The following is a 71488-nucleotide window of genomic DNA, read 5'->3' on the forward strand; positions in this document are numbered from 1 at the left end:
CAGATGTATTTAAAATAAAAATAGCACCTATGCAAGTGCTGCTTATAACGACATTTTGATTTGGTTGCCTGAATAGAGAATAGATAAAGAGGAATTGTTTTACGGACCGTTTAGCAATCGCGAAAACAAAGTTTCTTATTATTTATTGCCACTGAATTTAACTAAGGGCATTGTCTACAGCAACCATCCATTGCTAGCGTTTTCAGCGTTGTAATGTTATCAAGAAGGACACCTACCAGTTATATCCGATGCTTCTCAATAGCAGTCCGTGTCATCGCTTTCTAAGGTCAGGCTGGAACAGTGTAGTCATCTTCAGTCATGCCACGGTATAGCTTCGAGTAGAATAAAAAATATACAACCTTATATTGAAATAAAGGGGCTATTATTCACCCTTCACTTGTAATTTACGTTGCTTCCGATATGTTATTCGGTAGGGAGTCTATTCTAATGGTAGCGAGTCTATTCTAATTGTACTCTTCAAGGGAAATGCACTTGCTTTTCCTGATGCTTCGAACACGAACAGTATCAATGTGGCTGAGTGCTGCTTGCAAACGATCACTGTCATGTGTAAGCAGCAACATAGTGCCGTCTTAGGCAAGTATTTCCGATTGCTTTGGTGAGCATCTGTGGCCGCAGCACCGTGTACGTAGCCTCATTCTGTTATTTAACTTCATCAACTAGCAGAAGAGCACACGGCACAAGTGTCATACAACATAGAAATGAAGCGAAGATTTATTTAGAACAGAAGTGTTGTAATGCTTCATCTCGTGAAAATATATTGTTTTGTTGGTGCTATCTTCCTAGTCCGAAAGCCGTGCTATTTTAGAGCTGCGGTCGTGGCTGCCATCAAATTCTGGGGTTCTATTTTCTGCACATACTCAGCTATTCTGGACCGAAGGATTTCTGAGCTGGAAACCGTTTATGAACGCAATTTTTAACGCGTTTTTTTCTATTCGAATTTTTCTATAGTATTTTATGGCAGCCTTAACCATTTGATGCTATCGCTGGAGACACTTTAAAAGAAAGATTTTGCTACATATTTGTATAATGGACCATTACCTTAAAAGTTTCCGCGGCTGTCTAACAATTTTCAAATTTTCTAAATATTTGCCTAAGAAATTTGGACTTTGTGTGGTCATTCTTTCCATCATCAATACATTTGACAATGGCCAAAGTACTCGACTCGTTAGTGCACTAATCGCCACAAAAATGTAGTCATTTCCATATTGCCTATCTAGGTCATTGAAAGACTAAGGCATGCAGGCTACATCATGAATTAGGGTTGAACAATCTCCAGAACCGAAGACTTTTATTCATGAACGCATATCTAAAAGCGCATATTTATTTCCAGGCTCTAAATGCGCGACTATCATGCAATGACTAAATTTAAAGAGTACAGAGACCTATATAATTTTAGCCGCATGTTTCCTTTTCTTTAATTATGCTAAAATCATTAGAATACATTGTTCACCACGGTGGTTTTTTTTTTGCCTACAGCCACTAAATAATTAGTAACTAAATTTCTTCTCTCATACTGTTTTGTTTTATCAACCGAACGATGGCTTTGAGAGAAAAGGATATTTTAGTTTATGTGAGGCATGAAAAAAGTTTAATATTGAATATAATCGCTGGTTAGTTTGTTCTCATTTCGGCTCTTGACGCTGGCTTTTCAAAGAATTTTAGTTAATGAAAACTACCAGACTCTTGAGCAATCCTTAATAAATAGACCCCAGTAGCACAAGGTGGCGGGCCCATGCGGGCCCGACATGGGCAATGAGGGCTGGTGGCTGCCCGCAATAAACCTACATGGGTCCCTCGTAGGCTCAATGCTGGCAAAAAAGTTTTGGGTTGCCCATTTTATGCCTGAGTGGGCCCCTCGTCAGCTACGCGCATGGGCTTAAAAAGAGCGGCCAGCCCACCTGGGTCCTACCACAGAAACATGCGGGCAACAGTGCGGGCTCTATCATGGCGAAGTGTGGGCAGCTCCTCTTGGGGCTGCCCCTGCAGCGCCTTGGGGGAACCACGGTGGTTTTGTGTGGGCAGAGAGATAGTATTCCCGCCTTCGCCCTACATGGGTCCTGTGTGGAAAATACAGGGGCAAAACTTTGGGCTGCACAGCGGCGAAGCGTTGTAGGCATGCACTTTGGGCTGTCTGAGCAACGCCTACATTGGTCCCGCATGGGCTAGGCGTGGGCACATTTGTCATTTCCGCATATTCCCCGCGCCTCTATCCTAAACAGGGTATGAAAGGGCTAAGTATGGGCTGTATGCATGCCACCACAGATACATGCGGGCAACAGTGCGGGCTCTATCATGGTTCAGTGTGGGCAGCCCCTCTTGGGGCTGCCCGTGCAGCGCCTTGAGGGAGCCACGGTGGTTTTGTGTGGGCAGAGAGATAGTATTCCCGCCTTCGGCCTACATGGGTCCTGTGTGGAAAATACAGGGGCTAAACTTTGGGCTGCACAGCGGCGAAGCGTTGTAGGCATGCAGTTTGGGCTGTCTGAGCAACGCCTACGTTGGTCCCGCATGGGCTAGGCGTGGGCACGTTTGTCATTTCCGCATCTTCCCCGCCTTTATCCTAACCAGGGTATGGAAGGGCTAAGCATGGGCTGCATGCAGTTCGTGTGCATAAAATATGGGGTTACATAATGGTGAAGTGCGGGCAAACCCAATAGAGGCGGCCCCTGCAGCACCCTCAAGGATCCAAGGAGGCTAGCTGCGTGTGGGCAAACATACAATATTCCCGCCTACAGCCTACAAAGGCACTGCGTAGAAAATACGTGGACGGCGCATGGGCCTATATCAGCCATTCCCACACATTCCCTACATATCTGGTAGAAAAGCGCTATGTGTGGACTAGGCAGTGGCAAAATGTGTGTGCGTGAACCTGGGCTATACGACGGTGAATTGCGGGCAACCGCGACGGGGGCTTGCCGTGCATCACTCTGACGACACTGTGTGTGGAAGCAGGAGTATATTTCAGCCTGTAGCCTTCGTAAGTCCTGCGTCGATTATTCTGGTGTTTGCGGTGCAGAAACATCACGCGTAATGTTACCGATCGTTGCCCGGCGACACCTATGGACATGTAGTTCCACTTACATTAGCCTGGCTGCATATCCTACATTACATGTAAAAGGGCTGCATGGGTACCACAGCGATGGAACATGGGCGCATGGGTGAAGTGCAGGCATATATAATATATATATATATATATATATATATATATATATATATATATATATATATATATATATATATATATGCTCAGTATATGGGCTGCCACTCAGCACGTTGAGGAAGCCACACGAATGTGGGCAAATAGCTTGCATTCCCGCCTTCAAGCTAAATATATTCTGCATAGAATATGCAATTAAGTATGTAATTTAAGTTATATGCGCTTCAAAATGGCAAAGCATATAGGTAGACGAATTCCGGCTGCCAGCAATAACTGAGGCGGTGCCCTCTTCCGACCTATACCCTGGTACAAATGGTTCTTGTCAGTTTTGTTGGAGGTCATTTGATAATTTGAACTTTTTATGGTTCCTTGGTGTTCGATTTAATGAGATTTTGCGGTAAAACACATTTTGTTGAAATCTACAATAGCACCTTTGAGATTAACCTTTTTTTTTTGAAGTTGAGTAAAGCAGACTTGTTCTGCAGATCATATCTTTGTAGCATAAGGCGAAATGTGGTTTACGAGAAACTTAGTGCTGTGCTAAAAAATATGCAGTGAAAGCTCTTTAATCCGGTCGGCAAAAGACCAGAAAGAAAAGAGAAAAGCTAAGAAAACAATTTGTAAAGTTGTTCTGCAAGAAGCTGAAACATTGTCGCTTGCTTTTGACATGAAAACTGCACGGCAATGATGCACGGAGGCGCGGAGCGCCTTAGTCTAGCTGCAATTTTGTAACAGTTTGCAGTATATATTTACCATGACGCCACGCTAATAGCCACGCGCCAGCGCCTAGCGTGCTTCCCAACGCCGTTCAAATCCAGCGCGCTGCTGCCAGGTCACGTGGCAGGACGCAGCACACCCTCTTCCCCTCCTCTCCCTCGGTGCATTTCCAGAGTGATATCCGGCTAGGCCTTACGCCGCGCCGTGCCGTGCTCCGTGCTGCTGCTGTTCGTGTGCTGTTTGTGTCTGATTTCAAAATCGTTCCTTCCAACTTCCGTTTGGATTTTTTGCTTATAGTAGCTTGCGCCGCGTGTCAGCAATGCAGCCGTTCGCGTACTTTGTGAAAAGTGACCACGCCGAGAAGCATGGAGCCGTTTCATACAACACGTTCGGCTTCAACCGTAGCAGCCGCAAAGCAAGAGAAGAAAGCGGTTACTGGAATTCGTAGAGTCTTCGTTTCCAGGTGAGACCCATATTGTAGCGCAAGAGTGCGTGCAATTTGTGACCGCGAAAATAAACGAGCGAGCGCAAAGGCGAGAAGGAGCGGAAGGGACGAGGCTCGTCAGCTCTGTCCTGTTCGTTTCCCTTCGGCATTGCGCGTGAGTCACTGGTTGTTTCCGCGGCAGCAAAGTGCATTCCACATCGAATCATCAATATTATTATTATTTATTGGTTTTGGGGGAAAGGAAATGGCGCAGTATCTGTCTCATATATCGTTGGACACCTGAACCGCGCCGTAAGGGAAGGGATAAAGGAGGGAGTGAAAGAAGAAAGGAAGAAGAGGTGCCGTAGTGGAGGGCTCCGGAATAATTTCGACCACCTGGGGATCTTTAACGTGCACTGACATCGCACAGCACACAGGCGCCTTAGTGTTTTTCCTCCATAAAAACGCAGCCGCCGCGGTCGGGTTCGAACCCGGGAACTCCGGATCAGTAGTCGAGCGCCCTAACCACTGAGCCACCGCGGCGGGGCAAACTGCTGGTCCGTCAGTGTTCAGTGTATGCGTTGCGACGCGAGCGCCGAGGTGTATGCATAGATGCGTTTGCTGAATGGCAGGCGCGCGTAGGAGTCCTAAATGTAAATGTGGCAATTGTATACCGCCCAGCAAGGCGCGTGACTATGTTTTGGGCTTTCGTTAAGGTGGTTGCCCGACTTCCTGTTCATTATTCGACGTGGGGCGTGATCGTGCACTGCCTGCACGCGTGTTTTTGACGCCAGTATCGGCCCGTTGCGAACTGCCGATAGCGTGCGCCGCTCGGTCTGTTTAGCGTTCTGTTATTCGCTACGCGTATGTGCGTCTTTATAGTAATCTGATGTGGCGTCTTAAGGTTATAACACACCTCTACGAGCCGATTACACCAGCTGTCAAGCTCAGAGTGGGAGGGGTGTGACGCGTCAAGCCATGCAAGCGACTGAGTGAATTGAAGCGACGTGTCACTGCGATACCACAACAGGTAGCTGCCTGCTCGATCACTTTTGTAACATTGGTACCGTTGCCTGCAGCTGTAAAGTTCTTTTAGTTGCTGGCGGCCGTGAATAAAAGTCATTGCTAAATGATGACGAAGAAGTAGCCATAGAAAAAGAGCGCTTTGTAACCCTTTCAAATTAAGTTGTTTTGAATAACCTAAGTAGTACAGAGCTGATCATAAAAACTAGTGTGGGCAAGTGGCGTTATGTATTTGAAGTTTGGCTGTTTAAACATTTTCTTGTGGTTGTGTGAAATGCCAGCAATACAAATAATTATCAGGAAGTGCCAGGCATTGTGGGTGCAAAATACACAGCTGGAAATTATGTTATGCAGGTGAAGTGCCTTCTCTTCAGTAATGAAGAGGTCTGAAAAGAGCTTCATCGGAGAAGATGTCTCCACTGTCGAGATTTGCAGCTGTTCTTGTCTGTGCCTGTTCAGCATACATTGCAGAGCACAAGTATGTGTCGAGTTTTCTCAGATCTGTTTTTTTTCACCTCTGCATTGAGATCAGTGTGTTGCAATGTCTGCTTTGGACCAGAACGTTGATGGCATGTATTGGCATTCCCCTATTCAAAATAACGTGTGTGTCTCTTCTCAATAGGTCATCATCAGATAGTGCCAGTTTCATGCTCAGAAAGAAGCAGTGCTTATATACAGGGGTGTCTCGGCTGGCCTCGGAACCCTTACGGAACTAACGAGGAATCTGAGACTTCCTGTACTAGAATGCTTATAAGGAGCGTATGAATCCGAAGCAATCAACCAATTTTCTTTTTCTTGTTAGTGGTGGTTGGAACATTTCTCCTGTCATTTCTAAAATTTCGTGGTGATTTTTAGCAAGAATCATTAACACGTTTTCTTATAGCCAAAACGCAAAAAATGCAACGTTGACAGCACAACACACAGGGTGGAAGAAAAAGGGTAACCCGCACCCTCATACCACGATTGAGTCCAGAGCTGGCTGCTCAACTCCAAGGCTACAAAGCAACAGCGAGCACAATGGCATAGCCTCAGCTCAGCCGCTTTCTCTCTCTCCCTCTAGTTCCCTCCCCACCCGTTCTCGAGTCACTAGAGACCCCCTTCAATGCAGCCAGGCTTTAAGAAATGCCAATATGAAGTAATGGGCTACAGGGCAGCATTCTAAGGTGATATTACAGCATGAGAACAATGCTTTTATTCTTTTTTCCTCTAGTATCCATCTCCCATGGCACTCCTCATAGACACTCATAGTAGAAGGATAACCATGTCAAGCTTCTGCAGTAATGCCGGTGTCGCATGGCACTCCTCAGAGACTGGTCCAGCAAATACGTTTTATTTCACTTGATGAAAAGAATATGAATGGTGTTATATAGTGCAGCTATGAATGCACCTCAAAGATGAGAAACATTAATTGGACTTGAAGCTTGGCAGCTTCTCTTCTGTGGCCGCTCACTGTATAACGAAAGTAAAAACAGCGCTAATTTTTACACAAACCACACAGAAAGAACAGACAGGACAGCGCCCGTCCTGTCTGTTCTTTCTGTGTTGTTTATGTAAACATTAGCGCTGTTTTTACTTTTGTTACACAATGTTACACCAACTAGTCCAGCAAGAGGTACTGTTAAATGAACTTTTCACTGTAGTTGCAATATTTTTACTGCCTCTAGATCTGACTGGAAAATAAGCACCGTCTACTGCAAACTACTTCAAGGTCTGTTGAATTATAGCCTGTGCACAAAAAAGCTAAAAGTGCTAAATGAAAAAAGGTGAATGTTCACCATAAATTGTTACCTCTGTGATTATCTTGGTCAGTTCTGATTTTTTTTTGCCATTTCACTTCCTTGGTGATGACACTGTGCAAGTTCAGTGAATATACTTGCTCTGTTACACTTACAGGAAATTAGGAGCTTGTAGTGACCTGTTTGACTCAGCCTTTCGGCATGCTACCTGATATCATAGTTCAACAAAGCTTGAAAGAAACTGCATATACTATGGACACCAGATGTTTGCTTGCGTCTTTTTCAAGTGCCTTAGACATTAATGTGCAGGCGCGGACAGAAGTAAACGAAGCGCGCCGCACAAGAAAGAACTGCTTTTCAGCGCCGCCTAGCAAAACCACACGTAAGCTCAAAATCGCGACACGCATATGCAGGCCCCCTACCAGCGCAACTCTCATTGCTCCGCTCGCCTCTCATTCGGCCATAGTCAGGGTCACGCTGATGATGGTTATGATCAGATGGTTGCGCCCTTAGTAGCGAGCGGGCATTTCGGAGCGCACAGACCGCTGCCTTGAAGCCAAAAATCCCGCGGGGGCGACGCTATCATTATGTCGTTTCATCTGTGACAGCTGTGGCGCGTTTCCATTGCAAATAGCGCGCGTCCTTCGAACTTTAGTTGCTTCTGGGATTCATTTCCATCTCGCTATAGACCAAATAAACTCAAAAGCTTTCGATCCACCACCGCAGTTTCGGGATCTTTTATACAGTTACCGTTCATTTTCGGCTTGCTCCTACGAGGAACCGACGGAGCGGCAAAGCATGCGCCCTGTGTGTCTGTACTGCACCACAGTGCTCCTGCATTGGAACCTCGCCTAGGAGGTCAGCTTAAAAGGAGATGAAACAGCCGCTCTTGGCGCTTTTTGCAGCGCGATCCAGCGTCTCAAGGATAGTGACTGCTTCCAAATGTGCTGGATGCAGCTGTTGGGTTTTCACACCTATATTCTCAAACAGACCAATGTCTATATGTAACCGGTAGCTGTGAAGTAATACAGCTCGTACAGAAGAGTTTGGATCACTTGCTGGGTTCTGTCGTGGCTCATACTCTGATTAGTGGGCGATCACGGATACTTACATACCGAATTTCGCACGCGGGGCACGCAACAGTGACGCACTGCTACCGCGGCATTCATGTGGGTGAGACAGCGGGTGCTTGTAGTCATCCTAAGATCCAAAGGTGCATGCAAAGTGATTACCATGAGGTCTGCTTCGCACATGACAGCGCGATACGCAGCGCACTGTCTCATTGGTGATAAGAGCAGGAACCATTATAGGGGCAGTTTGTTTCGGGGGAGACAGGCAGGGTGCATACACTAGCGCTGCGTCAGCGCCTGGTAGGAACAAGGCGAATCATCAGTGATAACTGTAGAAAATTAACACAAAACGGCGGCAGTATGCCGAGTGTTTCGAGCGCGTTTGCTTGCGAGTGAGACGCAGCAGAGTCCCAGCGGCAGCAAAAGTTCGAAACATGCGGGTTGTTTGCGGCGCAAACATGCCTCCAGCTGTCTCAAACGAAGCGGCTTAATGGTAGAGCTGTCCCCGCGCAATTTGCCTTATCAAGACAGCGGTCTTTGTTTTCCGAAATGTTCGCTAGCTACACAGAGCACGACCATCCAATCATGATCATCATCAGCATGACACAGACGCCGGACGAATGCGAGGCAAGCGGAGCATTGAGAGGGTCGCGCCGGAAGCGGGCCTGCACATGCGCGTGGCGATTTCCAGCTCTCGCCTGGTTTGGCTAGGCGGCGCTGACTCGCAGTTCTTGTGTGGCACGCTCTGTTTACTTCTGTCCGCACCTGTACATGGACCACCCCGTGATATTTGCTCTATGACTGGTAAATAATTTATAATTGTCTTTCTCTTTGTTGTTTCAGTATTATCAACCGAACGATGGCTGCGACGTGTAGTTGGTTTTCAGGTCAAGGCAAAAGCAAGAAAACTGGTAATATAACTGCTGCTATGGCATTTGTTGTCATTACAGCTTTTGAAACAGGCTGTTTTAGGTGTTGTAGTGAATTAAAATTGCATATCAACATTTATATTGTAGCCTTTTCCATGCCTCAGCAGACCTAAAGGCCAACTAGGCATCACAGCCATCAATTGGCTGATCAAGCCTAAACAACATCAGAGAAGGAAATGGAATTATAAATTATTTAATGATAGGCAAATACCATTTGGGGATTCGTGTATTCTAATGTCTAATGCAGCGTTTAAAAAAATATGTGACCAAAGTTGCATTTTTATAGTCCTTGAAACTTATTTTTTAGGTGTTTTCTATTTCACTGCTCTCAATTTGCAGAGGCAGCAGTGTTCAGTACTGCTTACCTTCTTTTTGTTGTTCTCTTTTCATTCATTGGTTGGGCCCTGTTTTCCTGTGTTATTTTGTGTTCTGTAATCGCATAGTGCATTCCTTCTTTTTTGTTTGTGCACCGCTTCAGTTCAGTGTTTTTTTGTGGCAGGCCTCATGACAGCTGGCCGCTTTCCTTTCATTTTTGCCTTCTCCTCTGACGGTGCTCATTGTACTAGACAAAATATAGTTTACTGAAAGGCTGAATTCTAAATTGTACAACATCATTAAGGTGCCCTCTTCCTTTTTAGCACATGCCATTAATGGTGATGCCTACTGTTGCCAAGAATCTTACATTGACAAAAATTTGTTTCACAAGTGCAGGGCATGCTTTGCTCTCATGTAGAGTTTGTGCATTTACAGTGTATAGCTTGTACATTGTCTCTTAGTTGGTGACTGACAGAGTGGCCTCATTGGTTGGCTTTTATATTATTATGAAGGTTAGAATTTGTTTTTCTCACTTCTGATGAGCTTTACAGGAGCTTATGATGCCTTCAACAGTCATGTCTTTTTTATTGCTTTAGTTAGGATACTGAGGCTCAAATGAGCGAGCATCTGAGACCAAAATACCAGTATAACTTCGTGCCGTTTGTCAGCTTTCTTTATGATGTGCATAACTGTTCAAGTAGGAAATAATTTCAGGTCTTAGTGGTCCTTCATTTTCTTTTGCTTTTCAGCCTTTATGGCAGATGTCAGATTTTGGAGGATAGTTTGTCACATCCTTCATCATTGAAGTAGGTAGCACAATGTACCAGCCGTGACAATTGGTCATTATAACTAAGCACCCCACCTTCCCTTTATGAGCACACCAAAGCTGAGATCTGATGGCAACTTTGATGAGTATTTACACCTGAAGTTGTCTTGTTACAAGCATAATGTTACGGACCACTTTAAAATTTCCTTAAGCTATTAGGTTCAAATCATGTTTTTGCTTGCTGTCAAACTCGCTCAACGGCACTTTCATTGTGAAAATTAGTATAACACTTGGAAAAGGCAGCCAGGTCCTTCATTGAATGTGAGTGGTGCACACTGGAATCCTGCTCCTGCAGCAAATCATGTGGGTCATATTGGAGGTTGTGTTAAAAAGTAATGAAGCATAGATATGAAAATGGTGATACACAGTTATTACCATTTTGTGGCCCTTGACCAATTTCTGTCTTTTAAAGGCACTGTACTAAAAAGAAACTGAAGTGCACTGGAGCCGCTGGAAACCTTTTGTGTGAAGAAAAGGCATAATGACTGTGCTCATGACAATTTCATGATTGTGCAAAATTTCAAAATGACCATTTTACTACTTCTTTATGAATATGTACTCTCTAGTGTCACATAAGGTGTAATGACAGAACTTGCCTCTAATTTTTCGTTGCACTTCAGTTTTGTTTCTATTTATATTTTGTATTTCTTACCATGAACAGCACAGGCCATGCACTCCTGTATTACTTTGTATAAGGAAACAGTGGCAAGTCAAGTGTCTGCGTGTGGGCCCCTCGTTGAACACTATTCTAAGGCACTAAGTTGTTTGCCTTGGACTCAATAGTTCATGCGCTTCTAGCTGAAAAAATAAGTAATGTTTCGTTCAATTTTGACTACAAGAACTTTGCTAACTAGGCAGCATGTTGAGAATACATTAGATTTACTGCAGGTCAACCGGCATTAGTGCCTTGCTTGACAAGGGCATGGGCAAGAACTGCAATTAGAAAATTGCTCTTAGCAGTCACTGCGAAGCCGCCGCGGTGGCTGAGTGGTTATGGCACTCGGCTGCTGGCCCGAAAGACGTGAATTCAATCCCGGCCGCAGCGGTCAAATTTCGATGGAGGCGAAATTCTTGAGGCCCGTGTACTGTGCGGTGTCAGAGCACTCTAAAGAACCCCAGGTGGTCGATACTTCTGGAGCCCTTCATTACGGTGTCCCTCATAGCCTGAGTCGCTTTGGGACGTTAAACCCATATAAACCAAACCAGTCACTGCGTGTTGATTTAAACACTGGCAGTGCTCCTACTATTTTTATTTTCAGTATTTGCTACCACACATACTAATCTGCGATTTTCAAGGATGAAGTCAATTCCTTTTCAATAATTGTGCAGTTAAAGTTGCATGTTCTAAAATTCGAAGCAAGCAGTTGCCTTTTGTACTTCACACTCCTATCAGAACTCACCACTATTGCATGACACCATCAACATCAAGGTGCAAGTCTTGTGTTGGTAATAAACGAAATGGTTTCTACTTTCTTGTTTCAACAGGCGTTAAAGCATACTGCTGTTGTTGCTGTGAAGCATACAAATACAATTATTATCATATTCCTGGCTGCAAATATGGCTAAGAATTTTTATATGCGTGTTCTTTTTCCTTTAGGTGCATCTGAATTCAAGGTAGAGAAGGCAATGTATGACACCGTGAAGGGAATCCCAATTTATGCAGTATTTCACAAGAGAACTGCCATTCCCATCTGGTCAACAGAAGCAGTTGTACTCTGCAGTTCCAGTGGCAAGTGCTCAGGAGGTGACAGCGGAAGGCAAGGAAAAGGTTCTCCACAAGGCTCAGAATAGAGGGCTGGGATAGTCGGTTCTGGGAAGAATTATGAGACATCATTCCAGCGCACAAAAATTATGTCCGGTGTCCGTGGTGTCTATCCTCTTCGTTCGTGTATTTTTGTGCGCTGTAGTGTGAAAATGGATGCACTGAGAGGTAATTGCTAGCTGTAGCTGGATTTATCTCAGGGGCATATACTCACTCCATCAGTGTATGTGAGAATTACGACTCAGGTTTGTTAGTGGTTTATAATATGAAAGCGCCAAACAAAGGATAATGCCAGACATACAAGACGTGATCAAATAATTGTAGATGTCTTCATGTGAAAGTTTATTTACAGGAGGTTAATTGATGGGTTCAGTTAGCTCGTGTGAGGATAAAAGCAGCTTAAAAGCCTAGGCTCTATGTTCAGTGCGGCAGTGCATAATCAGTGAAATTACTCATAATGAACAACTTTTAGTGAATATGTACTTCTCATGCCATGGAAACAGAAGATGGACGGTACTTAGCAGTCATTTGCCCTGAAGCTTGGATTTTAGCTACTGAGGCCTAAGTGATGCTGATTCAGTATAGGCATACGTGAATGCCGCCACATTTGCTATCATGAATCCTCTGGTTGCCTCTACTTAACAACGAAAATTTGTATGTTATAACTTGTAGCCATCACTGAAAGCATTTTGCATGAAAATAAGCTTGAATTGAATGCTAGCTGGCCTATTGTTTAACTGTCAGATGCCATGATGGAAGTGACTGTTAGAGTCCATCATGTAGCCCATAATGAACCCCTGTTTGCCCTTACCTTCTCTGCTCTCTTGTCGAGCTGTTATGCATACAGTTTTACAAGTCATGTTCTGACTTCAGCTACTTCATTTTACATGTAAAAAGATTTTGGCTACTTTTTAGTCAAGCATAGGTGTGCTTGAGCACTCTTTTGCTAGCTTTGCTGCATGCTTTGTAAAAATAGTTTGTAGCATTGAATATGACAAAGCATATCTTAGCCACTTTTTTTCACACTTAGCAGGGACGGCCAGCGGGGCCTGTAGAGATGGCTCGAAGCGGTTGCAATATTTTGTTGCATACATGTTGGGAGGAATCATGCGACTAGTGAGTTACGTATATGTGTGGCAGTAAACATTGCTACTTTGGAAAAGGTGCCGGTCTGCCATACAATGTCAGCGAAGCTTAACGAACCCCACTTGGTCCAAAATAATTTGGAGCCCTGCACTACAGTGTCCTGAAGCCATTATTGTTTTCTGCCTTGCTGTGAGAAGCGGATCTTGCAAGTGATCTGCCTGCTTAGAACCAGTCAACTTGTTAAGCTTATTCACTTAACTCATAATCAACTCAGACATTTTTTTATAACTGGAACCTTAATGCTTGGATGCACCAAAAGAAGTGCATCTCACTGGAAGACAGGGCGTGCTAGGCACTATAGTGGGCAATGCACAGTACGCAGAATCTAGTGTGGGTTTTGTATGTGTGCAAGTGTCTGCAGGTACTCTGCAGTCAACTGCACCAGAGGCTCAGGATGTGCATAGCAAGCTATACCTAAACAAAACTCGTGCGCTCAGGCAGCTTTGGTTTTAATACATTCAGCAGGAAAAATAATCTGGCAGCTTTTTTTGCGCTTCTGTTGGGGTTTTACCGGTGCCAGAGTTCATCGCATCTTGTTTAAGATTTCCTTTCGAATCATTAACATTCCACCCTTGTCATTTTGTATGTGGCATTCAGCTGAAAATAAATTTGCGCAGTCGGCTTTTTATGATTTCCTGCCACTTTTTTGAAAGGAATTAAGAGGAATGGTCTTCTAAATAGATGCAGCCAGCCATGCAGGGCTTTACAGTTCTGCACCCTGTGCGCATAAAGTCTCAATACATGGATTTTGTCACCCTGAAATATACTCGCATCAGATATTTTTTTTAGTAGAACTACATCTTGTCTCCTTTTGTGCCCATCTTTATGGGCATCTTGTAATCATTGCTGTAATTCCTTAATTTCTCTTATTTTTGTTTTCTGCAGCAGTAGAATTTCCATATCAATTTATTTCTCTAGGCTACCAAGTATTAGTATCTCTGAGCCTGGTAATGAATCAAATTACCGGAGATGCTAGAGTGCTGTTGATTGTCTCAGAAAGCCTGACTGTGTTGGAAGGACTGTCATGCTCAATATCAGCTGCAATGCCAAAATATGACGAATTCAGATTATGATGCAGGCATACCCAACTGTATTGTAAATATATGCAGTTAGCTATGAATACAAAAGAAAAACACAACGCAATAATTCACACTTTCTTTCACACAGCATAATGATGAACAGGGGCAAGGGAGGAGGGACCTCAAAGTGTTTTTCGGTGTCTTCCCCTTGTCCATGTTGTACTGTGTGAATGAAAGTGTGAAATACTTGCTCATCCAGATACTGATTTCAAGCAAATTAATGCAAGTGGGCTGCTTTATGTGAGTAGCATTCATTTACTATAAAGCAGAAGTCAGTTGATTTACTGTAGAGGCATTGCGAGTCGTATTGAATGTGTACTGTATAATTGCTCCACTGAGCTAAATTTAATAGCAGTATTTGCTGGTTGTCTTTGCACCGTGATTATTATAGTATATTTCACACAAATTCGTGATTTTGTTCTGTTGTTCTTCAGGCATTGTGGCTACACAGCTGGAGTCAAGCTGCTATCAGGGAAATTCAACCTATTCGACTTTGCCAGAAAAGACGCACGCTATGATGCTTGGGGCCTCCATCTTGACTATACTGCCAATTTTGTCTACCAATGAAGCTAAGGACGCTTTTGTGCAAATGTGAGCATTTTTTTCTTTCTTTACGATACGTGCTTGCTCTTCGGCAAGAACAGAAATGATGTGGTTATGTGCATGCTCCAGTGTACAATCATGTGAAAAATTATGACGCTGCGAGTGTGTGCCATACTATGCCTAACTGCGTGCAGGTGCCATCTGATGAAATGCTCGTGCCATCAAGGCCGGCGCAGCGAGATTGATGGATGTTAGTGCACCTGACTCGACATCAGGAGTGCTTGCTGTTTTACACCATTTGGCATGCATTCGCTGGGATCTCTTAATTTTTCTCACGATAGTATGTCCAAACTCACAGCATCTCATTCAAGACATTCTACGGTATACCAAACACACCAAATCGAATGGTACATCGACCACACCAGGAAACACCAAACGAAACCACACCAGAGCCGGTATTAGACAACCGGGTCACAGCACAGAAAACCAGACCAGAACACACTAAAGCACACCTCACTACGCCACATCAGGACCCGTGTCTGAAAATCCTGGTCTGGTCGGAACACCAGACACGGTCACACCAGAACCCGTGTCTAAAAAAGCCAATTTGGTGTAAACACCAGAAACGGGCGGGCGTTTTTTTTCGACTGGGTATATGGCATTTCTTTCAATTGTGCCTATGAACTACTGGCAACGTATTGATTCCTTTCAATATAATTTTGATGCATAGTGTTTTGTTCAGCTGTAGGTTAATTTGAGCCCTCTACATATGGTGAGTCCACTTCAGATTAAGTTGGGACTTCGAAATTGCCTCATGTTGCATTTGGATTTGTAGACCTGAAAGCTTCATTTTGTACAAGTGTATTTGAAAGAGAATTTGCTGTATATAATATCTAGCCTACTACAAGAAATTAGCACAAGCGTTAGCCTTGCTGTTCATAGTGGCAGCTGACGGTTATGTTCTTACATCACTCATTTAGCTACAGACTACAATTTTGCCATGGTTCAAGGTGGCCTTAAAGTAATGGCTTCACTTTTTCCCCCTTGTCTTATTGTTTGGGAAGTGTATGCCATTGAGTCGTGCATAAAAGGAAGTTAATATGATGATGCAAAGATGGGCATTTCGAAGACAACAGAGAATTCTGTTATCATTAAGCTGAGTCACACCACTGTGATCATAGGTCTCAGAGTCCTCTGTATTATCCTGTTCTACATCCTTCTGATTTTTGGTTGACTTGCACATGGTTCCTCGAAGAGGGAGTCTTATGAATGGTTCAATGTATGGTTTTCGTGGCATAGTTCACTTTGTATAATCTGTATAATCTATTTCAGATCAAAAAGCTAGCACTCATTGGGAGTGAGCCAGCTGATGAGGCTACAAAACTTATTATGAAGACTAGTGAAGACTCCTGTGGCCCTTATGTACACATTGAAGAGGCGGGGCGAAAAAGAAGCGTTTAAGAACCTACGGCTGTACAGCGCAATTTTTGGTGAGTACATGCGAATCTTCTGAAGGTTATAGACACTTTGTGAACACACCATCTAATTGCAGGAAAAAGATACTTTCAATCTGCCTGGTGTGGTTTTCAGCACTTCCGTTATCAATTACTGAGTAGCCATCCAAATATAAAGGACTATAGGTACCAAATTTTTGCTTGTGCGTTTTTTTCTTTCAAACCATGCGTTAGACATTCTATACATGTACGACCACTAAATAATTTATTATTTAATTGCATAGTGGTGGTTCAAAAGTGCCAACACACACGGACCAAGAGACGAGACACACAAATCAGCACTGATCTTACAACTGATTTTTTTTATTAGGAAGAAGCACGTCATATATATACACACGGAAAAACAGCGCACATGTGCGATGTCAACAAGACTCCTAGTGCTAGTAAAAGGCAAAAACCGCTTTAAAAGCATGTGTGTATCTGCAGAACCGCTACCCACTATGTAGCATATTGACTTCTCGAAGCGATAATATAACAGATGATGTACTCACGCACCCATTACTTTTTCTGATAATATGAAACGCCTCAGCTACTTCTCTAGTGGGCTGGTCAGAATGAGCGAACAAGACATCAGTATCGGTGCTAGAAATTTTCTTTAGTGCTAAGATGCACAAGCTTAAAGTGCGTTTCCGGGCAAGCGTATCTGAGCACAATTCTTGGCAGTTGTTTGTGTCTATCTATCTTCGCAAACATTTGTCGTCACTTCGCGTAAAGGATCCGTTTCTCGTACCTACAGTGGACTCCTCTTAAACGGAACTTGAAGGGGATTCAAAGTGTTCCATTTATCAGAAGTTTCATTTAGGCAAAGCACACATATTTCATGTAGAAATATTTATTTACACTGCACCAGCCCTTACTGACCTGGGCGTGAAGAAAAAAAGGAATCAGTTGTGGTCTGTTTTACATTCTTCAGTTGCTTTTTAACAAAGTAACTGTGCATATTTGAAAGGCTTTGCGAAAATTCTGCGCTCCCTTCACGTTCAAAGTACTGTAGCAAAAGTGCAACTGCATTCCTAGCTGCGCTGTCTGGCACCGCACTGGGCACAGGGTCCTCGCACTCATCACTGGAGGAAGAGTGGTCCTCGGCTTGCACTTCTGCAATAATTTCTTCAATGCTTTCCTCGCGACAGGTGCATACATTTGCATCTATGTCCTCATAGTCTTGTCGTCAGAAAGGGGCAGAGGGCACTATTTGATTAAGTATAGTGTCTGCTTCTTCATCAGCAGTACCTGCCTCTTCATGGGCTATTGGATCGTGTGCTTCGAAGCCTGCATGGTGGAAGCACTTCTGCACTGTTGTTGCCTGAACTTGTTCCCAGGCACGGGCCAATATGTGGATAGCAGACAGCAAGTCAATGACATAATCCTTTCCACTCTCAGCACAAAGCAGCATGCGGTGAAGCAGTTGGCGGCGGTAGTGAACCTTGACGTTCTGGATGACTCCTTGGCCCATTGGTTGGATGACAGCAGTTGCATTGACAGGGAGGAATTCAAGGCTGATGGACTTCAGCCCTCCGTCCTGGCCATGGGCAGGGCAATTATCTACGATGAAGACAACTTTCCTGCCCTGTCTCGTAAACCTTGCGTCCTCCTCCCGCAGCCAATTTTCGAAAATTGCTGTTGTCATCCACGCTCTCCCATTTGCAGTGTAGGCCATAGGTAGATTTCAAATGCCCTTGAAGCAACGTGGGTGTCTCGATTTTCCTACCACCAGCAGCTTTAACTTTTCATCGCCTGCCATATTAGCGCCCACCAGCACGGTAATGCGCTCTTTGTTGCGCTTCCCACCTGTACAGGCTTCGCCTCTGTAGGCGAGAGTCTTCGATGGAAGCTTCTTGTAGAAGAGGCCCATCTCGTCGACGTTGAATACGTCTCGTGGCTCATAGCTGTTTAAAATCTCCTGCAGCCGTCCGCGTTGCCAGTCAGCGCAGACTTCTCTATTCACTGCATTACTTTTTCCTGAGATGGTTTTGAAGACTAGACCATGGCGCTTTTTAAATCTGCTAAGCCATCCGTCGCTGACGCAGGAATTCTCAACCCCATTTGCAGGGCTATCTCCCGCGCCTTTTGCTCCAAAATTGGTCCACTTATGGGAAAACTGGCACTCCGCGCACGCTTAAACCACAGAAAAAGAACCTTTTCAAGTTCTTCATACGGTGTCGTCCTCATACGCATCCGGTTGGAAGCGAAGGTCCCAGACTTGACAGCTCCTTGAATGACGTCTTTGTTTTTCATGATCTGCGAAAGCGTCGACTTCGGGATGTCGAACTTCTTCGCAACTTCTGTTCTTGAAAGGGAAATTCGAACAAGCTCCTGCAGAATTTGTAACTTTTTTTCAAGCAAGAGCGCTTTGTGCGGCCGCTTCTTAACGCTTTCCATCACGTCGACGCACCGACAACACCGGTCGCACGTAGGCCTAACGCAGAACGACAACAAAAACAAGATTATCAAGCGACTTACTGGATTGGCTTGTCCCGGCTATAGCGTTGGCTGCGAAGAATTTGTTCATGGTTGCGAGACTGCCGCTGACATATGCGAGCACAAATACGCTCGGGAGGATTCCAAATTTTTAACTTTTGTGCCGTTTAGCCGAGGGTAACACGTTAGTGGTGTTCCAATTATCCGAAGAATTTTACTGCTCCAGATATACGAAACCAACCAAGTAACCCTGCTTAATTTTGTTTATCCGTAAGTTTCATTTAACCGAGTTTCGTTTATTGGGCGTCCACTGTAATTCTGAGGCAGTAGCGGATTTCCTCTGAAATCAGAGGCGGGCACTGTGTGATGGTTTTAGTGTAGATGTGGTTGATTTGTTTTATTCTCTTCCACACTTTGAACTAATCCAGTATGTTCAGCATTGTATTACGGATGAGAGCGATGAATGCGTGTTCCAAAATGAGTGTGGAATCACAATAGGATTCTTTCTTTAACTCTTATCTTACTACCTGAGTAACACGTTTGTTGAGTGGGATGGTCATCTTTATATGCAAAAATGGGGTGTGTGCATAGGTGCCAAGGTAGCTCCCATTCTCAGTAACATTTATCTAAGCAGGGTTGATATGAAAGTTGAGACTGATCTAGCCGGTTATTGCATATGCATTTTCTGTTATGTGGATGATTACCTGGTGCTGGCTAGGTCCGTGAATCCCGAATTTGTGTCAAATGTTCATAGTTTTGCATGTAATTGGTTGGAGCTGAGGTTCACACATGAAGTCCTTCAAGAAAGAGTCCTGCAGTTCCTTAATTAAAATTCTCTTTCGAACCCAACCATGTCTGTTGGCAGTATTCCCCTAGAAGTGAAAAGTCCCTTTCGAATTACAGGTCCTTTCATTCAAAGCTTGCAAAAAGTGGCATCGTTACGGGATGCTTAGGCATGGAAGTAAAGAAATCTTATCATAAAATGATGTCCTGTCTCTTAGCCCAAATAGACAGATGTAGGTAAGCTGGTTTCTGGGACTCAGTTCTCGTTTCAAGTGCAGACAGTCCTCCATGAGCTGAAATCGTCTGCAAGTACCTCAGGGCTGGAAAAGAGTTCGGAAGAAGGGAGAAGAAAGGTAGTGGGTTATGCCATATGTCCACACGCTATCGCACCGGATTAAAAATAGTGGGAAGCAAGCATGGGGCAAAGGTTCTGTTCCCTGCACATAACAAGCTAGAGAGTGGGGGCAGCAGTTCAAAGAAAGCATGAAGGGCGCAGAAGAAATGCTTGCAACATAAATCATGAAAATAGATGGCGTAGAAGAGAAGACTGGCGTAGCGTATCAAATCCCTCAGTCCTGTGGCCTTACCTACATAGGTCGAATTGGCCGCTGCGTTAACGTGCGGCTCATGGAGCACGCTAATTCTTTAGGAAAGAAACTAACCTAGCTAAGCATTGTTTCACGTGCAAACGTACGCCATTTTTTTACGATACTGATGTCTTGTTCACTCATTCTGACCAGCGCACTAGAGAAGTAGCTGAGGCGTTTCATATTATCAGAAAAAGTAATGGGTGCGTGAGTACATCATCTGTTACATTATCGCTTCGAGAAGTCATTATGCTACATAGTGGGTAGCGGTTCTGCAGATACACACATGCTTTTAAAGCGGTTTTTGCCTTTTACTAGCACTAGGAGTCTTGTTGACATCGCACATGTGCGCTGTTTTTTCGTGTGTGTATATATGACGTGCTTCTTCCTAATAAAAAATCTGTAGTAAGTTCAGCGCTGGTTTGTGTGTCTCGTCTCTTACATTGTCCGTGTGTGTTTGCGCTTTTGTATGGATCAACACCAACTAGCGCAATGTGCAGTTTTTCTGCAATTTAATTTCTTCTTGACGCTGTTTCGGTTTCATCAGTCGAATGATGACTGTGACATGTAGATGGTGTTTAATTCACATGAGGCATAAAAAATCGGTTATTTTATTGCCGACAGGTCATTTTTGTCATTCGAGGTTTTGGAAGAGGCTGGATTAAATGTCGTAGTCAATTAAAGCTACATATCAGTGATTGTATTAGTTTTTCTAGTTGCATCATGTGACCAAAACATCAACTTGACGACAGTCAGTCGGCGTTCGGTCGATGAAACCAAAACAGCATGAGAGAAGAAATTCGATTATAAATTATTTAGCGGGGTTGTAGGCAAGTACTACCTGGTAATCCATGTATTTTATTATCTAACGCATCATTGGACAGAAGAAAGCACGCAATAAATTTAGGTGTCTATATTCCTTTAATGGCTCATGCACCTTTCGGTTATTCTTATTATGGATATTTATGTTTATTATGGTTACGGATATTAACAGCAAACGAAATCTGCTGATATTTCAAGCATTGCACATTGTAGCATTGCATACGGCTTTGAAGCATTTCCTGAAAGATGTGACTATAATACTTTGGAAAGTGATTTTTATCCACCATACTGAATATCAATTTGATGTGTGTGTTTATTTGTTCACTTTTACATCTGCTATGCAGCGCAGAATCCCAACAGCCACCATGGAAGGCAACAACAGAGTGGCTGCGTTCGTGCTGGGGGCGAGAGACTGGGATGGTGGTCGAAAAGTTCGGATGAAGGGGCAGACCCTTCACCCCAGTAATTGGGGCTTTGTATGCAAGAATGCCCAAAATGTCTTGCAAAAACAAATAAATAAATAAGAAGCATTCTTACTTGCATTGTGATTTCAGTAGTAACATGTACACAAAAAATACTGATGAAGTGAAGAAAGCCTCTCTGGGTTGGCAAGGTTGGCCTTAAGTCTAATTGGGTCGGTGGGCCCAAAGGCATACAGCTATTGGTTTTATATGGGTTACCTTTGTTGACTTCCCGCAAGGTATCACCTAAGAAGCCCACTGGGACCAGAACGGCTAAACCACAGGGGCCCAGTACGGGCTTGCCCACGGGTGCCCAGTACGGGCTAGCCCACGGAGGCCCGACACGGGCCAGCCCACAAAGTCCCGACACGGGCCAGCCCACAAAGGCCCGGCACGGGCCAGCCCACAAAGGCCCGGCAAGGGCTAGCCCACAGAAGCCCGGCACGGGCTAGCCCACGGAGGCCCGGCACGGGCCTGTTCAAGGGGATCCAGCGCGGAGCCTTGTGGGGCTATGCAGTAAGCCAACTGGGCAGCCCTTGAGGGTCCCCCCTGATGCCGAGTTGCAAATCCCGCACATATCCCACGTCGGGCCCCTATGGGCAGCCCGTGCTGGGCCCGCAAGGGCCCGCAGTTCAGAGCCCCATTTGTGCTACTGGGGGAGCTGCTACAGTGCCTGTTCATTGGAGAGTGGGAGTAAGCAAAAGGAGATCGCATTAGGAAGTAAATTCCTGCCTCATGACCGTATCTCCTGTTCACGACCATAGCTTTTGTTCGGTTGTTGAAACCGAAACCGGATCACGATTAAATTGAGTTATGAATAATTTAATGGTTACACTGGAAAACCAGGAAATAGTTCCTACATACTGATGTCTAAACATTCATTTAAAAGACGGAAACACACGACCAAGATTTTGGTGTCTGTAGACCTTTTAGTTAGTTGTATCAATATGTACTCGAGCAGAGTCATTACTACTTGTGCCAGGATAGCATTACTATCATGGTATTTCATCTTTGTAAGAGTACACATTAGCAAGTGTCAGAAACTCAATGTTCCTGCAAGTCTGCTATGCTTCTTCCATCACACACTGTACTCTCTGCAGCACCCATTGTGTACAGCTGTGAAACAGTGCACACCAATTGTTAAAACTGAGATTAGACAGTAGTCTTCTAGTTAAGGGATCATGATCTTTACGACTTGCTTTGTTGGTCTAAGCTGCTTTACTTCTGCGCAATCGTTTCCTGTAGAATCTAGCAGCTTGAGTGAGGGTTCACTTTGTTTGCAGGGCAATGTGCTGCTTGAACGTTGTACCCCAGAGTGATGTAGATTGTACATGTTGCTGTCGCTCAGCTGGGTAAATTTTATGGGAGCTAGTTTCTGGCGCTGTTTTTCTCTGCTGTTGCTTTACTTACAGATATCAGTTAATTATCATTGACCCTGTGAGTAAGATGGCCTTACAAAACATTTCTCAGTTACCTTCTTCAGGCATGCTGCTACACAAGAGAAATCTGGATGCTCAGGAGCCTCAAGACAGTTTTAATCCAGAAGGCTCCACACCCAGCACCTAGCACTTAGGATTGGCAAATTAGGTAGAATGTAGTCAAAATGTGCGCTCTGAAGTAGTGTTCACATCATGAGCCTAGTCCTTCTGCTGTGGCAGCAGGTTATCAAATGTTTAGTTGGACAATAACGACCTACCTTTACACTACTGTGTACCAACAAGCTATTTCATGTTAATAGTGCGGAAAAATTACAAGAGTAGTGAGAAAATATTGCCTGACAAACTAGAGGAAGCCAGATCTGTTAAGTGTTGCAGTCTCCAGCATGCATATCACTTATAAAATCATAAAGTTGAATGCCACAAAGGAACAAACACAGGAAGACACTGAGACAAAATGAGCGAGCGCCTTTCTGTCTCTTCTGGGTGTCTTCCTGTGTTTCTTGCGTTGCGCCGTTCAACATTGTGATGAACCAACCAGCCCACCAGCAAGTAATTTTGAAAGGCAACTTTTGACACTGGACAAGAACCGCAACAGGGCTGGCCGGCAAGTAAATTTAAATTTGTATTTTTTTGCACTCTTTTCAAAGCTGCTTGTTACTGTGGTACTGACCTCTGTTGGATTTCTGTTAGCCTACTTTGAAAGTAACTTGCCTCTCACTACAGCATTTATAAAGTTTCAATTGGTAGTGATCCTCGCTACTGTGCTTCATTACTGAGATCTCAAGCTTAAAGGCACTTGTCTGGTCTGACATTCATGCCTTCAAGTAAATTTTGCCCACTTTAGAAGCTCCTATGTGGCCAAACTTTGTTAAAGAATCTTAGGATTGCTGTGTTTTCACATGTCTATCTTGACTGCTTATTCGAGTGTCGCTCAATAAGCTAGTGTTTGACAGAATATTCGTACTGTTTGCAGATATATACAATCAATTTTTAGTTATTCTAATGATCTAGCTAAGTTAATAATTTGCTCATTAGGCTGAGTTCATAGAGACAACTAACGTTATTTTGTCTTTTGGACGTCTTTATTTGTGATATTTTGACAGGTTACTTAAAGCTGCGATTTGGGAAGTTGGTAATGATTTATTGTTAAATACCGCCGAAAGATACGACATGTGAAAGAAAGACGCGCAACACAGGCACTGCCTCGGAACTGATTTTTGATCGGGAAACTCTCCTTATAAATTTCTCTTTCAAGAAAAGAACGCAGGAAGCACCAAACCTAAAGATGCAAAACAAGTAAAAACAATCCTACTAATCATACATGACTAAAAAAACACCGCCACGTCGCCTTGGTGCAGCTGCATGTGAAAGTAAACTTTCACCTAACTTTCTGACTAACTTTTTAACAAGAACCTTTCTTTCTGCTATCACCTAGCATTCTACATTCATGTGTGCTTGCACAACAGCGGTGTTTTTTCACTGTCTTTTATGAAGAGTCCTGTTGTTTACTTCTTTGCTTTTACGAACGATGTGTTTTTTCTGTAAAGGAAAACTTATAAGGACAGTTTCTCTCATTGAAAATCAGTTGCGAGTCAGCATATGTATTGGTTGTCTTTCTTTCATATTTCCCGTCTTCCTGCGCTGTGTAAAAACGAATCTTCCTTTCTTGTGGGAGCATCCTCTCCGTGATATTTGTGCCCCTAATAGGTCCTCTTCTATGCTTATTTTTCCTCATATTTTCTTAAAAACTCCTTTCTTAATAACTGTACTGTTAGGATTGCTGATTTTGCTAGATTCTGTCACCCTATAATTTCTAAAGCTTATTTATTTAATTTGAAGTAAAAATGTTTGGTAGACAGGCTACTTGGTTATTCAGAACAGTTTGGAGAGGGCAGAGTTTTATTATGACAGAGATAAGCTATGTTTGATCTGAAATTTGTTTTGTTTGTAATAGTAAAGAATCGTTTCTTGTGAATAAGCTGTGTTTTACGTGTAGAGTTCCAGAGTTGTTTGAAGACGCGAGAAGTAATGTTATATTTTATGCCAGATTTATTGCCTCAGGGCATAAATGATGGGCGAAGGTGTAATGAAAGATGTAGAAATGATTTATTTTTATTGAAAAAAACACTAGCTCATTTTATGAAGTTCAGTAGAGAGCGATGGTATGGTCCCTGCGTCCATGCAATTTATGAAGCAGGGTTGCTCGGTTAAAGACCCACTACCTTCAGGTGCCGGATTCTTGTAGGCTTTTGAGCAGGGCAGTCCCACAAAAAAGTGGTGAATGTCGGCTTCAATGTCCTCGAGTTTACATATCGGACACCCAGTCCGAGCAAAGAAATCTCGGTACTGAGATGACTTCCAAATGACGGCAGGTGTCAGGGCAGCCCCGACCCGGATCCTCGAAAGCACAACCTCCTCTGCACGGGCAAAACCACGGGGGAGGTTTACCGCACACGGAGAGACGAGAGCACGTGTGCGGCACCAGAGGAGTTCCTTTCTTGATTAAAGCAGGGATAAATTGTTCAAATGAAGGCGTCGAGACATTGATAAGCTTGGTGTCCCGAGGCGGGTCGTTAAATTTGCCTGACTTCGAGATGTCAGAAGAACCCGTGAGACCCACTCAATACGTACCGGCTGCGGGATGCGTTCTGCGAGCCGGTGAATTTCCTGACACATCTTTGGACCGCGGCAAACACGTCGTAGCAACCGGGCTACTTGAAGGGCGCCAGTGCGGATGACAACGTGGGCCACAGGCAGCATAGCTGTGGCGGCCACGGAGCCGAGTGCTTCTTGAACTGCAACGAGCTCAGCACAAAAGGACGAAGCGGGTTCCGTAAGCTGAAACCCAGCGGTTTGATTCAGGGCAGGTCTGCAGGGGCAGGAGATTGCTGTTGTTGCTTCGCAAGCCTGAATGCTTCCGTCTTCGTAGAAAACAATGGATTCTTAAGGCAGGCAAGCATCTTGTTTTCAAATTTCTGGCGAAGCAACGATGCTGAATTAGCACACATTTGTCAGCAATTCTCTGTTGGCTTTTTGTAGCTGAGCCATACAAACTTCCATGGTTGAGGAACTTGCGTTGGCGGCTGAACAATGGAGTGTGACGTTGCGTAAGTCCCCAGTGCATGCGTGGAGTGCGATAGACTGTACTTAGGGCAGCGCGCATCACGGCGCTGCTGCACCAGCTCATCAATGGTATTGAGCTGCGTATTCTCGTGTAAAGCTATGACCGGTGTGATGCGTGGAAGGCACGTAATGGTCCTCATAACCTCTCGGTTCACTGATTCAAGGCGATCCCATTGGGCTCTTGTTAGATGTTTAAACTGGGCTTGACAAACAACACGTGGCTGAAGAACTGCCCTCACCAATAGCCCTGCAAAAAACGAGCCTGCACAACTCGTTTTAGGAGCTATTCTTCTGATCAACCCCAAAGTCTAAAAAAATAGTTTGCCTTTTTTGCCTGAGAAAGCCATGCAGTCGCTGATCCTGATTGGTGAATCATTAAGCCAAGGATTTTCACACTCGAACTTTAATGTAGTGGGGTGCCTGATAGACAAAGACGCATTGGTCTTATAGCAAGTTTACGGCGTCCCCAGTGGTTGGCGACCGACGTGTATGTTGTTTTATGCACGGAAAGCTGAAGTCCGAAGGATGATGCGTAATTAGAGGTAACATCCAAGGCAGATTGAACGTAAGCCTCTTGAGTACGCAGATCTTGGTGAGTACTCCACACTATCATGTCATCAGCGTACTGCAGAAATTTTATGTGACGATTGTCATGTAAGCGCCAAGCCAGTGGGATGAAAATACTAATAAATAACGTCGGCGACAATAGTGATCCCTTGGGCGCGCCACAGAGAGGAACAAATGATCCAACCGCTTCACCGCTGACGCATATTGCAAATTTCAAAAAACGGTTCGATAAAGCTACGCACTCTCAGCGGGAGATAAAACCTGCCAATGTAGCTCAGAACGGCTGCGTGACTGATGTTTTTTAATTGGTTTTGGGGGCAAAGGAAAATGGCGCAGTATCCGTCTCATATATCGTTGGACACCTGAACCGCGCCGTAAGGCAATGGTAAAGGAGGGAGTGAAAGAAGAAAGGGAGAGGTGCCGTAGTGGAGGGCTCTGGAATAATTTCCGACCACCTGGGGATCTTTAAAGTGCACTGACATCGCACAGCACACGGGCGCCTTAGCGTGACTGATGTTGTCATATGCATTTTCAACGTTCTTTGCTTAAACGGTACTCACATATTGGCTGCGTGTAGATGACAAAATTGCAGATGCCAAGACAGCCAACCCGTCCTTTGTACCAATAAATGGACAAAATCCACTTTGTGCTCGGTGATAAAAACCATGCTGCTCTAGCCATCACAACAATCGTGTGGCTAGCATTTTTTTCTACTAGCCTGCACAGCATAGGAGTTAAGTTTATCGGTGGTAAGATTGCAAGGACCGTCGGAGGTTTTGCTGTTTTCGGAATAGGAATCGCGACAGCTGATTTCCAGCTCTCAAGCACGATGTCTTCCAGCCACTTTGTTTAAATTGTCTAGTAGTTAAGGAAGTGCAAACCTACTAAAGTTCTAGTACACCTCGTACTGAATACTAAGGTTTCACTACTCTTTGTGCTATTTTTTTAGGTTTTGCAGCGTCAGAGAGCATTTTAGGTTTTAAAAGGGTGTCAATTTTTTGTCAATGCGGTTTTTTATTGGTGTGTTTGATATTTCGGCACAATCACCACTGGAGCTAAAATTAAATGAAAAGCAGATACCCTCTTTGGTGCACTTTTAACCTAATGTTCATCATTTTTCTGCAAGGAGTAAGTGATTCCTAACGAAGCGTGCAGAATTAATGCGGCTGATATCACGAAAAGCGAAATGATGTTGTTGCCAGTCTGTGAACAAAATGTATTTTTTTTAAACTGGTGTTATTATTGCAGTTCCTTAAGTGAAGGCCTCCATGTGAAGGATGTTGCACAAGTGATTTTTAGTCGCTAATGATTAGCTGTCAGTTCGCCGAAACGCGCCACGCCTCAGATTAAGGGAACTACAATAGAGCCCTTTAAGGACATCTAACAAATCAACAGTGCTGTTGTTTACCAGAAGTCTATATCGTGCTATCCAACTTTCGCTAGCCTGCGTATGCTTAAAAACCGTTTCGGGGAGGACGATGCTCTTCTGCCCATTTGCCTCTCGCACGTTTTCGCATTTACCTCCTGCAGCAGCTCGATGCCTTTGGCCACCGAACCCAAACTTGCGATATCAAATCCTGGCAGGTGCAGCGCCAATTTGGTGGTGGTGGTGATGGTAAAACTTTATTGGATGCACTGGGACCGGTTATAGAGGAGAGTGGACGGTTTGACCGCTCCCTTGCCTGGTCCTCATTCCCGGACACCTTTGGCGGTAGCCGCTGCCAGCGCTTTTTGAACCATAGCCCTCTGAGACTCCAGGTCCCAACAGCTGGACAAGGTCGCATCCCAGTCCTTTCTCGTTCAATGATTTACTCTCTTTATTTGGGGATTTTTCTGGCAGCCCCGTATCTTAAGACATGTGTCTGCCCACATCTGACATGATTTACAGTACCCTGAAAAAGGTGGGTCAATGATTTTGAGAATAGCAGCGCTCAGAAACGACCCTGTTTTAAGCCTTCTGATGTGTCGTTTGCTCAGTTCTATCATGGCCCTTGGCGTGCTCTGGGAACGTCTGGCTACTGAGGTGTAGATATGCGGTAATGTCCGCATATACGGTAAGCGGATTCGGTACACGATTCCAGACAGAGTCTTGGAATTCAGTGGAACTCCGGGAGGGAGACGCTCGAGTGGCTATGTGAGCAGCAGCGTTCCCTTCTATTCCCTTGTTTCCGGGCACCATACCAATTGTTCTGTTCACTGCACTGACCTATGTTGCGCATTTGTTAAAATTTTGCTGGCAAGTGGCGCTATTCTTCCGCTTATATAATTCCGACAGGCATGTGGACAATAAGAAAATTGTGCGAGGCGCCGGAGTGAGTGGCTGCCAGTGCTATCGGCACTTCCTCGGCTACCCCAACTTAACTAGTTTTCACCGAGAGTCAATCCACTTGCTTCCCCTCGTGATGACCACAACGAAGCAGTTGCCCTCTTGCGTAGGGTTCCGCCACGTCTACATATTACGTGCCATTTTTGCTGCCGCAATACTTCTCTATAGTTCTAACTCTGGCTTCTCACCTACCTTGATTGTTCTAGGCATGCATGTTTTTTACACTGATTTAACTAGTAGTTTATCTCTAAAGTCCTTGGGAATACCCCTTCTGTCTTCTGTTGCTGTTGGCAGCGCTTATTGCAGATCCTCAAGGAGTCGTGTATTAAATTTGTCGTTGATAATCGCAATATTTGGCTTGTTTGGCGACCTTCGAATAGTTCTTCCTGTGCGTTATGCATTCCTAGGTGGAGAAGGTGCTCAGTGGACGTCTTGGAGGGGAGTCGAAAAGCCTTCTTGGCGGCTAAATACATAAGCACTCGTGTGCTGTGCTACTCATATTCCACGTTAAATATCCAGAGGTAGAGGTAAATAACAAGAGGTAGAACGGCTAACCTGGAGCCGTCCATTCCTGCATTCCACACAGATGACATGCAGGAGCACAGTTTAACCAAACTAATCCGAAGCCCTCCGCTGCACCTTGACAAAAAGCGGTCATGCAGCTTCGGGCTGTTAAACTCTATTTGCCAATCATCTTACTTTCTACATTTAACTACAGGAGGGGACTTCATTGGCAAGATTCCTCAAGAGGCTGCGTATGTTCATACTGATACATTTTCACGGAGGAAAATATGCTCACGAATCTCAGTGAAGCAAACAGGGCAGACCTTAAGGAACAAACACATGAAGCAAACAAAGGAGCAACTACTCCTTTGTTTTCTCCGTACGTTGGCGCCACTTCGCAGTTTTGAAAAATGAAGGGGCTAAGGAGCTGTAGTTACATCAAAATTTTCCGCTCCATGGGGGCTTGCCAAACAATATGTAGACTAGTGAGGGTTACCATTCCTCAATCTCTCTCGCAAGCAGCACCATTACAGGTGTTTAAAATTTCTTGAGATTTATACTGTGTAGTTATCCTGTGACATGGCAGATGTTAGGAAACACCGGGCAGTAAAACTATTTTAAGAGATCAGTGACACAGCGAAAGAAAATTATTTATTGTGATCTTGGCCTCCACTCAGAAGCTGCATAGAGCTGTTGACTCGAAAGTTTTCAGCAGCGTTGGAGACTGAACATGTGGGCACTCTTAAGTCAGCTTTCCCGCGGTTTTCGATTGAACAAAGAGCATTCCCACCTTGCTGCAAAAGTGTGCAATGTGTGAAGCATCTGTGCAGAGGCCTTTTGGTGCTTTTACTGGCTTTCTCTTTAAACATAAAATAATTGCTCCCAGAATTCTGCTCCTGGCAAGATCGGCGCGTTCGCATGTGCCTGCTTTTTCGCGTTGTGCTGTCTAGCATTCTATTTTCATGTACAACGAACGCCGAATATTCATTGTGCAGTATGAAAAATCTCACTTGAAAGTTGTAAATAGTTAACTAAGTGATAGTGTGAAAGATTATCGCCAATATTATTTCATTACCTGTATAAACAAACGCAGTGCACACCAGTGATGTATTCTTCATGAAATAAAAGTTTTTATGGCTACATAGACGTTCGCCCTGCGTAGTTCTTGCTTTTTCCAGCGCCTATGCACTCAAACAAGTGGCAAAGATTCGGGGCGAATATTAAGCAGTTGCTACACCAGCGTCCAGTGGCTTCCAGCTGGCTCATGGCTTGCTGGGTTTGATTGACATTCAATATCGAGCAAGCCATGAGCAAGCTGCAGGCCATTGGACGCGGGTGTGTAAATTCTGGTCAATATTCTCCAGGAAGCTCTCAGGTTTACGAGAGTAAAAAGGAGAGGAATCCGAGACAAAGCCGCATTATTACAGCATGCCATTGGTTACTGTTTACTGTCATATAGAGAGAATGCACATCGTTCTACATGAAATGCATCTAAATTGGTTAAAAACGATGACCGCACAAATTATTGTATGTTCATGTGTTCATCGTATTGCAAGCAGTCTACCACAATTCCCTGTACAATGAACTTTAACCAACCTGCCCCATTCTCGCCGTGTAGAATGCGCGTGACGATGCCGCTTCGGGAAGACCTTTGTTCTTTACTAACATTGCGATACGGTAATGTATGGCATAAAATCAAGATTCTCATGCCTTTTAGGTTGGTAATAAGGGAGTAATTACTCATTTGCATCCAGCCACGCTCAACCATACAGCTCTAAAAGAAGGCTATTGCACAACTTTTTTAGAAACTTCCCAGTTAAGTTCGTCCCGGTCGGGGGTTTGAGCCTGGGACCACCGCTTCACCGGAACAGTCGCTCTGAAAATTGAGCCAACCGGCACGGAAAGCTTATGGTAGAGAGAAAGTGAATAGTAGATGAATTACAAGAAAAACGTAAACTGTTGCCAGCTGCGCTAATTTCGGCGAATAGTCTTAATTTCTCGGAAATGGCTCAGGTCCTCTGAAAGCGTAGGCCGCTTTCGACTCTAATTTCGCCTCCAAGGCAAGGTCCGCGGAGGTATCGCTAGAATCCGCCCAGCTTTCTTTCCCAGCGGAGCGGAATTTACGAAGTCGAAACCCGCCCTTCTTAAGCGGTGAAATAGGGACCTTTCTGGAAATGATATCGGTGAAAGAAGCGCCAACGTATAACTATAGAAAGGCAAGAAAAAAAAATTTTATTAAAACGAAGTCGCTAGGCAGGTCTTGTGTCAAGATGATTCCGTAGATGACGCCAGCTACCCCACCGACGGGCTGTAGCTATCGAGCATACAAGCGCAGAAAGGGGCCAGGCGGCCAGGCGAACCGTCTTGTGGACGAATTATCTGATGGGGTGTCGGATTTACGGAGCCTCTAGGGACCCCGAAACATGGGTGTCAAGGAGGGCACTCACCCCGCCCCCCAACATATTTGTAGAGGGGGAAGCGCCTGCCTGCCCCCTGCCTCCAATTTCTTCCACTTGGAGCAGATTTCTGACAATTGAAACACTTCTGTTCTAGGACTCTTTTCATGGAAAGCGCAGTGGGGCTGAGCTATTTTGTTTCGTAGCCTGTTGCGAACATTTCGTATATGAATAAGCTAAAGCAATGATGTCCCAAGAGAAGTCGACTGTCTGTCCCATGTGTATTATATAATTAGCAGAGATTAAACTTTGCACAAATTTTTCTAATGCAGTTGATCAGTCCTCGTGTGCGAAGCTTCCAGTCTATAAAGCTTCCATTCCAATTCATTTTATATTGCCATGAGTATTTGCACTGTTTGTTCGTTCGCACTCAAAACCACTGGCACGCGGCTTTATCATTTTGAATTGTGGCCCCAGATGCAACCAGACTTATCTCCATTGATTGTGGCTAGGTGCGAATGCTTCCACATTTTTCCATGTTGTTGTAGTTTGTTTTGGTTCTTTATCTCGAAGGTTCTTTGTCTCCTTTAAATTGAGCGCGGCCAAGAGCTGCAAGCATTCAGTTCGATGACCGCCGAGCACGCTTGTGTGTAGCCGTCATCAAGTCATTCAGTTCTTTGTGGGCGCGAGTCAACCCTTAAACAGTTTTTTCAAAGCTTTTTCTTTGTCTTTCTGACTGCTGGAGTGTCGTCCCCACATCATGACAGTTTGCATCAAAATTTGAACATTGAAAAATATTTATTTCCAAAAATTTTGTAAATGAGCAAAAAATACCTAACAAAATAAGCTCCAAGTCTTGCCCCCCTCAAAAACAAGTTAGGGAGTCCTAAGAAAGCTCCACATTTAACCTTCCCTTCATCGTCAAGACAAGCTGTCATTGGGTGTGATCACAATCCGGGGCCTTGTCTATGGCTTTGTCTTTTGCATTAACGTTTGAGTTGACTTCCTTTTGCCTTTCAGTTGAGGAAAGAAGTCGTAAAGTGTATTTGCCAAAAAGGTTGTTTATTCAGGACAGAACGCTATATGTCGCTACATCTCGCTATATCGCCCACGCATATTGCGCTGCCTCTTTACGTGGTCGACCTTGACCTTGCTACACTCCTTGCTGCGGTAGTGGAACTCCTGTAAGCTTTTACGCTCTCGGCGCTGACGCATCTTGCGTTACTGCTTTACGTGGTCGACCTCGGCCCCTCTTCACTCCTCCTTGCAGCGGCGTACCCTCCGTTGTGTTTTGCGGTCGTACCTTTGGCGACGTTCCGTCTGCCCTTAAGCGTGGCCGTCCTCGGCACCGCTTCAATCCTTCTTTATCCTCCGTGGTGCCAAGCGGCTTGCAGGTGTGGTGCCTGAGCTTGAAGACGTCCTCGGCACCAGCCCCGCACCTCTGGCAGGTCAGCGGGTACCGGCGGAAGTGTATGACCTCCTCGTGCCTCCTTGCATGGACGCGTTGCCTGAATCTCTTGCCACACTGGCCACACTCGTAGGGCTTCTCGCCACTGTGGATCATCATGTGAACCTTGAGATGGTCCGGCTTGGAGAACCTCTTCTTACACACATGGCACATGGACTTTCGCTTGTCAACATGGGTACGCGCGTGCCTGATGATATCAGCCCTGCGTACATGAAGGGTAAGAATAAGCAGAATAAGAGACGACTAAGAATTTCTGCTCCGGATTCCTCCGTAAGTAAGCACCTTTAGCATATCATGTACCATGTTACCGTTATCGGTACCGTACCATTGCACCGGACCAATCAGCGTGCATTCACAGGCGGTAGGCGGCCTGGCGGTACTTCGATAACGGTAACGCTGTACTTGGTAGGCGAAAGTTGTCTAGTTATGTCTGCACATCTCTTTCAAGGCTATGATTTCGCCAATGATTTTCACACCTTCCACCTCTATCACTGCCGCGGGTGTTAGGCGCATCTTTGCCTGTCCCTGACGCAGCTCTTCCGCGTGAACGATTGTCTCACGCTGACACTCTTTCCGCTACTGTTGACATTTCCTTCCTATTTCCTTGCTAAGAGAACCTCGCTTGACCCATACTTCGGTTGTAATGTGTGCGACTCAGCAGTAATGCTAATTAGGCTTATTGAGGACTTTCTGAGGCACCACAGCTCAGTTCAGCTCTGCAAGTTCTCAACACGCATGCACAATATCACCCTCAATTCTCTAGCGTCCAGTAAAGATCAGCGCTTATGAGGGGCTGGCCACGAGGCGACCAGATTTCGCGGGCGGCTCGTAGACTTGCGCCAGTCCTCGTGAGAGGCCTCTACAACAAGCACCAGCCGGGCCATTTCGTACACAGGAGATTTGATCAATTTTGACACCGAAACAGCGGCTTCAGACTAGGAATTTTTATACGGAGGGGGTCGGCGATCAACCAATAATAGCGATTAGAGAAGTTTGAATAGCAATCACTTGGCGTGTCTCGCTTGCCTAGCAGATCACGGGGCAAGCGTTACCAGCCCAATCTGCTCTTCACAATCTGCGCTGCCACGGTGAGTACAAAACACCCAGACAGACTGTGCAGTTGATACGTTCTGCGCGTACTTGCGCCAGCTTCACAGCCGCATGGACCCAGGCATGGCAGATGACTGTGACGCACGAGTAGTTTGCGGCAACGTGTCGTTATTGGGAAGCTGGCCGGACCGGGTGATTTCGTTAACACCAACATCAATGAGCCACGAACTGATGAAGCATTGTTAGTAAAGTACGAGCACTCCCAGACTGTCAGGAACATTATGAAGATCACGAAGCCGAAGACGACCTATTGCCTCAACCTTTATTAGGTATGTCACACCCTAAAGCAGATTGCTGGCGACAAGCTTCTCGGTGGGGAGAACATGACCACCGTGGACAGCTTGGAAAGCACCTTGATAGGGCTTGCTTTCAAGTATCAGATGCACGTAACTCCCAAACAGACTATATGTACTTTTTATCTGCTTTTTATAACATGGGTGTAATATTAGAAGTTCACATACAACGAAATTCGGATACAACGAACACAAACAGTACAACCGTCAGGCTCGTTTGGACTGTAACTGTTAGCTTCCTGGAAAAAAGTGGGCAGTTTCTTGATGGAATAGAACACAAAACGCGCCACACAAGTGCGAAGAGACACTTTCGAGTGTGCTACTGCTACTAATCATGCTGATGGCTGCATCCTGCTGTGCCCGAAAATCGTGTCGTTCAGGCATTCATTGTGCACTGGTACGGGGACTTCACGATTTGTGCTTTCTAACATATTTATGGCTTGAAAAAGTGGCTAGTCAGCAGAAAGCACAGTTTCCGAGTTGACTAGCCATGATGGTGTCAAGCAAGGAACGGCACTGTAAAACAGTTTCAGGCCTACTTGTGACTGCTCTTGTTGGGGCAATGCGTGCCACGGCGGATTCCCTCCGTCTTATGCCAGTGTTTCCGCCGGGTATGCGTTTCCGACTTGTACTGCGTAGAGAAGAGGTCACCGCACTTCTCACAGGCATGAAGCAGGCTGTGCAAAGGAACGATATTGACGTCCTCTGAAAAAGAACAGAGCAGTGCGAGGAGCGAATGAGCACATGTAAAGTGAAGAACTGCCCAGAGAATTCAGCGTTCTTAATGTGTACCGTGGCAGTGAGGAAAATGCCAGCCGTAGTACTTTTTCACATCAGCTCCTTAGTATCAATTCGGTGCATGGTAGTTTCCTTAAAATAGTAATAAAATAGTACAAAGGCAGTGTGACGGTACTAACCCGCACAGATCTGTCAATACGTATTATAACCATTCATTCTAAAAAGACAGTGCCTTTTCTGGAAGCGCTATCGACCAGCTTCGTGTCGGTACACACACATCAAATGAGGAGTTCTCTCACAAGGTTGAGGTCCTTTTCATGCACTACGAATATATACATAAAAAGCAAGCATCCATTATCTTTTATCCACAATTTAATCTTCCTGCTTATTAGGCAATGTTGCACTGTTCCTTCACCAATTCGACCAGATGCCCTCACACAAAAAGGTCCGCCATCCCTGCTGACATTCAAAGTGTTCATAATCAAGCATAATTGAATTAGCTTAGACTTGACGAGGTAACGGAAGAAGCTAGTGAAGAGGAAGTCCATTAATGAGTTAGCAGTAAGAAGAAAATTCAGGATATCGCTGCCAAACAGATATTTACCTTTAACTGATGAAGACGATCTTAATGTACATAGAGTGGACGATAATCTGACAGCTTTCATTACGGAGTGCACAGTAGAAGTAGGCAGTAGGTGAGTTCAACAGGATACCAGCAAGCTTTCTCAAGAAAAAAAAAGTTTTATTAGGAAACGCCAAATCATGAGGGTGCCTTACTCTACCGACAGAATAGAACTAGCAGAACAATCGAAGTTAATAAATGAGTGCAAGGGGTTGTAGCCGACATAAGGAAATTTATTATGCAGAAAATCGAGCATGCTCTGAAGAACGGAGGAAGTCTAAACTTCGTGAAGAGGGAGCTAGGCATGAGTAAAAACCATATGTATGCGTAAAGAGACAAGGAGGGAAATGACGTCAACAAATTGGATAAGATAATAAAATTAGCAGAAAAGTCCTATACAAATTATAAAGTAGCCAATATAATCACGACATTAATGAGAGAGACAGTAGCCTGCACCAATGCGTCATCTCGCCAAAAATGAAAGAGGCAGAAAAGAAAGCCTTAGGAGGGATGCAAAGGGGAAAAGAAACAGCTGGGGATCACGTAACTGCAGATCTGTTGAAACACGGAAGGGAGATTGTGCTAGAAAACCAACCAACCTGTATACGCAATGCCTTAGGACCTCGACCGTACCAGAATTTTGGAAGAACGAAAATATCTCCATTTATAAGAAAAGAGATGCCAAGGACTTCAAAATTTACAGGCTGCTGAGCTACTCTCTGCTGCATACAAGGTATTTATAAAGGTATTTACCTCAATTAACCAAATGGTCAGGCAGGTTTTCGTAAATGATACTCCACAATAGATCATATTCACCTTAATGTTCAGGTGTTAGAAAAATGCGCGAAATATAACCAACCAATATAAGTAGCCTTCATTGATTACGTGAAAGCGTTTTGACTCAATGGAAATCTCAGCAGTCATACGGCATTGCGTAATGATGGTGTAGAAATGCCTTATGTCAAAATACTTTTACCTCAATTAACCAAATGGTCAGGCAGGTTTTCGTAAATGATACTCCACAATAGATCATATTCACCTTAATGTTCAGGTGTTAGAAAAATGCGCGAAATATAACCAACCAATATAAGTAGCCTTCATTGATTACGTGAAAGCGTTTTGACTCAATGGAAATCTCAGCAGTCATACGGCATTGCGTAATGATGGTGTAGAAGTGCCTTATGTCAAAATACTGGAAGAGCTATGTAGCATCTGCACGGCTACCATAGTCCTCCACAAAGTCAGCGAGAAAATTCTACTAAGCACGGGTGCCAGGCAAGGACACACGAGTTTGCCAATGTTATTCACCGCCCGTTTGCAAAAGGTATTGCAGCTGATCCGGATCATAAGAGGGAAATAACTAGAAGGAAAATGATGGGGTGGAGCGCATGTTGCAGGTTCTTTATATCAGGAATGGCAGTTTACCAATATCCCTCAAGAGAAAAGTGTACAACAGCTGTATCTTACCGGCACTCATCAATGGGGCAGAAACTCGGTGGCTAACGAAAAGAGTACAGCTTAACTTAAGGACAATGCAGCGAGCCATGGAATGAAAAATGGTAGGTGTAACGTTATGAGACCGCAAGCGGGCGCAGTTGGTGCGGGAAGAAACGCGCGTGAATGATATCTTTGTCGAAATCAAGACAAAGAAGTGGGTTTGGGCAGGGCATGTAATGCGAAGCCAATATAACTGCTGGTCATTAAAGGTAACGGAGTGGATTCCAAGAGAAGGCAAGCGTAGCAGGGGTCAGCAGAAGGTTAGGTGGGCATATGAGATTAAGAAGATGGAAGCTATATGCTGGACACAGCAGGCAAATGACAGGGTTAATTGGAAAGACGTGGGCGAGGCCTTTGTGCTGCAGTGGGTGTAGTCAGGCTGTTGGTGATTATGATGATGAATCAGGCATATCCGCAACTTGCATACGCTATCAACCGATTATTATCTAGCAGCTAAGGAATGCAGGATAAGTTTCTCCTCACCTCCGTTCAACGCCCCTGGTTCTCTTGGGTTCCCCAGCAAACTTTGGCGAATGACGTTGAATATCTAACGAGCATTTCTTCGCCTGGGCCGACGTTCTTTAGTGTTCGGTAGTAGATGTCTCCGTTCACGAACAAGGCCACGAGGTTATGTCTACGCTTGCTGGGAGAGTAGTTCACGTCGTTCATCCAGTGGTTGCGCTGTTGCGGGCGGCCGTCTACCACGAAGAACTCTCCACATCGGCGCACCTGCACAACACAACGTTTCAACCGTCTAAATGTTCAAGTCAAATTCTTTCGCAACCGTGCTCACGGGAAATAATGGACGCAAAAAAACTTGGCGTGAGTTTTATGTGTGCGGAAAAGGGCCAGTATTTCGTGTTCTAATCTTATACCTCTCTCAGGTGGGCATTTCGAAGGCCCTCGAACCGACCAGTGTACTCACTCTAACGTTACTGAGCGCTGTTACACTGACTGTTTCTGTGGCCATCAAGGCACTGTCAGCGCACCGTGTACCCTGGTACCATTACTGAAGTACCAGAAACTGCCACCGCCTGCGAGCACTTTGGCCCGAATGCTGCAGACACGCGCGCAGCTTACCGGGTGCCATCTGGTAAGCCCTCTAGGGAGATTTTTGTCAATATGGAACTAACAAATATACAGCCTATTTTGATGATCATGATTCTGACTGAAAACGTTCATGGCGCAAGGGCTCTGAGGCCAAAGTACACTATGGAACAATGTATTTTGGTCTACTGACAATGAATTTGGCGGAAAAAAAAGGACAGCCCATGCCACCAAACACTGCAGTCCGTATAGTGACATTGTCAGCGATATAAAAAAACCAAAATCAGCTTCCTTAAAAGTGCATGAATGCTACTGCATTCAGCTTGTCCAAGATAGTGGAGTTCATTTCAAGATTATTAATAATGTTCAAGTAAATAAATTTTTTTCAACCTTTTAGCTTAGCCTTCAGCTTATGCTAAAGCTTCCAGCTTTGCTTGGGAGTGCGACTCTTGTACTGTACGCGGGACGGTTTAGGGTGCACCAGCACTGGTAGCCATACCTGAGATTTCGGGAAATTTTTTCAGGAAAATAAAAAAGACCTTAATGGTGGAACTGGTCACTCAGCGATGTCGCAGGGTTATGTCTCTCTTTTCGCGTGCCATAGAAGTTTGGCAGAAGGTTGAGGCACTGAAAACCATATGTTAACATGCTTACACATTTTTTCTCTTTTTCCTCTAGCATTATAATAACTCGGCCCGTAAGTGAAGCGTACAGTATAATACAATGACATTGGAAAGCGCGCATGTTCGTTCAATCCTATATATGCGGTTTGCAACTGTAATCATCCACTGCAATCTTTCCCTATCACACAACAAAGGCACGTTTTCCAGCATTATCGGTCCCAAAGAAAAAACTCACCTCGAATGCACTTGTAAGTCCGGGATAGAGTAACAATGCGAGCAGCGTAGTGCTCAGGTGTTTCGAACATTTTCTATAATAGCCTTAACAACCCGAGTCTGAGTGTTCTACACATTGGCCGAGCAAGCTTACCGGCCAGGTGCAGCCGCCATTTTCGATGTCGTCCACCTTTACTCCCTGATACGGGCCGAAGTGCAGTCCCTTGGGCAGCGCCTTCAACGTGAACACTCCCACAGGGCAACCATTGACTGTGGACTTGCCCAAGGTCAGTAACTCGGGCAAGCTCTCACCGACGAGACTGGCATCTTGCGATCTCACCTGCGTATATAATTCCGCTGCGTTTACCAGCCGCTCCACTGCAAACTGGGGGCTGGGGTATACAGGTTAGATTTTACAGCGCTGATTGTTAAAGCTAGGTCGTCGTCGTCATCCCGATGCGAATTTGCGATTTAATGTCCGGTAGCCGCCTACCCCCTCTTTCAACTCCCCCATCAAAATAAACGTACGCATGAAAATGGGTTAGTCGGGCAGCCCGCCATAAGAGTGAAATTGGCGCTTCTGAAGTTTGGTAGAGATAGCTGCACCGGCCGAAGCTTGTGCCCACCAAAAACGCATGAAAATGTGTACACGGAGGGACGATTAAGTATATATAAAACATAAATTACCAGGCACTATGATTTGGCGAGTGATCTGATACGCACATGAGGTGATCAATTTTTGTACAGAGTATTGAGTTCAAGCAGGTTTCGCTACGTTTTTGAAATGTACTTGACATTTTTTTCAAGATTTATCCGATTTATATCGTGCTTATCTAGAAAAAGCTATCAAAATGCAGTCGAACCTCGTTAAAACGAAAGAGTTGTCAACGAAACAAAGGATATAACGAAGCAAAGATGTTCCCATTGGATCTTCGGTCAACACGTTCTATAACAAATCTATGTCTATAGCGAAGTGACTGCCGAGCCTTTCAACGTCGTTATAACGAGGGTAAGCTGTATGCCTTACGAAAAGCTCTTCCTACCGTAAGGAAAGGAGGCAGCGGCGGCCGCACTAAGCAATGCCAATTGCAGCTAACAACTACAGTGAAACTTAACAACAATCAGGAAATTTTATAAAATAACGGCAGTTGATAATTCATCGCGCTCGTTCCATGACGTGCGCCAGCGTAGCCGGCATGACTGCGTATATGCGATCTGTATATCTCACAACACTTTTTTTTTTCAAGTCAATTACTTTACCCCGAGTAACGAGTAGTGAGCATTGTCTCTTCTCTCGTCCGCAAGGCCGACTGGCACATTTAATTCGTGCACGAGTTTTCCGCTCCGCACAAATGCGCAGGCCGGAACTCCGGTTTGTCTGAAGACGGTCGCTGCCTCACCAGTCACACTGACGATCGAAAACAGTCTAAGGGCATTTAAGATTAGCGCGCAGAATCTGCAGGTGCAGCAGCAAACATTTGGCGATGAATATGGCGCTGCCACGCATTTGCTACGGTGCCAGAAGGCAGACCAAAGATCACGAGATTGTGTCATGCAGCGTGTACCGCCTTAAGGAAACTGATGAAGTTCAAGACGCCCATCCGCCGAAATTTTGGTGCAACATATTGAAGCCTAACTGTTCAAAGTTAATCCAGAAGTTCAAACTGGACGCCCTCATACCTGATGATATTTGTATGACCCACACAATTTCCTAAGCGCCCCCCGCGGTGGCTTACTGGTTATGGCGCTCAGCTGCTGACCTGAAAGACGCGGGCTCGATCCCGGCCGCAGAAATTGAATTTCAAAGGAGACGATACTGTAGAGGCCCGTGAACTGCGCGATATAAGTGCATGTAAAAGAACACCAGGCGGTGCAAATTTCTGCAGCCTTTCATTATGGTGCCCCTGATATACCCTTACTCTCTTTGGACGTTCAACCCCATATAAACAAAGTAAAACAAATTTATTAAGCCTTTAAAACCAGCTCAGGCCATCATGTTTGACTATGCAGTGCAGATCAAGGCAAAAAGGGCAGTGTGAAGATGGAATGCTGTCCTCACCTCATTGGGCTCGACAACCATAGGTTCCTCTTCTCCAGTGGGGACACCTTGGACGAAATGCATGAGGACATGAATAAGGTGTGGCAAAAACCGCAGGCGTAAATGCTAAATGTGGGATGCTTAAACGAAGCCGCTTTGCACAACATACACCCATGTATTTATCAGCTGTAATGAGAGAATTCGGCCCATCATGTTACACACGCATCAAGCGCACCACCAGCTCTTATGGGGTCCATGTCGTTGCAAGTTTATGGAGCCTGATCTGTCATTCCTACATCGCGGACATTGCAGCTGTATTTGTTAGTTGCCTAAACGTGTTTTCTTGGGGCAATTCTTAATGCGGTAATATTGGCAGCCTAATCAGAGACAAAAATGCGTCTTCGGTCTTAAAATTCGCTGAACGTCAGGAGAAAAGTGATGTCACCAGGACAGATATTGGCATTGGCGGGAGAGAAGTGACGTCACCACTCTGGAAATTACACCACTGCCGGTAAAGGCATTATTAGCGCCTTTCTAACGCTGTCGCAGTACCAACACTATGTGATTAGGGGCCGCTGTGCAATATTTCTCTGCATAATGCTGCAGACATCTTAACCGCGTTCAGGAAGGAAGGGCGCAGAACAGAAAAAATTGTTTACATCTGCCATTACAGCAAGCCTTCGAGTAACGGTAAAAAGACCCTGTTACGCAATGTGAAAGAGAAGGCGACATTAAAACACGCACAAAAAATTTTACATATAAATATTTACTTGATGATCTGAAGAATCCTCTCATCACTAAACTTTTACAACGAAAATATTCTACTCGTTAAGCCTTCATGGAAAACAGCGAAATGAATGATTTATTTGGGCAAAATATGATGCTGTGCTGTAATTGAGCTGATGGCAAGCGCTGTGCGTTATTAAAAACTGAATTGAGTGGGGGACCTTTGTAGTTTACCGTTTATTAGCTGATAGCAGGCCAGCTTTACGCAAACACTAATAGGCCTGATTTTGAGCTTTTGCCATTCATAAATTTGGAGATTAAGTTCGTTTGTACTTGGTTACTATCAACCTTACAGCGCGCCGCTGTACGTTTCCCAGTTGAGCTGTTCCCATCTTCTATAAAAATGCAAATCATATATAGCCAGAATTTAGCCAGCCAATATTCTCGGAGCTTTTTCCTAGAGTGCCAGGTGCCCCTTTTTGGTTGAAATAAAGACTGATTTTATCTGATACTTCTCAATTTAATAGCAGCGTATTCAATTTCAGAGCCTGTAATTATGCCAAAAGACGTCCTCCTCCCTCACCAGCTCCGCTTTTTAGAACGGAGGTCTCCACGGAACTACGTCTCAGAGAAAACCAAAACAAACCGCGATAACCCTTCACGTCTTTGTCCTTCGATGTACTGTCGTCTCGTAACTATTGTCACGTGGTTGGCATGACAGCGAGGACGCAGGTGCGGATGTAATTAGACAAAAGTCTCTCGGTAAACACGAAATGTTTATGAGGTGAACTAGCACTGGCAAATACAACTCGCTGACGGTGAAGAGCAGCAGGTGTGCTCGAAGGTCGACGAAGGTGAGGATAATCATCGCTCTAGGCAGCGCTGAAATTAAAAAGGTTACTAGGAACCTTCGAGATAAGGTCCCTGAATAGCTTAGTACAATTTTGAACATAATAAAAACACCTTTGTGCGACTACAGTTATTTCAGGTGAACCTTTCTACTCTAGGCTGCGCTGAAATTAAAGAGGTTACTACGAATCTTTGAGATAAGGTTCCTGAAAAGTTAAGGACAACTTTCAACATAATGAAAACACCTTCGAGCGACTACAGTCAATTCTGGCGAACTTCTCTCTAGGCTGCGCTGAAATTAAAGAGGTTACAACGAACCTTCGAGACGAGGTCTTTAAAAAGTTTAGCACAATCACCAACTTAATGAAAACACCTTCGTGTGACTACAGTTATTTCAGGCGAACCTCGTCAAGTCTCGTGTAACAGAAAAAGACAGGAGCGCGTGCTCGTGGCTGTGTGCACGGAGCATGAACAACCACCGCATTTCTATCGTGCTCGCACTGCATTAACCTTCCAGTGAGCGTACCATAAACGCGAAAAATGTGGCGCCTTCCCGTTGCACTGTTCGAATATCTTTTGATCGCACTTTTACTTGGGTGGCAAGAAAGGCCGACACCATCTGGAAGACGTTGAAGTAATGAGCGTTAGTTGTTTTGTTTACTAGCCGAAGAAAGCGAAGAAGAACGCTCCACTCGTCTCGAGAAACGGAATGTAATGCCCTTTGAAACGAGGTGGAAATCCACCATGGTAGGCTACACGTGCACGCACAAAGCCAAGCTGACCTATCGCCGCCTAGCGCCATCTATCAGAGAAATTACGGTGCACGTGTACTCATTGCCGAGTTACATTCCTCAAGATACTTAAAAAACGGAATTTGCTCCTTTGGGGGGTCAAGGTGGGCCTAGAGTTCGGCTTGCGGTGCGATATGGTAACACTTCAATTAGTAATTGCATGTATACAGTGTTTATCGATCATTTATTTGGGGTTTTCTTTCTATCCTACAACCCATAGAGTTTTATTTGCCTATCAAATTCGGTATACAACTGTCCCCAGATGGGTGCCAGTTGTCGGAGCAGAACGAATGTATACATGTATAGCGGTCCTGTAGCAAGACAGTTTTCCTACCTGCTTTAGGATATTTTTTGGTAAAGCATGAAAAAGGGATGAGAGGAAACAACCAATTTTAATGGCCGCCATCTTAGATTCGAGAAAGGAAAACTATGCCGCCAATTCACCCCCTGACTTCATACTCATATATTTGCAACTCTATCCACCATATTGCACCATGACGTCACCATTAGCACGCAGCAGGTGGTTGTTTCTATCACGCTATTGGAGATGGCGCTACAGGTCTCAATGCGAGAAGAGCTGTTTTCTAGTTGCAGCAACAGATAGTGCTTTGATCTTATAGTGGTAGGAGAGCTCATGAATTCTCGAAACGTGATGAGTCGTTTCTGCCACAGATGACGGTGTGATCAAGAGTGGTAGGAGACCCCACGAAATCTCGAAACCTGATGAGTGAAAGCTTACGCTCTTAAAAATGGCAATGGTTTCACTTGGCAAAGCCAGGAATTCAGCGAAAAGCAAGCAGGCTTGCTAAGCGTCTGACGCTTGTCCACGGCAACTCCGCTACATGCTCCTGACAGCCGTTCTATATATAACCACACAACCACGTGGCTATGTCGTGGTATCACGTGGACTTACGCCGCCCACTAATAGGTTGCCATCACATGCTTCACATCCTCCATCGGACTTTCTTAAAGTCAACGGTCAACCCAAAGATCACCCATTGCCACAGGTCAACTCAAGCTTAGAGGTCAGCGCAACTAAGGTTCTAGCAGCGATCAGAAATTGTAAATAACATGTTTTAACTTTTAAAACGAGTACAAACTTACCTTTCCTTTCCTTTGTTGATGCATCTTTGTCGACGTTCCCGTAGCGCTTCTTGATGTCTTCAGGGAGTTTACGCCATGTTTCGTCCGAGAAGTATGCAGGCTTCCAGCTATAGTGTCCTTTGGTGGTCATTTCTGCTAACAATATAAATAGAAAAGGAATAGCATTGATAAATGTCGCACATAAGAATAAGTATTAATATACATTTTAAAAAATACGTGCTCAATGTGTTTCTGATGATAAGCCATGCTACTGCTTCCTGGCATCTACAGCTTCTCAGTCAACAGTGAAGCGATGCTGCTGCAGTGAAGCAGGGTAGAGTCCGAGCGGCAGTCTCTATTGAATATCCAAGCAAATGCAGCATCGCTCGTATGGCAAACGCCGTTGCTTATATATCGCCATGCACGACCAAATGCTTTAAAGGACACAAGCTCACATGACAGTTCCCGCAATGAAGTCGACAGCAGCACGGTAAGGAGTTCCCTGAGGAGAGGAGGTTACGAACGAAGGCAAGCCGTTTTAATCGCGGGCACCTGCGTCTACTCTGTGAACGTTGCACAAAAAAGTATTCAAGAATGGAGCGCCACAATATTTGCGAAAATCAAAAATCATCCACACCTTAGGACGTGTCGTGAAAACGCTCGCACCGTCATCTTTCAAGTGGCTGCTGTCAACACACAAAAATGTGGATCGTAAATGGCGTCAATTGGATCTAGCTGCAATGATGTATATTTCAGAGATAAAGTATACCCTCTGTGCACTGTTTACAACTAAGGAAGCTCTCTTTTGATGCACGAAGTGGGAATTGTAATAAATCAACAGGCCTCGTGGAGAAAAAAGTAATTCTAGACATCACACTTCTAAAAATTCGGACTTCAATGGACGCTACAAAAGCCCCTGTACAGAGAATGAAAGCCGAATTCCTGTACTCTATATTTTTGTAAAAGGCTGTACCGTTATCGGCACCACATTGCCACCGTGACATCGCCGCTTGCTCGCGCCCGCGCTGGTTTCTTTTGCAATTCGCCCTTTAGATTAAATATATTACAAACCTGGCGTTCGTCTTATTCGGCTCGAGCGCCGATGCCCTAGACTCGCCTATAGAAACCAAGTGTAGCCTCTCACATACCTAATGTGTGGTGCATGTCCGTAACTTTCCTTATAAGCTTGTGCTGAACACAACCAAGGGAGGAGAAACGGAGAGGACAATAGAAACAAGTGCCCCACGTTTGCCACATGCCGTGAGCTACCGGGAGCAGATTTTTCGAGAACCAGACAAAGCGTTGATATCGGTGTGTACAATGATTACTAATGTCAATAAATATCATGAAGATAACAGTACCACTGGATCATGATGACATGTAATAATAGATGAGTACCAGTGCAAAGAGGCTCAGAAGGAGATTTCGCAGCAATAGCTTTTAGTGCCAATTCTCTCATTTCGTGGCATGTGGAAGTGTCCACATAACAAGGCATATGAAATCATTTAGAAGGCGGCATTACTGTTCGAGGTGCGACACACGCCATGTGCAACGATATGAAGGCAAGCTTTAACTGCCCATCATCTAATGTTACTGACATGCTTCGACGCTCCTCTTGTCCGAAAATGTATAGCTAGTAAACCGGGAAATCAATGAGGGCCAGATTAAATGGTCGCCGAGCACACAGAAAGGAGCCTACAGAAGGCAAAGGCAGCACAATTTATTCATCATCATCATCATCAGTCTGATTACACCGACTAAAGGACAAAGACCTCTCCCATGTCCCTCCAATTAACCCTGCAAATTACCAGCTGCATCCACTCCTTGCCTGCAAAATTCTTAAACTTATTCACCAACCTTACCTTCTGCCACCCCCTGCTATGCTCAGTTTCTCTTCGAATTCACTCCGTTAACCTTAAAGGGACACTGAGAAGAACTCTATCATTTTTTTTATTAGCAAAATCTGATAGTTCGGCATTTCATGACTTTGTTGCCGCTTGTCCTGGCGCGAAAGATGCATTTATTTCAAAGAAATTTGGATTCGAAGATGAAAAAGTTTTTCCCGCCGCTCTGATTCAAACTTAGGGATTTCTTATGACGCCACGGCCACTCTTATGACGTCTCAGAAAGGAGTGACATGAAACGTGACGTTAACGCAGACTCCGTGATTTCTGACGGCTAGCGGTGCGGTGCGCAACCTTCCTTTGCCAGCCTCAGAGATTCGTGGCTACCATGAGGTAAGGAAAATTCCTCCAAGGTGACGCCTCTTGTCCTATGAAGTCATCACGCTTGTTCTTGCGAGATTGGCCTGTGGCGGCGACACCTGTTTTTTGGTTCATGCTATTTTCTACATTACAAGAGCTTTGTTTTCAGTAAGAGTGGTGTTTTTGTGATCAGGAGCTGCTATTCTATCGATACAAGCCAACTTCAATTTCTCCTCAGTGTCCCTTTAAGGACCAGCGGGTATCTTGCCTTCGCCTTACATGACCTGCCCAAGCCCATTTCTTGCTGCCTATTTCGACTAGAATGTCATTACCTCGCGTTTGTTTCCTCGCCCACTCTGCCTGCTTCCGGTCTCTTACCGTTACAACGGTCATTTTTCATTCCATGGCTCGCTGCATTGTCCTTTAGTTAAGCTGAGCCCTTTTCGTTAGCCGCTGCGTTTCTGCCCTGTAGGTGAGTACCAGTAAGATACAGTTGTTGTACACTTTACTCTTGAGGGATATTGGTAAACTCCCATTCCTGATCTGAAAGAACCTGCCATATGCGCTCCGTCCCAATCTTTTCCTTCTAGTTATTTCCCTTTCATGATCCGGTTCAGCGGTCACTACCTGCCCTAAGAATTCCTCTGCCACTACATGCGCCTCGCTGCCAATTGTGAACTCCTGTTCCCTTGCTAGAATGTTGACATTACTTTGGTTTTCTGCATGTTAATTTTTAGACCCAGCGTTCTGCTCTGCCTGTCTAACTCATTGGTCATGATTTGCAGCCCACCTCCTCAGTGACTCAACAAGGCAATATCATAAGGGAATCACAGATTGTTTAGGTATTCTTCATTACCTCTTATTCCCAACTGTTCCCAAGTCATGCTTCAAACATCTCCTGTAAACAGGCGGTGAATAGGAATGGCGAGATGCGTCTCCTTGCCTGATGCCTTTCCTTATTGGAATTTTGTCGCTCACTTTATGCATGACTATTGTAGCTATGTAGCTGATATATATATATATATATTCTTCAGTATATTGACTTACGGCTCTTATACACACTGATTAGACAATGCCTGTATGACTGCTGAGGTTTGCAGTAAGACCATTTGGTTGATTAAATTCTAAGGTTGCCCTGACTCTATTAGCGATTTCCTTAGTAAATACCTTGTAGGCAACGAATAGTAAGATGATTGGTCTGTAACTTTTCAAGTCCTTGGCGCCTCCTTTCTTGGGAATTAAGATAATGTTTGCATTCTTCCAAGCTACTGGTATGGTCGAGGTCATAAAGCATTGTGTATACAGGGTGGCTAGTTTTTCAAGCACCACCTCCCCTCCGTCTTTCAGCTGATCTGCTGTTACCTATTCCTCTCCGCCTGGTTTTCCCTTTTCCATTCCTCCTAAAGCTTTCTTTTCTTCCTGTTTCGTTACTGGCGGGATGACGCATTGCTGTGTGCTACTCCCTCTCTCATTAACGTTCTGATTACATTGACTAATGTACAGATATATGCAGAACCCCTCGGCTACTTTAGCTATTTTATCCATAATCCCAATTACATTGTCCCGCTTGTCTCTTAACGCATACAGCTGGTTTGTACCTATGCCTAGTAGCCTCTTCACCGCTTTTAGGCTACCTCTGTTTTTTAGACCATGCTCTATTCTCTCCATATCAAACTTTATGTCGGCTGCCTTGTGCTTATTTATTAACTTCTATATCTCTGCCAGTTCTATTCGTTGGTAGGGTTAGACACCCTGATGCTTTGGAATTTCTCAATCTGATCTTTCGTCACTTGAGGAAGATTGCCGGTATCCTGTCGAACTGTCCTACCGCCTACTTCAACTGCGCACTCCGTAATGATATATGTCAGATTGTCGTTCAGTGCATGAACAACAAAAACGTATATATATATATATATATATATATATATATATATATATATATATATATATATATATATATATATATATATATATACAATCAACGCAGTCACAAGTTCGGTGAGCTTAAACTGTTGGTTCTTCAATCAGCCTTTAAATCTGCAAGGGACAAAAAGCAGAGAGACATTCCTAATCCACAACTTTAAAACCTTACAACGAGCAAGGATTAACATACCCAGAGGAAACTTAGATCTCTCGTGTATTGTAGCACTGGTAATTTTTTAAACAGATCTTGAACATCGTTAGAATATTTACAAGCACTTCGTACCTCCGCTTTATCGTTCCTTTAGCCCTACCTTTCCAGCCGGCCCCTACCAAGCTCCCTCAATGACAATTTTTTTCTCTCCATTCCTTCAATTTATTTTCAGCTTCTGCTCTGCTTCTCTTGATATCATTTAACAGGGACACTCGGCTTCGGCATTCCTTACATGCGCTCTATGAACCTATTTTGCATATTTTTTATTTTTGCTTTATTTTATTCCTTTTTAAGGTCTTTTGTTCAGCCCTGCTGACTAATGCCTTATCTGAGTTTTTCAGGTCAATGCAGCCAGGCATACCAAGCCCACTGATGCAGCCCGACACACAGCTTATCAATCCTACACTCTATCTCTCCACGCTCCGCACTACGGGATTCCTTTGTCCTCAGCCGTCCATTTTCTTTCTACAATTTTGCAGGTCAGCTGTTATTCAACTTGAGTAGCCATCAGGCCTGGACAAGATTAACCCTCCCCATCCTAACGCCATTCCCACCTCATACCTTCCTCCCCCTCCAGACACCTTCCTCCTCGAAGTGATGACCTTAATTAAACCCTTCCAATAATCAACGCTTTGCCCTGACGAACACAAGTCATTATGGCTTAACGTTGGCAAGCATCCTGAGCTTTTCCCCCTCTTGTTCACTTTGTAATTATCAAGAACCACCTGATCAACCTCTCGCTACCGAATAATCAGGCAGGCTTTTATAAAGGGTACACGACAATAGGCCATATTCACACTAACTATTAGGTGCCAAGGAAATGCACTGAATATAACACAACACTATATACAGCCCTCATTATTATGAGAAAACATTTAACTCAGTGGAAACTTTTTCAATATGCAGGCACTGCGGAATCTTATGTAAGCCTTATGTGAAAATATTTAGATATATCATAAACAATTTCTGAGCTACCATAGTCATACTGAAAGCCAGCTACATAATTCCAATAAGAAGAGGTGTCAGGCAAGGAGGCATGATCTCGCCAATGCTATTCACTGGCCGTCTACAGGAATTATTCCGAGGCCTGGATTGGGAACAGTTGGGAATAGGAGTTATTGGGCAATAACTAAGTAATGTGCGATTAGCTGATGACATCACCTTGCTTTATTCACCAAGGAGAGAAAATGCAATGCATGGTGAATAAGTTAGACAGGAAGACCAAAAGAGTGGGTCTAAAAATTAACGTGCAGAAAACCAAGCGAATTTCAACGGTCTCACAACAAAACAGTAGTTCCCAGTTGGTAGCAAGGTACCGGAAGTGAATACGTTTACTTAGGGCCAATAGTGACTGCTGATGCGGATCATGAGAGGGAAATAACGAGTAGAATAATAATCAGCTCTAACAGATATGGCAGGATCTCTGAGAACAGGAATGGTCGTTTACAAATGGCCCTCAGAAGAAATGTATGCAACACCTGTATCTTGGCGGTACTCACCTGTGGGGCATATACGTGGAGGCTAACAAAACGGGTTCAGCATAAGTTAAGGACAACGCTGCGAGCCATGGAAAGAGAAATGATAGGTACAAATTTAAGAGACCGGAAGCGCGCAGCGGGTGAGGGAATAAAAGTCGATTAATGACAACCTATTCGAAATTAACGGGACGAAACGGTCTTGGGCAGGGTTGTGATACGAAGGCAAGACAACCGCTGGTGCTTAAGGGTAGCGGAGCGCATTCCAAGGGAAGGCAAGTGCAGGGGGGTGGCAGAAATTTAGGTGGGCGGATGAGATCAAAAAGTTTGCCGGGATACTGTGGTCGCAGCTGGCACAGGAGAGCGTTAATTGGAGAGACGTGGGCGAGGCCTTTACCCTGCAGTGTTCGTAGTCTGGTTGATGACGATGATGAGGCGCAAAGACGGGTTCAGGGAATTGTGGCGGAATTAAGATGGTAAAACTGCATTTCTTTTGCAACTGATCTGCGAAGGAACTGCATCGCATATGGTTCGGCTATTTCCCGATGCAGCTATCGAGCATCTCATAGATAGACTGTATTGTAGTCACTACATGCTTATACGTACAATCCAGAGTCACTAAGGCGACTGCCCTCACCTTCCCCCACGCGCGATTGTCGTGGGCATGGCGCCTCTTGGTCCTCATTGGTGTTGCTTGTTCCGGGAGCGACATGCTGGACTGTAGAAAATCTACTAGTGGAAGTTCCCGGTACGTTACTGGTCCAGCTGTTCGAGGCGCCTTGGGATGCCTGATATAACGGCACCTGCAGAAAAACATCCAAAAATTATCGCAATCTGTTTTCTTCCAAGGTACATAGATACCCATTGCTGAAAGCTCAACGCACACAGGGTGGAACAGTTTATTGGAGGCCCAGAGTAACAAGGACATTTTGCACATTTGTTATTCTAGGCGGTACTTTCTGAACGTTGCTCGGGGTTTTCCGTGGAAGCCAATATTTACTCAAATAATCGAGCAGGCGATTTCGCGCTGGTGCCGATTGCCAAGATTTAAAATAAATGCACAGAGGAATAACTGGTCCCGCTTGCTATCTAGTGTTCGAATTCCTTATAAGCGTTATTCTCGTCAATCGGATGTTACACAGCCGTTACTAGGCACGCTGTTTTTGTATAACAGCGCTGCGAAAGTGTATTTGTAACTACTCGGAGACCGCTATCTTGAAGTCCTCCTATTCTTGATTACAGGGGGTCATTGGACAATCAGCTTGAAACTAGCAGCGCTACGAGTCGAAGTCACCTGAGATGGTGCGCACAAATGGTAATACACAAAAGGAGAGTAGGATGAGGACGTCGTACAACGCTTTTAAATGATCAAAAGGTAGTCTTAGGCTTTATATGCCCAGCATTTTTGCAGAAAAGTTTCGAATACTCATGTAATGTCCCCTGCTGTTACGGAAATATTTTAGGTAATGGTCTATTATTCCGAAGCGCAACAAGATCTTTCATTTAAAGTTTCCCCATCGCTCTCATCGCAGCATTTAAGAATGCCTTAGAAAATTGATGGGAAACAATTTTGACGATAGGAAAAAAGGTTAATAGCGAGATCAGCAGGTATATATACTGTAATAGTGAAATCTTTCACTATATGACTAAACTGGTTTCAAGAAATGGTCCTCGTTAAAAAAAGCTTCTGTGTAGAATTCTTGGCCATGATTCACTTTGCACCAAATATCTGCACCAGCATGAGGTGGTGTTGTAGCCCTGCTTGCCATTTATGGGTGTTTTCTGGTCGAATAGGATAGTGCTTGCATTGACAACTTCAGAAGCGATCCCATAGGCGCGGAGAAACACGCTCCTCACATAACGTGCTTATTTCTATCGACCAGATCAATATAAATACAATCTGCAGCCAGCAGGAAATGTCCGGAACTTAAATTTACAATCTAATCCTTAGACATCAACATTTCAAGCACTGCGAGTCGATCGCAGGACCTCCACTCTCCCTCTAATGAAACCTACACAAGGCGCGTTCTCATTTCACTTAAGGCGAAATTAAAAGTGCGCCAATACTCAATGTTTCGTACAGCGCGAAAGAAAAATTGGTTACTGTTTACCCACTTTGGCGGTTCAATGGCGACTGTGCAGGTTTTACAGAAAAAGAAACTAACTCTGGACTTCATGTTTATAAGAGCAGTGCATAGATTTCCATAACATAGTGGAATGAGGCCCTCACCTGTATGGCCTTGGGTCCGACAATAGGCGGCAGTTGTTCGCCTGTAACGTAGATTCCTGGAACAATGTAACAGTGCAGATGAGTCCAGAGCGTTGCAGACAGTGGACTCTATTACGAACATGTGGAATGTTTCCACCTGCGCAATGCACTTGTCGCCAGCCACGCTAGAAGTGCCTCGCTCCAACTCCGCTCGGCCTCGGCCAGCCCAATTATTTTTTTACAATGACAAAAGAGGCTTCAGAACAAAAAAAGTCAAACCTGGTTGCCGGTACCTTGAGGGTAGCAAATAATTTCATCAACGTGATTTTTTATCTCTAAGCTACTACTATTTCGCACGCATGAAGAGAAGTGCTAGAGATGCTACAAGCTCTGAGTTTCTCGATATTAGAGAAAAAGCTGACACTTTTTCTGACATTTACCATGCAAAAGGCGCAGAAATGCCGGAAGCTTGAGCTTTCGTATTTGGCTTGGCAATTGTTAGCCATGAATTCATCTGCAACAATATAAACTTTCCCGCGGCAAAACCTCGAAGTGCTCTCAAATGTTCCACACGAGCCTTACACCTAAATAGAACTCGCGTTAAATGGATCGAAGTGAACAATTGCACGTTTGAAATAATTTATTCCGCGTACAGCCGTCAGCACTTCGGCAAAGCCTCCACATGTATCCCGCATTCGAGGCAGAATACACGTTTTCGACCGAACACTAGCGAAAGCCTCGTCTTCCGGCATTCTCTACGGAGATGAAGCACTGCTTAAGAAATTCGCCCAGACAGTGGTGGGAGTTCTCAATGCAGCCATCAGTGCCGAACTCTAGAGCGCCATGTATAATATTCTGGGAAACATGGCGCCTCCTGTTTGAGCTCAAATGCTTCGCTTTCGTGTACATTTTTGTCAAGATGTACCCTCAGCATCGCGTGCAAACGAAATGCAACTTTGTTCATTCAAAGCAGCTCTTAAGGGTAACAGTTTGCATTTTTGATTTAAAACGCAGCGTTTTAACTTAACCATTTCTAATCTCCGAGAAGGTGCAACACAATCAATGCCCGCTTTTTGTTCCTATGCTTCGCGCAGCTATTTTCACCGGTTTCACGCATTCGATGTTTCAAAGCAATCAAATATTGTATAAAATCTAAAAAAACAAGTTTTTCTCGAGTGAGTGACAGGCGTTTGAACCAGTGTCCTTGTGTTGCGGATTCTTACAAGATGTGTACTGTTTTCAGGGGCTAGATGCGAAATAAGAGGAGGCAGGGGGACCATGACACATGTTTCTGTTAGTCATCAGCATATTTGTGTGCTTACTGTATAAACGAGCGTGCCTAGGTTTTTCTGTCCGACATTCGCCTCAAGGCGGAGATAAAGTGTCCTCCGACTTAGGGTGTCTCCTGAAGTGTCCCTGTCCAGCCCAATCGCGAGGGCTACAAAGCGCACCTGATAATAACAAAGCGTGTACGGTGCCAGGAAAGAGTATTGTAGTTTGGGAATATTAGACCCTCACGACACGAAGGAAAGAGGGAGATACAATTATGTCAGCCTGCTCCGAAACATTACACGCATCAGTATCCAACACTTTGTAGTTCTCGAATGAATGTGTAAAAATGGTCACAACTGCACATTTACTTCCTTTCTTGGCCAGCCAGTCCGAAGACAACGAAGTTCTTCTTTCTTTTAGCGATCAGCGCAAAGAGTTTTCATGATATTTAGCTGCTTGTACGTAGAACGCCCCGTAAGTGTTAGTGCATTTTTACCTTTTTGGTTGCTAAAACACACTTCACCAAAATACTGAATACTTCAGTAAGCCGCGGCTGCCAGACACAGTTGGCACGCCACTGGGTCTCAGCTGCATCATCCTCGGCTGCATCAGTTGTCTCAGCTGCATCGGGAAGCGCGGCTGTCTCAGCTGCATCATCCTCGACATAGCATATCTCGGCCTCGCCTCAGCAATTTTCATTTGTTTGTTGGGCTGGTTGGTATAGCATACCAAATGCCGAAACCAGAGGTGAGGACAGAGACTAAGGAAGTTGAATTGACAAGCTGCACAAGACCATAGATTCGTTAAGGTAATTTGTCGGTCAACATTTGTCGGTCAACATCGCCGTCAGCATCGACTTGCGCAACTTAGTCACCAAAAGCAGAACAAGAAAAGATAAAAATCGCGGACACACAACCTACAACGCTTTTGGATGTTCCTTTTTTCACTGCACGCAATGTGGCGTAAGGAACCTTTATTATGCTCGGCGCTGTTCCCAAGGGGAGACGATGAGGCAGGCCTTTTCGGTATATGCCTGGTCTGGGAACTTGAATGATTTCCATCTCAACGCGAACCGGAAGGCTACTCAATGAGGATTTCGAAGTTTTCATGCTGTCGACAATATAAACTACGAATCATCCTGTTATGGAGTGTGCGAGATGCTTGAAAGTTGCGGTTACCACGGCTGAACCTAGCAGGTTTAATTCACGCCAAAGGTACCTCGGTTGCTTTGTGTTCAGCATGCTTTCGCTCTCCCGCGCTATACCTCTGGGAACTTTCGTTAAAAGAAGTTTAAGTTTATTGCAAGTATCCTACCGCGGCAATTACTGCGCTTTAAGCAGCCAAATACCACGCCCACGAATACACTGACATCCCTAAACTGACGTCTTTGGAAGCTATGCACTGTTATTGCAAACACAGAAATATGCGCAAAAAATGGAAGGCACCGTATTGGGTCACATTCTATAGGTAATGACGCATGGAAAGGACGTGGTATTGCTACCAACGACTGTTACCGCTTATTACAGTTTTGCTCGTCTTTAACAAGAGGAAATCTTCACTCGGTTCGTGCACCTTAAAAGACGCCGCTTGACTCAAGTGATTATCCACACAACAAGCCGCTCGTCTCAGGTCGGGCTGTCAGCTCACTATATACGCAAGTGATGCTGTATGCATTGTGCGGGAGATGCAATAGAGCGTCCCGACCATCTTAGGGCGGGTCCCTCATGACAGCTTTGACAGATAGAATGAAAGTATTTTTCAGCAACAATAGAAAGGTTCGAGAATATAGCCGAATCCCCGCACGCACTGCTTCTTACAATGACTGCCGTCTGAATAACAGCTAGTATATATTTCATAACGCGCCCATCTCTGCGAGTCCAAAAAATTGCTGATGGTCTAGCCATGGTTAATCTTGGTCGAAGGCGAAAAGCTCCATCTGTCTGGTTACGTTTGTGGCCGAGGAACTTGCGGTGCCTACCGCGTCACACACACCTAGCTTTAGGCTAAGTGCATAAAAGTTCACCAGTGTTTTATGCAGAACAAACATTGATGCCCTGCCCATGAGATTCCAGCAGCCGCTTTCCGGCTTCGCTCGGTCAAGGTGTGTGACGTCAAGCAGGAAGTAGGCAGCACACCTTGTATGCCTCCTTTCCTCCCCTCCGCAACGCGGTGACGGAGCGCACATCTGCTGCTCTCCATGGTAGGAGTGGCATCGATCACACCTAGCGTTCTGCTGAACGCATCAAAGTGCAGCGGAGTTTTATGCAGAACCCACTTTCATAACCTATGCATGCGATGCCGGCAGACGCTTTTCCGCTTGACCAAAGGTCAAGGTTAAAGGTCAAAGTGGAGATCAATGGTGCAACAGCCGCTTGTGTCGCCTGCTGTAGCTGACGACATGTTTCGAACCTGACTACCACCAGTTATGCTCATGGTTTCACCTCTAGCTACGTTACAGGTCAAACTTGCGGCCCCGCTGACCTGGATCTACTTTCAAGGCCAAGCTCGCGGCCCCGCTGACGGCTTGAAAAGCTGGCGCAATGAAGTTTTTTGCTCGAACAAAATCGCAGACACTCATCTTCCGCGACGCGCCACACTTCTCGCGAGGTTCTTTCCACTGCAGGATACGGTCTAACGTTTCCAGGACTCACTTGTGCGACCAGAGACGCAAAGGATGGAATGGCAGGCAGTCCACTGCTCTGGCTCCTCGCTGCAGCTCCGGGCAGCTGAAATTCACGGGTGCGCATTGCACAGAGGCAATGTTAATGCCCCAGCTGAAAGTTGGTCGCGTACAAGGCGGTGAAATGCCATAAGAGGAGTGAGTTTAGCATCACAAACAGAGCTCCAGAAAGTTATCTGACCGCGTGCGTGTTCACAAGCTTTCCGGAGCACACGCGTAAGGCCCATAACTGCCAACTAGACCAGAGTTGGGGCGTCGCACTAGCTCTATTAAATTCAGGGAGTGAGAAAAAAATTGTGCGTGGGCTCTGGAGGCTTTTAAATGATCAACAAGCCTGCTGCTTCCACTGTCTAAAACAATGTGGCAATTTGAACTGTGTGGAAATCTTGAAGGCATCTTTTGTCTTGCATAAATCACGTTTAAAATATTCTCACACGCATACAATGCAAATTGTATTTGTAATGGGAGGTAGTAAGTACCGAAAATTGCCTCTAGCTGACTCCACTGAACACCTGTCTTCATACCACACACAGCGGCAATGTTCCTGAAGCTAAGAAAACATCGGGTAATTTATTCTCGCTTCATTCACTTAAAAGCCCTTTCTCAATAATTTTGTTTTTTTATATGTCTTGAGGGAATCACAACCTTAGGTCAATATGGAATTTAAAAACCGTGTGTTTGCTCATCAATGACGTTCGGTGCTAAAGAGAGCATCCTGGTTATTCTATCGCCATCTTGCATGTCCCAAATTCCTCGCGAGCACACGTTAATCTGAAACATATCGTTTATCCCTGCCACGTAGCAATTTATCTCCTTCAATCGGCACTCCACACCCCCATTCAAGCGCGCCTGGCTGACATCGGACCAACTCACGGACAAGCTGGCCTTGGTGACTCTGGCACCACAAGTACTCGCGCTTCGTGCTTTCTTTGAAGCTTTCGCTTCATCCCAGTGCACAAAAAAAATGTATAGCGCAACACAGAATATAGTTGCAACTCAATTGTGTCATGGCAGTCTTTCTTCCTAATGTTTTCATTGAAAGCACGTGCTTGTTTTGGGTGGAAAATGAGCCATGTAAATGACCACTTATAGACATCAAATGCAAGAGTATGCAATCCCTCACGGTAGAACTTCCTGTCATAATTATAGGTGATTTTACATTACCTTGCTTCGCCCATCACATGCATCTGGCACTTTCGTTGATATTCTGTCTTGTTATGACTTCTCCAATGTTATAAATGCCCCGACCCATGTCACTTTCAATACTGAGTCATTAATAGACATCTGTTAAGTTGCGATCACGAAAAACCAATAGCTGGTGTTCTTACCAGTGGCGTCAGCGATTATTTATCTATTTTCGGTTTTGTACCAAGAGGGCGGTGTATAGATTGTCGATGCACAAACACTGCACGCATTACTCGAATAATTACAAAGAGAAGTAGTGAACAGTGCCGATCTCTTGTAGCTGCTCTAGATTGGCACAACCTTTCGGCACTCCAAAACCCCAATGACTTGTACGAACGATTCCTAGAAAAAGTAGCAAGGTTATATGATATCGCATTCCCCTTTTTAACAGTAAAGACAAGCAAAAGAGCCAGGAAACCTTGGATTAATGGCGAGCTGCAGCTAAGAATAAAAGCTCAAAATGCCCTTTTTCAAAAATTTTTATCCTGCATAGATAAAGGGTTGTTCGCGGAATACAAAAAAACCGCAACAAGTTGAGAGCAATATAAAAAAGCACGCATTCGCTATTATGCCAAGAAATTCGCTGACATTTGCTATGATACTGGAATGTCTTGGCGCGTTGTAAAAAGTTTACTTAATGAACGTCATACCTTTACACCCGCTGAATTAAATATCGGTAACCAAATGTTTGGCGATACTAATCTGAGCAATGAGTTCAATAGACATTTTTTTACCTTTTGTATCTTTTACTGCTCGTGGTTCTTATGAGTTCGAGAAGTACATTCAATGTAAACCATCCAACTCCATTTTCCTTTACCTGGCCACAGAAACTGAAATTGTTTGCCTAATCACCGGGAAAAAAAATAGCAGTTCTGATTTTGATGACAATTCTGCGGTGCCAATCAAAGCTGTTTCTGATATTCTCTCTAAAGTTCTATGCCACTTAAAAAATCTGGTATTATCTATTGTAATATTTCCAGATAAAACGAAAATCGCTAGAGTCATAGTTCTTCACAAAGGCGGTGCTGCCAACTGTATCAGTAACTACAGTCCAATATAGGTGCTCCCACTGGTTTCCAAAAAAGAAGAAAAAGTGATTAATACAAGGTTAAGTAAGCAATGAACTGAAAATGCGCTTCTCTCTGAAGCCCAGTATGGTTTCCAGAAAGAAAAATCAGCTGAATCTGCTTTAATATTCAATAAAGATAAGTTAGCATATAACATAAAAATGCATCTGTTTACCATAGGAATTTTTCTGGATTTCAACAAAGCATTCGACTGAAACATTAAATTATTTTACAAATATTGCCGCACTACGGAATAAGAGGCATAGCACTCCAGCTACTTCGCAGCTCTTTGTCCAACCATTCTCAATTTGTCATTTTGAATGATATTGCCTTGGATTCGGAGTTCATAAAATATGGGGTTCCTCAGGGTTCCATCCTCGGCCCTTTAATTTTTTATATATATTTTAATGGCATCATTGCTATCGCTGGAACTACTAATCTATTCCTCTATGCCGATGACACTAGTGCATTTTTTGCCTCACAAAACTTATCCACTCTATTGTCTGTGCCAAACAAATGGCTCGAAGATCTGTCGGAATGGCTTTGTGCCAACCTGCTTATGTTCAATATTAATAAAACTAAATATGCAACTTTTTTCAGCAGTCAATAAACCAATAATTAACTCTATCCCACTTTCCTTCCAGTGTAGCCACGTAGAACGTGTGTCAGTGCATAAATATTTATGCGTGCTGTTTCACGAAACCTCCGCCGATGTTACCAAGTAACCTTGTAATCAGCAAATCTGCCCGATGAATTGGTATACTAAATAAATTTCGCCCCTTTCCCCAATACATTTAGGAAGCAACTATATTTGTCCACGATCCTGTCTCGCGTGCAGTACTGTTTGTTAGTATGGGGAGTAGGCATGAAAACAAGCATAGAAAATATTTATATTCTTCAAAAAAAGGCTTGCGTTTCATTTACAATCTATGATGATATGACTCTATTTTAGCGTACTTTAAAATAATTGAGATATTAAGTATAACAACACTCTATAATCAACGACTGTCCGAAATTATATACATGCAATACAAAACTGATTGTGTTGCGTTTTTAAATACGTTTAACAGCAAAGATACACACTATGGTTTAAGAAAAGTCAACTTTCTAAAACCTCGTATAAGAACCGGGTTTGGTGAGCAGTTAATTCACTGGCAAATCTCGAACTTTCTGAATAGTTACCCTTGCATATTTGATCTTCTTAAACAATCATCATCCTTGTCATCTTTCAGGAAAAAACTAAACTATTCTTTGTGGAACATATGTGATTATTTGTGCCCTATTCCTACTGTGTCCTCGCATTTCTGATTTTTTAACAGTTCGTTTGATGTACGTAAAGTGTTGTATTTTTTAAATGTTTGTAAATGCAATGTATCCGCGACCACTTTCTGACAGTTTTGTTTTGATCTATGCCCGGCATCTTGTGTTGCACATGTAATCTGTGGTGCCGAAGGCCGTGTCAGGTGACTTTTACATCACCGTTAGCATCGGTCCCATGGCAAACATGTATTTCCTAAAAATTTCAATAAACATTAAAGAGTATAAACAAAGAGTGAGGAACAGAGGGCCAACACAGTGCGGTCCATCGAGGAAAATATAGTGCTACACAGTGACGGATCGTAGGGCAAATATATAGCATGGTTAACAAGTAGTAAGCCACAACCAAGCCTTGATTGTGGTGCACTGGTTCCAACATTCGCATGTCGAAGTCGCCTAAGGATATTCTCCAAAACACCACCATCCCTCCTGTTGTCTACGCGTCCTATATAAAGTTCAGGCGCCCAAACAGCTTTGTCCAGAGAACACGCTGTCCATCGCTGTAACTCTGTCACCATAACAAAAAAGGCGGCCTTTAGCTTCATACGCACAGATTCCGCATATTTTCAAGAATTCATTTTCAGGAAGTCATTCATTCTATGCACACTCATCGAAAGAAACTATTTTTCATTAAATATAGGTACCAAATCGAACACAACTAAATTTAAAGTGCTAATCTGTGGTTCGATGACAAGCAACTTAACCCACAATCCTAATGATGTCATCCTTTTTTTTGCATTCTTTCTTTTTGATCTGAAGACGCGCCTGTTGCGATGATTGATTACGCACCCTAAGATTTTGTTCCCATGCATTTGTTTAGTTTTAGCGATTTACCTATACTTATCACTTTATAATCTAGTGATAATACTAGCGTTGAAAAAAGATTTTTAGAAAATTAAGTAAAAGATTTCGCGTATATTTTTGTTTAGTTATTCTTGTTTGTTTTCGTGTGTTCTTTTAAGTATTATGTTGTGACGAATATTTGGATTTCTACTGCTCCTCCCCCATTATGTAGTACCTTTGAAAGAGGAACCTTAAGGGTATTTTAATCAATAAATAAACGCACACTAATGTCACGCTAATATCAAGCTGAGTAGAAGTTCTCGCCATCAAGTCCTGCCCCGGGCGATAGCTCTCGCATTTCAATGCGTATAATGTAAAAACTGCAAGCATCGGGAAATTTCTTTGTGTGACAACTGGCCCGAGTGACTGCTGTAAATATCGATCCCCCTTTATAACGTGTCCAACAGGTCACACTGCTCTCTTGGGATGCAAAATTTATTAGGCACCAACAATTATTATCGACTGCTAACTTTGCACGTGACAGGCACAATGCAATAGGAGTAGTGCTCGTGGGCAATGCAAGGTCCGTACCTGAAAGGGCTTGAGTTCCTCAATAACCCAGTCAGATGAAACCAGTGAATCTGAAACAAAATGCGCAGAATTAAGAAAGCAGGAGACACTTTATTCTAAATCGCGGAATTTGTAGAGTTAAAGAGGCACGCAATTCCCAGCCAACCGAACAGAGCGTTTTACAAAGTGCGCTCTTCCCCCTTGATATTGATGGCTACAGAGGTGGCGTAAATAAAGAAGACAAAAACTAAGTATTTGTCACGTATCAAGTAAAATCCTTCCAATTGCGTAACTGACACCGAAGGTATGGCGGTCAGTAGGGTCTGGCTTGAAATTCGGGAGGTGAGAAGAAGTTACAGTGTGTTCTTAGGCTGTTCGAGCTAAAATGATTCACCATCACAGCGATGGAATTGGCGGACGTCATAATTCATTTGTAGGCTCATAAACTTAGATATGTGAATGAACTCTTATGTATTAACTCTTAGGCTCTTTTCATTTAGTGAAGAGGAGCGATCCGTCAAGGTACCTTATAGAAATTATCGGGTGTGGGGAATTGTAAAACAGCCCTTTATAGTACAGCGCCTCGAGTAATTGCACCCGTTCAGACGTATCTAACGGACACGAAAGCTGAGCGCAGCCACAATTTCCTCCCTCCACCCCCGCCAGAGAAGTGCCTCGCATATCGCCACTCGAACCAGAGGGAAACCGCGAAAGGAATGTCATGCGTCTACCCTGAACTACTTCTCTTCGTGGGAGAGACTATGCGGGCTCCGCAGCCGCCCCGCGTCCCTTGGATGCGTCTGCGCTTCCGAAATTCCAAGCGTCGTAGATCGGCGAGAAATTACTACTTTACACATCTACTAACTGGAACTAGCTGCCCTGATGACCCACCATAATTCTATAATTTCTACCAAGCGCCGAACTGCTAAAATTTAAACTATAATTAGGAAATTTATGTAGCTTACTGAATAATCAACTTCTCTCACAATCGCTTCGGCGCCCAATAATGCCGTCGCCATGATCGTGAAAGAATCAAGACTTTTAAGCAAAATTGGCCTTTTCTGAAAATCACATCTTCTCGTGAACAACCTGTAATTCTTTGTTGTTCTAAGCGGTTGTATGGAAACTGAGTGCCTCATTGGAGCTAGACGCGCAGTGATAGAGTGCGTATGTAAATCAGAGCGCACAGTGGTCGCTTGCACTTTGCTGCCAGTGCAACGTGCCATAGCGAACGCCATCACCAGTTGTTACGGAGAGCGCAGACCCGTTTTCACCCTGCGTCTTTGGGTTCTCCTCCCTACGCGTCTTCTTCGCGCAGTTTTTAAATGCTGAAAGACACGAGTACGGCTCACACAACGGCGCTCTCATACTGCTAGCACAAAAGATCGCATATATGTCCAACGCTGAAATTAACTCCTCGCTTTTTCAGGAATACACCTCGGCGACTGCGGGCATGTATATTGTGAGGCAGAAGAACGCACCAGCAAATTCACCTTTTTACTTCAGGTAGGCCGAAGCAGCAGCTACCGACTAGTCACAGCTTAGCAACACTTCGTCTTCTTCGCACGACCCGATGACCGATGATGATTACGCTGAGATGCATTCAGTGACTTCAATAGTGGGAGGGGAACACGTAATGACTGCTGAGGCGTTTTGGAGGAAATCCCAGCCGAAGATGAGTTGATGGACACAGGAGGATAGGACAGCAAACTCAATGAAGTGCAAGATGCCATCAATGGTGACTCGGGCTGTACACGCTCCACAAGGGTTAATATTCTGTCCATTTGCAGCACGTAAAGGAGGACCGGTATAAGGTGTGCGCACTTTTCGCAGTTTTAAACACAAGTCAAGTTTCATAATAGAAATAGCGGCGCCGGTATCAATTAAAGCTTCCAGTTCATGTCCCTCAAGGAATACAGTCAACATGTTTGATGGGAGCAGAGGAGGAATTGGAGCGACGACAGGCGGTGCAGTTTTACCTCCGGAAACTGCACAGGTTAGTTTTCCGTTTGGCGGGCAGAAGCTGAAGATGGAGGGCGAAGGGGCGACGAAGTCCGGCGAAAGGGTGACGGGGAGCGACGACGCGATGGCCGTGCTGTCCTAGACCGGTCAGGAGAAGTCGACGGGGAGGAAGAGGGACGGAGGTCATTATCGGTGTAGTACTGGCGAGGAGGAAGCTGGTAGGCGTCGTCACGTCGAACGTACCCATAGCTCGCACGCTCATCTCGCAGTCGTCGGCGACAAACGCGTGTTACATGGCCGCGGATTCCGCAGTAGAAACATACTGGACGAGGTGGGAGAGGCCGCCAATTACCATACACCGGTGGTCGCGAGGACAGGGCGGCGAGGCTGGGTGGGACGGGCGCGTGATGGACAGGAGGACAAGGAGGAGGAGCCGCAGTGACTTCAGCATACGTCGGAACGTAGGGAGGGGCTGGTGGTTCTGTAGCCATGGGACGATTGAGTGAAGTAAGCTCCTCCTTGATAATGCCACGCAACCCAGTAGATTGAGCAGGTGGGCGTGAGAAGGCAGGAACCGACGAAATATCATTGTGGAGCTCTTCCCGTATTATAGATCGTATGATGGTGCGCAGATCAGTTTCGGGAATTTGGCTCGGATCCCAGGTGTTGTTGAGGCGGCGCGACTGTAGATAGTCAAGTCGCTGGCAAGTGGCACGAATGTCTGCCACCGTGACGGGATTTTGGGCAGCTAGAGCTGCGTAGGCAAAAGAGCCAATTCCTTTTAAAATATGTCCGACACGTTCAGCCTCGACCATGCCATTGTTAACTCGCCGGCAAAGGGCGAGTACGTCCTCAATGTATGATGTGTATGTCTCTCCTGGAAGCTGCACACGGGTCTCTAGCTTCTTTTGAAAAGAGGTCGGACCAGCACCAACAGTTCCAAATATCTGGCGGATCTGTGTCGTGAATTGAGGCCAGTCAGGAATGGCGTCCTCATGGTTGAGGAACCACGTCTTAGCCACGTCACTCAGGTAGAATGAGACGTTGAGTAGCTTCATAGAAGCGTCCCAACCGTTAAAAGCGCTCACCCGATCGTACTGCTGTAGCCAGTCTTCGACGTCGTCACCGCGGAGACCGGCGAAAACCGGAGGGTCGCGCTGACGTGAGGTAACTGACCAAGTTGGGTGGGTCAAATGGTGCTGAGCAAGTGCACCTTGGGACGTCAGTGGTGCAGAGGTGGCATGGGCAGCCGTGGGATGCCCATCGGTAGCTACAGGCGCCGGAACGGTGAGAGCAGGGGGATGTGACTGCGCCATGGCGGTTGATGTGCCGCCAAGAACACGACCGGAACGGAGCTCCAGGGGGTGCCGCGTTGAGGACGCTGGGATCAGGAGTCACCTCCACCACTTGTGAGGCAGAAGACCGCACCAGCAAATTCACCTTTTTACTTCAGGTAGGCCGAAGCAGCAGCTACCGACTAGTCACAGCTTAGCAACACTTCGTCTTCTTCGCACGACCCGATGACCGATGATGATTACGCTGAGATGAAGATGAAGGTCACTCACAGTGCTTACAATATTTATGAAAGCATTGCTGGGTAAATATCTTATAATATCCTCTGTGCATGTATGCGCGGTTCCGCTTCCTGTCGGGCTCTGCCACTCAAGCCCTATGGAGATTTGGTTGGTCAGATATCTGTGCATTGTGTTTATGCTTGGCGCAGTGATTTATTAATATCAGTAGATTATTATGCGCACACAATACACCGATTAGAGGCATTCAAATGCTGTCCAGATGCGATTTAAATTTACTGACGCTGCTGTTTAGCAAAAGGCATTGGGAATCACATTGCATCATTGCTGCCGAAAACGCCCCTCATGATGTGACTTACATCGTGTCTCATAGCCTTCGCCGCGTGCTTCCCGTTTAGTGGTTATCAGGCGGGGCGCACGGTCTCAACACGCCGGCGTCAAGCGCCTTGAAACACCTTTCAACATTACACCCTGAAACGACTTCATGGTGCGGCATGGCCAGCATCATGACCAGCTGCCAAAGTTATAACCATCATGAGATCACTACGGCACCCGAATTTTAGGAATGCGTAAGCATTTACGCCGCCTCGCCCCTCTTTTCCTGGTTTACCTAAACTAATCAAGTTCCATCATTCCCCATTTAAAGTTTTCAAACTTGGCGCCACGCTTCTTTTTCATGTTTGGGGGCATGCCTTAGTGCGTCCACACCTCCGGTTTTTCAAATTTGGCACCACGCAGAAGCTCCGCCTACATCTGGTGTTTTAAAATTTTGCGCCACTTTTGCTTCGACTCTGCCCGCTCTGCGGACATTTTTGGTTCTGTTTAATTACCAATTACACCTCCTGCACCTCATTATTCCCGCTGCGAGATTTTTGATCCTCTATTTAATGCCACCATTCCTTTTCTTCCAACTCAATTCGTTTGAACGTTATAGCGATGACAATTTCGGGATGACACGAAACCACAAACATAGGCATACAAAGCATACGAATTAATAAAGCATTCAGCAGAGACGTGGCGCATGAGTTGCGGTACGAGAGCGCCAAGAATGTGCCGCGGCGAAGCGTCGAAGTCTGAACGCTACACGTACGCCGGATCGCACGAGGCGCCGTTTCTTCCGCGTCGCGCCAGCGTCTCGTCTACCGGCGTTCTCCGTCGGCGGCCGCGGGAGATGGAGACCAAACACGTGAGGGCATTTGGACGTCTCCGGACGAGGATGTCCGGAGATCGTGGCAAAAATTTAAGCCGCTCAATTATCTTTCCTCTGTATCTATTGCGTGGGCAAGGGAGACAATGGCACGATGACCTCAAAGGCGGTGGTGCCGTCACAGCTATGTGGATTGATATGTAGGTCACTGCCAACGAGCGGCTAGGCATTAGTTTTCATTATTATTTACCTGCCAAGTATTTTTTGTGCCGACGCTGACGCCTGGCGTAGCGAGATATCTGGGACAACCGGCGTCAGCGTGCTCTGATCGCCGAAATTACGCCTCCGGCGATAATAACAATAATAATAATTGCAATAACTGGCTTTTGGGAAAAGAAAATGGCGCAGTATCTGTCTCATATATCTTTGGATACCTGAACCGCGCCGTAAGAGAATGGATAAAGGAGGAAGTGAAAGAAGCAAGGAAGAAAAAGGTGCCGTAGTGAAGACACTGGAATCATTTTGACCACCTGGGGATCTTTAACGCGCACTGACATCGCACAGCACACGGGCGCTTTAGCGTTTTGTCTCCATTAAAACGCAGCCGCCGCAATGGGCTTCGATCGCGGGAACTCCGGATCAGCAGCCGAGCGCGCTAACTACATAGCCAAAACGCCGGGTCCACTGCCGACGCCAGTAGCCGAAACGCTGACGCGACGCCGAAGAAACGCTGCCTTACGGTTCGTACTTGAAACGCTCGGCGGGTTGAACAAAAGCCAAACGCCATTGGAAAACTGCACTGACAGACACTAACCTGCCGGAGCAGCAATTCATGATTCGAGGGGCAGTCACTATAGCGCATGTTTAATTATGGCATATATGCATGCTTATGCGTGTGGGTTCTATCAATGCAAGCGGACATCTCACCAGCGCCTCAATGCAGCTTTTCTGTGTCTGGCCTCTCTCGATGAGGGCGCTCCATGTAAATGCGCCGCACGATAATATGCTCAAGTCCGTTCCACTACATTTTCACACTACAAAGCTCTCGTAACTCCGCCCAAGCGACAATGCTACCGTCGCCTAATCACGTTAGACGGCGCCGTAGAAATCGTATACAGCAAGTTCAAAATCAATGTTGACAAGCTAGCACTCATATGCACAACCATCGCTGTAAACATCCTTTTTTGTGTTCACATGCCCCCGCCCTGAACACAAATTAGTTTTTGCACAAGAGTTTACTGGCTCGGCGTGGTTTTCCTGATCATAGCATTTCAGACCACACTGACCGTAAAGAAATACAGTCCAACAAGAAAGCTCAAAAAGTTTTAATGCGGAGCCCTATATTCATCCCGCAAATCAAACAAGCTGGGTAACCGTCTGAATATATACCGAAATAAAGTAGTAAGGGCCAAGCGAGGATAGCTGGAGAGATGGTGACGGGGCCCTGTGACATGCAAACGAGATGAGATCCTTCCGCGTTCTATGCCCGGCTTAAACCAAGGAACTTTGAGGCGAAACTCTGGAGGCCCGTGTACTCTACGATGTCACTGCTCGTTAAAGAAGATCGGGTGGTCAAACTTTCTGCGGCCCTTCACTACGGCATTCCTCATAAATTGAGTCGCTTTAGGAAGTTAAACCCGATAAAACAAACCAAACCACATCAAAAAACAAAATTGCCAGTAGCGCCGACGAGTTCGCTTTTGTCAGTAATAGTAAGGTCAAGCGAGCGTCGTGGTCGTTCGGACGCAGCCGCCCTCTGCCCTTCATCCTCCCTCATGCTTTTCCTCCCCTGTGCTTGCATTCGCTCGTGCCCACTCCTTTTCCGCTTTTGCGCGCCGCGTAGAGGGATACAGGTAGAGGAGGGCTGCGGAATAATTTTTACCACATGGCGTCTTTAACATGCACTGACATCGCACGTGACCCCACCACTATAGCACCTCTTTCTTCCCTTCTTCTTTCATTACCTCCTTTATCCCTTTCCTTACGACGCGGTTCAATTCAGGTGTCCATCAAGATTTGAGACAGATACTTCGCCATTTCCTTTCCCCCAAAATCCAATTTTCAATTTTTAGACAGCGGAGATTTAACCCGCAATAAATGCGCGTCGCAGGTTTGAAGAGCCAATTACAGACGCGAGGTACCGGCGCATTTAACAGTGCAGCGGCGCTTAGAGACGCGCAACCTAATCCAAGGACGGAGTGCCTCGACATTCGCGATGAAAGCACTGCCGCGGTCAAGGCGCAAGTGCCCCGTGCAAGAACTTCAGCTAGGGACGCGGCGCACAAACAACGCGCACAGGTTGGAGTCTCTGCGACAGCGAAGTGGGTTCGCTGACAGGACGTCCTTTACCACATTCTTGGCTTACAGCGTTCAAAGCGAGCAAACAGCTCGGCGCCGATAAGAAACAAGCGACGCCAGGACCTCGAAGTTGGTTAACGGGTATTTAACATCCCAAAGAGAGACAGGATGTGAGGAACGACGTTGGGAAGAGGTCCGGAAATTTCGACCCCCTGCGCTTCTTTAACTTGCACTGACATCGCACTCTACGGGCCTCTACGATTTCTTGTCGCATTTCGATGGAAGCGAAATTCTATAGGCCCCTTCGCGCTTGCCACATAAAGCATAGACGCGATGTGCGTCAATAATCCAAAGTTGTATCACGCAAAGGTGATGCAATAAAACTTATTCAGCAATCTACAAACATGGACAAAAACAGTGTAATAAAACAGCTACAGCTCACATTTTTCGTTCAGGGTTGAGCGCTGGTCGCATTTTGCACCAACAAATAATTTTCCTTCGCGCAATCTACCGAGGAAGTCTCCAAATCTGCCATACAGAAACGCTGTTTTTTCGCTGTCTGCAGAACGCTTAGGTCTCGCATTTTGGTGTGGCTGATCTGCAACAACCCGCATTAAGCTTTTATTTGGAGGACGACCCAGGCGGAGCTGTTCACCTACGTTTCAAGAAAAAATGAGGTTCCTGGTGGAGCCAGCGCGCAATTATATGCATCGCGCCCATCAAAATAGTAAAATAGTTATACAGTCATGCCTCTCTGTAGGCGTAAGCACTACTATTGAAGAACTAGCGCATAGAAAGAACTAGTAGAACAAGTGCAGACTTACCATTTGTTGCTATTGGAGTGCAGTGCTGCTCGAGGTGCCAGAAGCGCTTCTTGAAGTGCACTGAAATCACTATTCACTAATACCACCGGCTCCTTTGTCACCCCAGTCGCTAAGCCTTGCAGCACAAGTGGTGACAGTCGGATTTCCAGCCGAACGTTCGTTGAACAACTCAACACCGAAACGCGTCGCCCGCAAGACAGAGTTGAAGAGGACGCTGAGGGCGCGTGCACTCACGGGGCTGGGGGAAAGGCTTGGGCGCTACCAAGACAATTCTCTGAGGGGGTTGACTTGGAGAGGCCCGGACGCTACCAAGACGATTTTCTGAGGGAGGTGGCTTGGAGAGGCGTGGACGCTTCCAATATGAATTTCTGAGGGGGGGGGGGGAATGTCGGGTTTCTAGGCGAACGCTCGTCGAACTGCTAACACCTAAACGCGTCGCCCGCGAAAAAGAGTTGAAGAGGACGCTGAGGACGCATCAACACATAGGCATTGGGGGAGAGGCTTGGATGCTACCAAGTCAATTCTCTGAGGGGGGTGCCTTGGAGAAGATCGAATGCTACCAAGACGATTTTCTGAGGGAGGTGGCTTGGAGAGGCGTGGACGCAGATTACGCAACTGGTAATTGGGAAAATTGTCAAAAACTTGCCACAAAGGTGCTAATAAGCCTCGCTTGCTTTGGTCGGTCGTGGCCGGAGGCAATTTTGCATTTTTGCGTCATGGGTAGCTGCAGATTACATCACAGATGTGGCAGAAGTGGCGACGTTGCGCACCTAATAATACAGCCGCAAATTTAGAGTTTTTTTGTCACATTTTTGAGGCCATCAATTTGACCGTTGCGTTCGTGACAGAAAATGGCAGCGGTGTACGCGGCCATACGACTGAGGCGGCTGCGCTGGCGCGAGCAACGGCGAAGGAGGGTGCACGAAGACGCGTTTCACTTGCCGGACGAGCTGTTTCGACGCGTTTTTCGACTGGCGAAACACTGTGGAGCGGCTGTGCGAAGAACCCGCCGATTAACTGGGAGGTTTGCGTACGAGCGCGCGGTCGGCGTGGCGGCAGGTGCTGTGTGTACTGCGGTTATTTGCCATGGGCGGCTTTCAGGCTGCCTTTGGTAGCGAGGCGCACGTCGGCATCGCGCAACCGATGGTAAGCAAGTGCGTGTGGCGGGTGCTGGAGGCAATCTGCAAAGTTAGCGCGCAGAAGGGGTGGGTTCCCGCGGTCACCTCTGCACCACAGATATATAAATAAAAAACGCTTATGCTTGCAAATCACTTTATTTTTCCCGAGAAAATCGCACTTCGTGGACGTCTTCTGTTTCGCAAGTTAAAAGAGACAGACAACCACACATCTCATACTGTAACACCTCACCTTTTGGCATTTTTGTAATCGATCGAAAGAGGCGAAAAACACAGATTTCAACAAGTTGTATTCGTCGATTTCGTACTAAGCGCTTCTTGCAAGCTGGCTCCGTAGGCACGGAGCCTTCGCTGCATTCGTTCAAAGTTTTTTGCTCAAATAGCTCAACCGCACAGTAGCTTGAGGTCGGACGCCGTGTAGCAAACAATAAACAAGGCGTAGAATCGCTGGTTTCATGCACAAGCTTGAAATTTTACCGCTGTCAGCGCATCCCCGCGGCAGCAAAAGTTACCCACTAGAGAATTTATTAGCACAAATTTGAACACGTTTTGTTTTGTTTAATATTTTCGGACTTTAAACACAATTTTTTGGCAAAATAAAATATTAGGGAGCGGTGAAACTCTCCACTCTCCTCTATATCCAGCCCAAGTGCATCCAATAAAATTCTACCACCACCACCGCCACCAATATACTGGCGGCTGTGAGAATCTGGTGGCGCCTGTGACTTTTACCAAGGAAACCACGCGTGCATCTGCGTTCATTAACTTTATATTGAGATACAGCTTTCTATGGATATGCTGTGGAAGCTAGGAGCGCGAGACGCCGCCTTTCACAAGCGCTTTTTGCACGCGATCTCGAGCCACGGACGCCGGCCTGTTACCAGGCGGCACGCGTTCCCAACTTCCATCG

At 45.1% G+C, this 71488-nt stretch overlaps 3 protein-coding genes across 6 annotated transcripts; 1 reads left to right on the forward strand and 2 right to left on the reverse strand.

The window, feature by feature from the left end:
• The first annotated feature begins 4079 nt into the window (after nucleotides 1-4079).
• On the forward strand, nucleotides 4080-21401 carry LOC144112363 (uncharacterized). 4 transcript variants are annotated; one of them, XM_077645209.1, is made up of 6 exons: nucleotides 4080-4355; nucleotides 5694-5817; nucleotides 8989-9056; nucleotides 11813-11983; nucleotides 14637-14793; nucleotides 21214-21401. In XM_077645209.1, the coding sequence occupies exons 2-6, from the start codon at nucleotides 5750-5752 to the stop codon at nucleotides 21308-21310; spliced, it is 561 nt and encodes a 186-aa protein (XP_077501335.1). In that variant the 5' UTR covers nucleotides 4080-4355; nucleotides 5694-5749; the 3' UTR covers nucleotides 21311-21401. The 4 variants fall into 4 exon arrangements, 1 of the variants encoding a protein (XP_077501335.1); XR_013310234.1 differs by lacking the exon at nucleotides 8989-9056 and adding an exon at nucleotides 16078-16235 and having other exon boundaries at nucleotides 4097-4355; nucleotides 11813-11972; XR_013310236.1 differs by lacking the exons at nucleotides 8989-9056; nucleotides 11813-11983 and adding an exon at nucleotides 16078-16235 and having other exon boundaries at nucleotides 4098-4355.
• An 11387-nt stretch (nucleotides 21402-32788) lies between these two features.
• LOC144112368 (zinc finger and BTB domain-containing protein 41-like) lies at nucleotides 32789-35257 on the reverse strand. The gene is made up of 2 exons (XM_077645218.1): nucleotides 35096-35257; nucleotides 32789-33355 (listed from the first exon to the last, which is right to left on the reverse strand). Exon 2 carries the CDS (start codon nucleotides 33304-33306, stop codon nucleotides 32878-32880), a length of 429 nt encoding a protein of 142 aa, XP_077501344.1. The 5' UTR covers nucleotides 33307-33355; nucleotides 35096-35257; the 3' UTR covers nucleotides 32789-32877.
• Nucleotides 35258-37902: 2645 nt separating this feature from the next.
• Nucleotides 37903-41238, reverse strand: LOC144112364 (histone-lysine N-methyltransferase set-17-like). The gene is made up of 3 exons (XM_077645211.1): nucleotides 41216-41238; nucleotides 39451-39688; nucleotides 37903-38142 (listed from the first exon to the last, which is right to left on the reverse strand). Exons 1-3 carry the CDS (start codon nucleotides 41236-41238, stop codon nucleotides 37903-37905), a joined length of 501 nt encoding a protein of 166 aa, XP_077501337.1.
• Between the last annotated feature and the right edge of the window lie 30250 nt (nucleotides 41239-71488).

The sequence above is a fragment of the Amblyomma americanum genome, unplaced genomic scaffold, assembly GCF_052857255.1.
Source record: "Amblyomma americanum isolate KBUSLIRL-KWMA unplaced genomic scaffold, ASM5285725v1 scaffold_73, whole genome shotgun sequence".
NCBI lineage: Eukaryota > Metazoa > Arthropoda > Arachnida > Ixodida > Ixodidae > Amblyomma > Amblyomma americanum.

Excerpts from the sequence above, each read along its gene's own strand:
- LOC144112363 (XM_077645209.1), top strand. The coding sequence starts at position 5,750 with ATGTCTCCACTGTCGAGATTTGCAGCTGTTCTTGTCTGTGCCTGTTCA. Across the intron at positions 5,818-8,988 it reads GCATACATTGCAGAGCACAA|TATTATCAACCGAACGATGG; the intron begins GTATGTGTCGAG and ends TTGTTGTTTCAG. Across the intron at positions 14,794-21,213 it reads AAGGACGCTTTTGTGCAAAT|CGCAGAATCCCAACAGCCAC; the intron begins GTGAGCATTTTT and ends TCTGCTATGCAG.
- LOC144112368 (XM_077645218.1), bottom strand. The coding sequence starts at position 33,306 with ATGTGCCATGTGTGTAAGAAGAGGTTCTCCAAGCCGGACCATCTCAAG.
- LOC144112364 (XM_077645211.1), bottom strand. The coding sequence starts at position 41,238 with ATGGGGTTGAACGTCCAAAGAGA. Across the intron at positions 39,689-41,215 it reads GGGTTGAACGTCCAAAGAGA|CCCCCAGTTTGCAGTGGAGC; the intron begins GTAAGGGTATAT and ends TGTATACCCCAG. Across the intron at positions 38,143-39,450 it reads ATGGCGGCTGCACCTGGCCG|GTGCGCCGATGTGGAGAGTT; the intron begins GTAAGCTTGCTC and ends TGTGTTGTGCAG.